This window comes from Triticum urartu, chromosome 6A (genome assembly GCF_056163025.1).
Source record: "Triticum urartu cultivar PI428250 chromosome 6A, HENAU_Tu73, whole genome shotgun sequence".
Taxonomy (NCBI): domain Eukaryota; kingdom Viridiplantae; phylum Streptophyta; class Magnoliopsida; order Poales; family Poaceae; genus Triticum; species Triticum urartu.
In genome coordinates, this window is record NC_141878.1 from 18,651,299 (window position 1) to 18,723,387 (window position 72,089).

General features: G+C 46.5%; 2 protein-coding genes, 1 long non-coding RNA gene and 1 pseudogene across 6 annotated transcripts; 1 reads left to right on the plus strand and 3 right to left on the minus strand.

Moving 5' to 3' along the window:
- Positions 1-26,982: 26,982 nt before the first annotated feature.
- LOC147963297 (uncharacterized) lies at positions 26,983-29,941 on the minus strand. Of its 3 annotated transcripts, none has more exons than XR_015608209.1 (3): positions 28,686-29,941; positions 27,986-28,087; positions 26,983-27,271 (listed from the first exon to the last, which is right to left on the minus strand). It is a non-coding gene; the product is annotated as an uncharacterized LOC147963297 (long non-coding RNA). The 3 variants fall into 3 exon arrangements; XR_015608208.1 differs by lacking the exon at positions 28,686-29,941 and adding an exon at positions 28,215-28,492; XR_015608207.1 differs by lacking the exon at positions 28,686-29,941 and having other exon boundaries at positions 27,986-28,492.
- Positions 29,942-47,309: 17,368 nt separating this feature from the next.
- Positions 47,310-49,941, minus strand: LOC125516165 (uncharacterized). The gene is made up of 2 exons (XM_048681649.2): positions 48,638-49,941; positions 47,310-47,578 (listed from the first exon to the last, which is right to left on the minus strand). The coding sequence occupies exons 1-2, from the start codon at positions 49,774-49,776 to the stop codon at positions 47,533-47,535; spliced, it is 1,185 nt and encodes a 394-aa protein (XP_048537606.2). The 5' UTR covers positions 49,777-49,941; the 3' UTR covers positions 47,310-47,532.
- A 5,097-nt stretch (positions 49,942-55,038) lies between these two features.
- Positions 55,039-56,670, plus strand: LOC147963298 (uncharacterized). Its single transcript, XM_087529538.1, has 2 exons — positions 55,039-55,199; positions 55,470-56,670. The coding sequence occupies exons 1-2, from the start codon at positions 55,039-55,041 to the stop codon at positions 56,668-56,670; spliced, it is 1,362 nt and encodes a 453-aa protein (XP_087385664.1).
- A 3,512-nt stretch (positions 56,671-60,182) lies between these two features.
- On the minus strand, positions 60,183-62,821 carry LOC147963299 (uncharacterized; annotated as a pseudogene). The gene is made up of 2 exons (XR_015608459.1): positions 61,444-62,821; positions 60,183-60,396 (listed from the first exon to the last, which is right to left on the minus strand). The product of XR_015608459.1 is annotated as an uncharacterized LOC147963299 (transcript).
- Between the last annotated feature and the right edge of the window lie 9,268 nt (positions 62,822-72,089).

Sequence of the window (72,089 nt, forward strand, 5' to 3'; positions counted from 1 at the left end):
CTGAAATTAGTTTTCATACAAGAGAGAAGGTAAGGCATAAGCAGAAATTTAGGAGTTCAAATTTTGAATTGATATCATAGACAGTACCTGACGCTGGGCTCCCAACAGTTCTAATAGGGGTTTGGCCACTGGAGTATGGGTAAAGTGTGGTACAGTTGGGTCTGTGTTTTCTGTGGCTGCTGATCTATCTAATTTAACAGGTATCACTACCTTTTTCAAATACCTAGTTTGTACTTCTTGAGGATCTGCACTCACCCTCTTCCTTTTGGACATCTATTACGAAAGAACAACATTTGACTGGAAAAACATAGTGTGACGACACATGGAATAGGTACAGAAAATGGATAGGTATGGCATATACTCATATATGATGCTTAAACTAAGCAGATGGTGTAACAAAGTAGAAGTAATGCAAGAGGTCAGATGCAAAATATGTGCGACCAATACAACTTTGCAAAGTTAGAGCAAGCACCTTGATGGGTGAATAAGATAGGCCATCCTCCACCATGCCAAGTTTGTTAGCCAATGGATCGTTCCGCAATATTCCTCTCGTGCACCCATTCTCATATTCATTTTGATAATGTTCAATATCTGACATGCATGAAAACATAAAAACAAGTGAGATTTTCTTTGTAATGCAGAAGTGATTCTAATCCAATACTGCCTCCATGTAAAACCCTTAGTGCTATCTCTGCAATTTTTTTAAAAGATGCCATGCATGCTGTAATTTGTTGTGTGCATTAATATAATATGGCCTACTACTCAAAATATGAGAGCTCCAGAAGTGATGACACTTCGCAGATGATAGCTTCAACATATAGTAAAGAAGAACAAGTCGACCTGACCTGACAGATTCAAAATATACTAAGGGAGAACAACTCGACCTGACCAGTCAACCGCAAGAGAAGAGTATCATCTTAAAGAAGAGCAGAAGAGCAAGCAAATTGAAGATATTACAAGTCTTTCAATACAATGTCGGTTGGCCACCCATGATGAACCAGAGCGCACAGAGAAATACTATTCTTTCCGGTCTCTCCATATGTGGCTCACATGCATTTCGAAACTAAAGTAGGAACATTTAGCTAACCAATTAAACATCTCTCAGTTTTACTAATATCAGAAATAATATCAGATATGAATTTGTACAACTAAACTTGTTTAGCTCGATGGGTGGAGCAGTGCTATTACGACATGAACCACTTAGGCTGATTGTGGTCATCATAAAATGGGGAAAACATAAGCATGATGAGTACAGTGTTGACCGTGGCAGTGGGATGGCAGATCTGAAGCTGCAAACCGCGCAAAGGGTAGTTAGCAACCGATGTTTGCTTTGAAATAACAACTAAGATTTGGTATGGACAAGAAAGTACGATCAACAAGTGACAAATAAATGCAATTATGCTGTCTCTCTATATGTCGCGACATGCATTTGGAAACTCAAGTGGGACCTTTAGCTAACCAATTAAATGTGTCGGTTAACTAATATCAGTATCATATCACAATCATATTTGAACAACTAAGCTTTCAAGTTCTGAGTGTTGTGTTTTTTAGCTTGAAGGGTGGAGTAATGCTAGTACGACAGAAAGCACCTACGCAGATCTTAGTATAGTAGATAAAAGGGGAAAACCCTAAGCATCAAGAGAAAAATCAGGAAAGTGGAACTAGCTGGACCAATGGGTGGCGCACATGCTTTTCGAAATGAATATAGGAACATTAGGTGACCAATTAAACGTTTTCTGTTTTAGTGATATGAGCATCATATCAGATTCGTATTTCAACACATAAGCTTTGGGTTGAGGTCTTGAGGAGCAGTGCTAGCACGACATGAAGCACCTACGATGATGGTAGTGAATATAAAGGGGGGAAACCATAAGCTTTACGAGTATAGTGCCCGTGCCATGGCGGATCTGAAGGTGCAAACCGGACAAAGCTACTTCGCAACCAATGTTTGCTTTCAACTAGCCACTACGATTTGGTACGGACAAGAAAAGTACAGTAAACAAATTACGATCTATTTTCCGGGTGAGATCAATAAATTAAGCACATATGGAAGAGTACCACCTCTCTTGCGATGCAGTGTAGGCCTATGCTGATACGTTGAGGGTGCTGCGGGTGCGATGCCTGTTGGTGACGGGGAAGAAGACTTTAGACGGCAGACGGCTGGGTCGGGGGATATATCCTGTTGCCGTGGACGAGGCGGTCGTAGGAGCGGCAACGGCAAGGTGGACGACGGCGCCGATGAAGCGAGAGGAGGCGATGAAAGGATCCTGGTCCAGCGCCGTGGATGAGAGACGCCCATCTCTTGCAGTGGACGACGGGGTAGGGGTAGCTGCTCCGACATGGTGGAGGATGGGGTGGCGGACGAAGGAGGCTGGCCGCAGTGCGGAGGTTGTCGTGCCGCCGACGGCGTATGAATGGGAAAATGGAGGGGAGGGGGGGGATCTCAAACTTTGGGACGCGCTTCTCTGAAATGGGGGAAAGTTACGAACTTATCCCCCGTTTAAAATTTTGGACATCGCGTCGGTTGGGGATAGGACGGTAATCTCGCATCTCCCAAATATTTGCCAATAACTATTTCGGGCGAGGAGAGGGTGTTTTGCCGCCCACGGTTGGCGCCCATGGTGTATGAACGGGGCTGACAGGTAGGGCGGTTGTGTCACGTCTGATGGAAGTTACACATCTTCCCCTATTTAAAATATTAGCCTACACTGATTTCGGACAAGGAGAGTTTGTTTTGCCGCCCACCGTGTATGAATGGGGAAATGGAGGAAGAAACACATGTGTTTCGGACGAGCTTTAATCAAATGTGTTTTGTCGCCCACGTTTGGCGCCCACCGTGTCTGAATGGGCTCAGAGGCCGTCGTGTCATGTCTGATTGAAGTTACTAGTCTACTCCTATCGATAGCAGTGTAAATCCGGTCGATAAGGATGTCAAGTGTCAGGGGTAGACAATAATTTCCATCTCGCAAACACTTGCTTCGGGCAGCCCACAAATTATAGTGGGTGTTTAGCCGCTTCGTTCAAAACTTGGGAGAATTAGCATTCACGTTTGCCATGGGACCTGGCAAACGAAATGCAAATCCAATTTGTATTCGATTACGAATATCCACAGATAATTATACGTTTTGTTATTTATTTCTTCAAAACCACAACAAAGATTTATTCCACGTTTATATATGATTATGATTTAGAAATGCCGTGATCTTCGAATTCAGTAGGTTGGATACACTTTGAGTCAAACAGTTATTTCATCCAATATAATATGCTCACACGAAAAACAGTTCACATTATGTCAATCATACAAGTACTGAGGATTACCTCGCCTAAAAAATTAGGATCATTACAACACATGGAAAACATAGGGGGTCTTGCAACATAATCCATTCAGAGACATGACACAACATGCAAGTACAATAATCTAATGACAATTTCAACTGGTATCTAAAGAAGAACCGGGATTACCTTGGGCTTTAGATAGCAAAAAGAGCAGGACCTCCTCCGTCTTCAAATGCAACATTCTTACTTACTCCAATTCTTGGGTTGCTTGCATAATGCGTGTCACTAATTCCGTAATTTCTAGCCGCAAGATAAAGATTACCTCATTCATGGCAGCCACATCATCTCTTTCTGCCTCTAGTAGAGCCTCAAGCACTATAATATCTGTGCTCAGACTGCTCTCTGGTGGTGTTGCCTCTGAAGTGCTACCATCTGGTAACATGGATGGCGCACTGCTTCCACAAATAGATTCTGGGGTTGTACATTGTGTCCTAGTGTGAACGGCATCCTGAAAGGTTTCCACCGGACATAAGTAAGAGATAGTTATCGTATGATCCAGGCAGTAAGCTTACATGGTAAACGACGGACGAATTATTGCCGAGCATGGCAAACTATATTTAAATGGTTCGAAGCAGCATCAGCCGAAAAGAAATTAAAATGGTAAGATGAAACTAGGGATGTAAGTGGCAAATAAATGACATCCGCCAGTCCCATCTAGTTAGTTTTTGCTACCTCCCTAGTTCATTTTCCTCAAAAAACAAAAACTCTTTTGAACTATCATACCACTAGTGGACTTTAATCGGGATTAAACGGGACCCAGCTGACATCCCTAGTTGAAAGGGAGTGTACAACCGCTATATTTAAGTTGCCAAGGCATCTAAGCAGTTGAAATAATCTGAGAAAGCACTTAACAGTGTGGCCTCATATAAACTACGAAGACAGTCTTGTGATGAAGTTGAGAGGAAAAGTTAAGGACTCAAATGAAATAGGCATGCATTTCTTTATGATAGTACAGCAGGCACTGCTGACATATTGGCCACCTCAGGTATAGCGTAACAACAAATAAGCATTCGAATCAAGCAATACAGCAAAGCAGACAACTGAACTATTTGTGATTCGGTAGGATTATACGTTGAGGGCACAAGCCAAGAAAGCAGCCCACTCGCATTACATTTCACATGTACTAGAGCACACTGGCTTATCATATGTTGCTGTGAAGCCTAGCTGCTGTTGCAATGTTCTTTGAAGATATCAGCAGCATCCCGTGGTTGCAAATTTAGTTGTTGTAGTTTATTCTGCACCATCTATTTAGGTAAAATTAATTTTAATTGCATGCACTGGTCCGAGTTGATCATAAATGGTTCATCTAAACTAATGAAAGAAGGGTGTGTGCATACACGACAATATATCTGCTTCCCTCTATTTTTATGCTTGTTCGAGGTGCCAGCCCCAAAAGAACAAATATTTTGCTTGATGGGGTTGGCAGCTCCATAATTAATAGAAGCATCAAATTAGTCATGCAACTTGGGAAGATCAAGAACACACAAACAAGTAATGAACAGAGGCTCGGAGTAGTGATGTAATAGCTAGCAACAGAAAATGTAGGGTAAAACGAACAAAAAGCAGCAGAACCACATGCTAGTTTGCTGATGTGTAATTAAGTATAGAGAACATTAAGCAGTCTGATGGAACCAACAGGTGGCATCAGAACAAAACTAAAGCATATTAACTATATGTGCACTGGTATGTAATTTAGCACATGTAACATGTTCACTTCCAGAAGTATGGCCCTACAGGTGCAAGCAGAATGACGCGTCTCATGAAAAACTGAATGATTCCCTGAAGAAATTCAAAGGTGCGGTGCGTATGCTAGGAAAGTGAACGTAGGCGCCGGCCGTTGGATAATAGAACCTGATTCTCGGCGGCGTATGGGTATCGTTGTCATACTTGATAGCTAAGGATCGTCGATGGTGCTCGTGTTGCGGTTGAGTTTGGGCCGGCTGTCGCCGTCGCTGAAGCGGCTCCGGTGCTACGGTTGCGGCGCCTGTCGACATACAAGAAAGCTCATCTGTGGTAAGTGAACAGTTGCACGATAAAGAGAAAAACCGAAGGAGTACAAATCAAAATAACTTGATGAGGCTGCAGCGCCGGTAAAGCAGGTCCGGTGGAGTTGAATATGGCGTCCGTGGAGCGGGTCCGGTGCAGTGGACGAAGGCTTCGGCGGGCGCGTTGTACAGTGCTTTCGGTGAGGCGGATATGTTGCGGCAGACGAGGGTTTGTATGAAGGGCCAGCGAAGGGGCAGACGAGGGAGTTAGTGAAGGGCCTACACTGTGGTGGACGAGGGCGCCGGTTAAGCAGATCCGGTGCGGTGGACCATGATGGCGGTCAAGGAAATCTGGAGCGGAGGACAAGCCAGTCGCTGAAGCGGCAACGGTGAAGTGGTGAGTTGGCAGTTGGGGGTTCCAAGGTGCGGAAGATAGATCCGGCGGGGTGTGAGTTCCACCGCTGCGGCGGAGGACTAGATTTGGCGGCTTGCCGTGGTTGGGGGGTCGGGGAGGGGAAGGGGAGGGGCTCTAGGGAAGAATGTTGGGGCAAAGAGGGAAAAACAATGAAGTTACCAAAGTAGCCCCTTTCCGTTCATGTGGCAGAGGTAAAACAGGAATATCGCAGGGCTAAACTTTCGGGCGCGTGATATTTCAATGTGAGCAGGAAGTTTGAAAGCTTTTGGCGCCCAAAATTATCAGTATTCTGCTCTCGTACGGCCGACTATGATATCATGGTCGACAATTTGTTTGTTTTGCATGCAAAAAAAATTTGCAAGTTTTGAAAATCAATGTCTCCAACTCGAAACTTAGATTGTCCATTCAATTCAAATATGGATCATTGAGCTACTACAAGCAAATACCATCACATGGTCTGATGCGGAGCATCCCACATTCATCCCCATGTACACTCCGACTACTCTCCAAACCCCAAGTGGACATATGACGAGACCTCGAACATACGCCATTGGACACAAGGTGAACTCGCTCCTCTCCGAACCATCACTTTCTACATGTGAGATATGGCTACTACCTCCAACGTGTGTTCTATGCATGATCAGGTACTTGGAGGAAAGCCACGAAGTCACCACATCCAACGGAACAGCTAGCGAGGACGCCAAGTACAAGGACCAAGAGAAGAAGCTGCGCGAAGCTACAGCCACCGGACGACCGGCCCAGCCCGGACGTCCGGCCCCTGAGGACCCGAGCCGAATCTACGGACGACCGGAGCCACCGGACGTCCGACGACTCCCAGCGCCCGGACGACCGCCAGACACCGGGCGTCCGACACTCTCCAGCGCCCGGACGACCGACGCCGACCGGACGTCCGACACCACCTGTCCAGAGCCAAAACGCCGGACATCCGACATGCATCGGACGACCGGACCCTCGCGAGCCACCGGACGTTCGGTACCTGTCGGACGTCCGACGCCTGTGCACCCGCCCGTGTGTTGGGCCGAAGCAACTTACCCTTTCATTCGCCTAGACTATATATACTCCTCCACCTCCTCCTAGTTAGGGTCAGCAAAGGATTAGCTCATGTTTGTGTGAGAGCTTTGCTCATCCACTTGGTTACCTTCTCCTCGGAGATCGCGCCTCCACCGGAGAAGATCCTTCCAAGCGGATTCAAGACCCCCTCTTGGGTGGCCCCATCAAGACCTCCTCACGGAGAAGAACCCGGTTACCGTTTGTATCGTCCGTTGTTGACTTTGGATCAATGTATCTTCCTTTGTGTTCATCGATCTAGCGCATGTGTGATCTATTTCCTGTTGGTTGAGTGATTTCTCTCGTGTTTCCCCATGTTTTCCCCTAGTGTTCTTCGTGTTCTTCGTAGGGATCCGCTCCTTTCGTGAAAGATCGGCCATATAGGGTTCCACCCTACATCATCTTGGTATCATGAGCCAGGTTGATCACGATTTCGGAGCCTCCCCCACCATTTTCTAGCCTTCTTTTGTTGTGTTCTTCCCCAAATTCGAAAATCCCCACAAAAAATAGCCCCAATTTTTTTTGTGATTTGTTGGTTTGATGATGTTTTGTTGATTTTGATCCATGGATTTGCTTGGTTTCGAGTGGATCTAGCATTTCCCCAATTTTCCCCACTCTCCATCCATGAAATCTCATCAATTTTGACCCCAAAATCCCCAAATTCCGCCCAAAATCGCGTCCCGGATTTGAAATCTCGCATTGATCCCGACCACCGGACGACCGTCACTTTACCGGACGTCCGGAGCCCCTGGAACGACCGGACGTTCGTCATCCACCGGACGACCGGAACCCCTAACCCGAATGGAAATTAGCGGATTTCCGAGCTCACCGGACGTCGGGCCACCGGACATCCGTCCATTAGCGGACGTCCGCTACCTGTAAAAACTGACTTCGGCTGATTTTTGTTTCGGCCATAACTAATTCATCCGAACTCCGATTTTGACGTTCTTTAGCTCGTTTTGAAGCTCTTGACATCCTCCTTCCCACAAAAATACCACCAACATCTTTTGACTCCATCAAATTTTCTGAAATTTGTCAAGTTTGCCTAGGCCCTCCACCATATCATCCGCTACACCACCATAGCCTTCCGCAACCTAACCAATTTTGTTCCCCATCGCATTAGTGGTTGCTTGAGGAGTGATTTGAGTCTCCTAAGGTGTCTAGGCTACTTAGGGACGGTTGCTTCTTCATCAACCACCACCACCACTTCCGCATAGCCTTGGCCACTATACACTTCCGCCACCCCAACTTAACCCAATTTTGTTTGTGTTGTGAGTTGTGTCTCCTAAGGTGTTTCGGCTACTTAGGGACCGTGCTTCCAACTCCGACACCGTGTATAGTACACCACCATAACCTCCACTTCCGCATTGCGTACTCCACAACCCACCATTGCATTTCCACAATCTCTTTGAGCTTCCGCAACCACCACCGCTTCCCGCTACCACCATTTTGACATTTGACTTTTGAGATTTTGACTTCGCGGTTTTTCCGTTTCCTAAGGTGTTTCGGCTATTTAGGGACGAGTCTCCATCATCTTGTTATCTCCATCAAGATCACCGCCACTCATCGTCGACAAGGACGGTAACCTCCATATCATCTTGGTATCGTGGTATCCCTCCATTGTATATTCCCTTGCAATTGCATTGATAACCCCTAGCCCATTTTGCATCACTTGCCTATCGAGACTAGCCATTTGAGTATTGCTGGCAACGTTACTTGTGCACATTAGCGATCATCGAGCTACACCTCCCATTGTATACATACCATACCATAGGTATCATCTTGTTATCATATCATCTCGTGCGCCTCAAGTTTGTTCCCGCATATACACAATAGCTATATTGGTTTGTGCATTGTGCAAAAGTGGCCATACAAAAAAAGAGAATAAAGCTTTTAAGCAAAGAAAAAGAGTGAACAAAGAGCTTGTAAGCAAGTGCCATAGCATCATACCACATTGTCATATCCGATCATCTTGGATCAAGCCCCGGGAACCATATATACATAGCATACTTGGGATAGAAGTCGTTGCATTTTTGTCTCCTATAGGTTGTGCACAAGTGTCGTATCCGCCTATTGAGCAATCGTGCTAGCGTCTCTCTAGAGTTGTGCAACAAGAGAATTTTCCGTGGATTCCACATTTTGAGCTCATCCTTGGTTGCATGACCCCATTTATCTCTCCGTGTGTGTGTTTCTGTGTGCTACATATTGCTATTGGTCTACTTGTTTCACTTGCGAATTTGTGAATCTTTTTCAACATTATTGACTCTTGCTAACATTTTACATCAAATTTTTGTGCCACTATCCTCACCGAGCTCCACCATAAACCTTACTTGTGTAGGTGTGAGAAACCGACAAGAATTGGTACCAATTGTGCTATTTCCTTGTCCACATTGGAGTGATCATTGATCCACTTTCAACTTCGGTCAAGGTACATTCGGTATTCGTTCTTCTCTTTCTCCACTCATATTGGCTCGAATCTTGTGATGGATAGGCAAGGCATTTCATCTCCGGTCTTCGACAACAACGACGGCGTGAACAACTACATCACCAATGCGTCAATCTTCGATCTACAACGACAAATGCAAGGCACACAATCAAGATTGCGAGAGCGCATCGAGAACCTGTCCATTGACATTCGCCACTCCGAAGCGAGGAAAAGGGACTACATCGACAACAAGCTTTCCGCACAAAAGGAGGAGCAAGATGCAAGGATGGAGGAGATTCGGGCATTGATCAAGTCTACTTCCCCTTCGTCATCTTCAAGGCGGCGGCAAGCACATCGATCCTCTTCGGAGCACCCAAGCGACACTAGCGCAAGTCGTCCACGTCCACAACTCCATGGCGACCACCATCACGTTCGTGATCCATCTCGTCATGAAGGGCATGTCACCTCCAAGCAACATGTGCATGACGACGACGAACGACATCTACTACGAGCTCAAGTGCGACAACGCCACCATCAACATGAAGATGCTCGAGATGCGCCTACCTACAAGTCCCAACAAGCCCTACTTCACGCCAAGTCCAAACTTCATGACCACAAGAGAAGACCGCGAGACAAGCACCACCAAGAGCACGCTACGGCTACAACAACACATCTTCGCCAAGTGCTATCAACGCATCTTCGCCTTTGGACGTACGTCATCGTCGCCTACTTCCCACGAGTACGCCCACATTGACTTCATCAAGTCCAAGGCGACCACCTACAAGTGAGGGCGACACTTCCATCTTCGGAAGCCCCTCAAGGAAGATGGCCGAGCATGGGAATTTCCCTTCGGTCATGGAGACGAGCTACGAGGTGCCACATCATTTGGGCCTCCAACAAGAAGACGACGACAAGGAGGTCGAGCAAGGGTCATCCCCTTCGACCACGGCGACGAGCACGAACCTCTTCAACAACATGAAGACGGCGCCCATATTGGACTCATACTCCGAGTCAAGCTACGAGACCGCTCATGAGACCTTCTCTTTGGTCTTCGAGGAGAGTGATGATGTGCCATCTTTGGCCTTCATCCACGGCTACGACCACGACATGATTGAGCATGGAGACATTTGCACCAACATCTCTCCGACAACGACATGTGACGAGATGCCCCAATTGCCATGTGAGGAGAGCCACCACCACATGAGTGACATGAGTGATTCCAGCACACGTGACATTGAGAGCATTTCCTATGAGAGGATGAGTGTGACCACCACTAGCCCCACACTTGAGAGCATGCCACACATCCTATGTGAGGTTGAGAGCCATTTGAGTGACTCCACCAACCATATGAGTGAGAGCATCCGAGAGGGAGTGAGTGAGCCACAACACTTAGTGAGCGAGGTAGTTGACACGACATGTTAGGCCACTTTGATTTCTAACGACTTAACCTCTACTCCTAGTGTGTTTTCTTCTTTGGTTCTAGGTCTCCTACTTGACGACATGCCTACCCTCGACGAGTCCATACCTCCAATGGAGACAATGATGGCCATGGTGGACGATGATGCACCCCCCACATGGTTCCATCAAGATGAAGATGACAACGAGACGATTTTCAACACCTCACCTACAACACATGAGCGACGCTCCAAAGGTAACATAGGTGATGGTACTTCTCTTGTCCCACTAGTGGACTATTTTGCGAATGATTGCTTGCATGATGTTGACACACCTATTCCCATGCTTCATGCTAGTGCGACTTCTTCATGTCATGACTTACCAATTTATGATAAATATGATGATGAGCATGTTGAGTTGCCTAGTTGTGATGCTATGCTTCATAGGATATCATGTGAAAATTCTTTTGGTCACATCATGTTTGACAATCCATTAACCTTGTCATATGCTATGAGTGAGATATCCCATATTGCCTCATTTCAATCTCAACATAGTGACTATGCATGCCCCATTCACATAAATCCCATTTGCACTTACGGCATAGATGACGAGATGATGGTCATTGGCTTTTGTTTTTCATGCGATGATATTGCCATGCTTCCTTTACATGATTTGCGCAATTCATCTCATATGCCATGCCATGAAAATTATTGTGTGTTGCATAATTACATCCCTTGTGCGCACCATATGCATTCCATGAATAACAATGCTCTAGATATTACCCATGATGCATTACACAATTTGAGTCTCCATTATGCTATACATAACAACAAATCTATCATGATGGATGACATGTTTCTATATCACACATATCATTTATTCGAGCATTGGCTATTTTGTGCTAACCAACACAAGCACGTGCGCATCATGATGGATGATGTGTACATCTACCACGCACACACAATTTTCCCTTTGTCTTTGTTTTGTGTAGGTACTCACGTATACTCGTCAACTTCTCAATCCCATGAGTTGACGAAACGAGCTCTTGAGAGCAATGATGACTTGGGATCCCGTGGACTTTCATTCCCACCATTCCTTTTGCGCAAGGACTACGCGCATCTCTTTTACTTGTCTCTCACACGGCTATGGGCTATTTACCACTTGTCACCTTATGCTCATTTTCCCGTGTTCACTTTGCATGTTATTTTTACTCCTATGCCTTTTCCGTGCAATTGTGACCCTTGCTTGCATCTACCCATGATTCACCATTATGCTACTCCTATGTGTATTTGCATGCTTGGTGGAGATCCTTGTTGCTATTGCCATGTTTATCATGTGCCCCATGCTATTGATGCTATTTTGCTCACATCTTGCCTTTATGCTTGTGAAATGTCTTGTGCATTATTCATGACCCCTATTTGCACACATGACATACTTGACATGATTCCTTCTAGTACGTTGCATCTTCGCACTACTAGCTTGCTTGCCTTGATTCACATGATTGCTTGCTTTGTCGCATCACCCATGTTCCATTCTTACTTGCTTTCTTGGGTTGATGACGTATATATTCATGCCTCTCACATGATATATTTTGTTCATTGTCGCTTGCCTCCAGTTGTTGCATCTATGCTTATTGATCGTGGAGACTTGGACACCTTACTTGTGATGCATGCTTGCTTGATTACGCCTATTGTATTTGGTTGTTCTCGCGTCATATGCCTCCATACTATGAAATGCTCCCTTGTCCTTTCTTATGATGAGCATGATGCATCCACTTGTTGGGTATTTTACCGAACGAATGATAGGTTTTCCGCTAACCTCATTTGTTTTTCCGAGTGTTTGTCATGTTCTTTCATGTTGAAGGATTCACAAGGCGATACCGCCATGACACAATTTGGTCATGTGGAGGCATACACGATGTGCAACACCAACATTTGCGAGAATCTCCTAAAGGTGAACTCCTTCCCTTTGAGCCATCCTCAAATATGCATATTGGATGGGTCACTCTTTCATTGTTGTTTCCTTCTTCTTGTCTACATGTTACATCTATTGGATGGAGGACCGACATTGGAGATGGAACCCATGGACCTTCAAGTTGAGGAGCGCTCGGATTTCTTGGATGCATCTTCGAACCTCCACTCATGCCACAACATCGAGCATTGGTATACCAACACCTCCATATTTGTTGATTGTGTTCACACATGTCATGCTCGATGGGCATATCATACACATGACAAATTTGCATCTTATGCATGGATTGACTCACATCATGATTGCCTTGTTGCATCTTGTATTCCCATGTCATCCATGATATATGAGCTTGTGCATTTCATTAGCAAATTTGTTGTGATATACCTTGATGGCATATTCATACATCATGATCTTATTGCCTACCATCAATTGCATGATCACATCATATTGAGCATCCATTGCCATATTCATGCTTTTGATAAACCGTCTCACTATGACATCATTTTGCACCGTGGTTGCATTCATCATATTCTTGCTTTTGCTTCCATGAATGTTGTGCATACATTTCCATATCTTTTGGATAAGCTTCTTGCACCTTGTCATGATCAATCTTGTTGCACGGACTCATTCTTACATGATGGACACTTTGTGTGCTCTAACCATTGTATTTCCGAGTGTCGTTTGTGTTTGCTCTTTTTGCATGTATACCACTCCGGCGACACCTTGGAGTACTTGGATTGCGCAACGTCTTCCACTCCGTCCAACTACATGTCCGTCCACGACTACCATTTCCATGGTGATGAGGATCACGATCCGAGGTCGGATCTTTCCGAAGGGAGGGGAGATGATGCGGAGCATCCCACGTTCATCCCCATGTACACTCCAACTACTCTCCAAACCCCAAGTGGACATATGACGAGACCTCAAACATACGCCATTGGACACAAGGTGAACTCGCTCCTCTCCGAACCATCACTTTCTACATGTGAGATATGGCTACTACCTCCAACGTGTGTTCTATGCATGATCAGGTACTTGGAGGAAAGCCACGAAGTCACCACATCCAACGGAACAGCTAGCGAGGACGCCAAGTACAAGGACCAAGAGAAGAAGCTGCGCAAAGCTACAGCCACCGAATGACCGGCCCAGCCCGGACGTCCGGCCCCTGAGGACCCGAGCCGAATCTACAGACGACCGGAGCCACCGGACGTCCGACGACTCCCAGCGCCCGGACGACCGCCAGACACCGGGCGTCCGACACTCTCCAGCGCCCGGACGACCGACGCCGACCGGACGTCCGACACCACCTGTCCAAAGCCAAAACACCGGGCGTCCGACATGCACCGGACGACCGGACCCTCGCGAGCCACCGGACATCCGGTACCTGTCGGACGTCCGACGCCTGTGCACCCGCCCATGTGTTGGGCCGAAGCCACTTACCCTTTCATTCGCCTAGACTATATATACTCCTCCACCTCCTCCTAGTTAGGGTCAGCAAAGGATTAGCTCATGTTTGTGTGAGAGATTTGCTCATCCACTTGGTTACCTTCTCCTCGGAGATCGTGCCTCTACCGGAGAAGATCCTTCCAAGAGGATTCAAGACCCCCTCTTGGGTGGCCCCATCAAGACCTCCTCACAGAGAAGAACCCGGTTACCGTTTGTATCGTCCGTTGTTGACTTTGGATCAATGTATCTTCCTTTGTGTTCATCGATCTAGCGCATGTGTGATCTATTTCCTATTGGTTGAGTGATTTCTCTCGTGTTTCCCCTCGTTTTCCCCTAGTGTTCTTCGTGTTCTTCGTAGGGATCCGCTCCTTTCGTCAAAGATCGGCCATATAGGGTTCCACCCTATATCATGGTCCAATTCAAATGAAATTCCAAATTTGTTTATCCTAAAGATGATGACAAAAGCAGAAATGTGTATGTGTATGAATAAAGTGGATGATTATAAAGTTTAAACATGCCCGTATGTGTATATCTCTAAGTTTGATATATGAATTTGAAATCACGAAATCCCGGCTTAAAAAATGTACCTCCATTTAAATAAATTACAAAAGCTAGTGATGGAGTCAAATTCCTAAATTCCAATCTTAGGTTTGTAATTCTGGTACATCAAGGTATATCACGCATGTCCAAAAGTATCGTCATCTCATAGTACAAACTGTGAAACAAATTGATCAACCATGAGTGCACAATATCTCAATTACGCTAAAGTCCCTCAAATATAGACACCTCACTCTTTATCTGAAGTCAACCCCCCACCACACACACACACACATAGAGAAGTCGTTCTCTGCCCCAAACATCAACACACGAGCACATTAACACCCCTCTCTCTTGTAAAGTCCGGACCCCAACATAAGTCTCTATCACTTTTTCTCTCGGGCATGCACACATCTCTTCCCTCACTCTCTAGGTCTCCCGCTATTTCTCTTACCCAAGCACACTCACTATGTAGAGTGTATATTTCCCATACACACAAAACGTCGCCCCCAAACTGTTGGGGAACGTAGCAATAATTCAAAATTTTCCTACGTGCCACCAAGATCAATCTATGGAGTCATCTAGCAACGAGGGAGGAGTGGATCTACATACCCTTGTAGATCGCGCGTGGAAGCGTTCAAGAGAACGGGGATGAGGGAGTCGTACTCGACGTGATCCAAATCACCGGAGATCCTAGCGCCGAACGGACGGCACCTCCGCGTTCAACACACGTACGGTCAGCGTAACGTCTCCTTCTTCTTGATCCAGCAAGGGGAAAGGAGAGGTTGAGGAAGATGGCTCCAACAGCAGCACGACGGCGTGGTGGTGGTGGAGCTGCAGTACTCCGGCAGGGCTTCGCCAAGCACTATGGAGGAGGAGGATGTGTTGGAGAGGGAGAGGGAGGCACCAAAGGCGTGGCTTGAGAGGCCCTCCTTCCCCCACTATATATAGGGAGCCTAGGGGGGGGGGCGCCGGCCCTAGGAGATCCAATCTCCTAGGGGGGCGGCGGCCAAGGGAGGAATCCCTCCTCCCCAAGGCACCTAGGAGGTGCCTTCCCCCTTTGGGACTCTTCCCTTCCTTATCTCTTGGCGCATGGGCCTCTTGGGGCTGGTGCCCTTGGCCCATATAGGCCAAGGCGCACCCCCTACAGCCCATGTGGCCCCCCAGGGCAGGTGGCCCCACCCGGTGGACCCCCGGGACCCTTCCGGTGGTCCCGGTACAATACCGGTGACCCCAAAACTTGTCCCGATGGCCGAAATAGCACTTCCTATATATAATTATTTACCTCCGGACCATTCCGGAAATCCTCGTGACGTCCGGGATCTCATCCGGGACTCCGAACAACATTCGGGTTACTGCATATACATATCCCTACAACCCTAGCGTCACCGAACCTTAAGTGTGTAGACCCTACGGGTTCGGGAGACATGTAGACATGACCAAGATCGCTCTCCGGTCAATAACCAACAGCGGGATATGGATACCGATGTTGGCTCCGACATGCTCCTCGTTGATCTCATCGGATGAACCACGATGTCGAGGATTCAAGCAACCCCGTATACAATTCCCTTTGTCAATCGGTATGTTACTTGCCCGAGATCCGATCGTCGGTATCCCAATACCTCGTTCAATCTCGTTACCGGCAAGTCACTTTACTCGTACCGTAATGCATGATCCCGTGACCAGACACTTGGTCACTTTGAGCTCATTATGATGATGCATTACCGAGTGGGCCCAGTGATACCTCTCCGTCATACGAAGTGACAAATCCCAGTCTTGATCCGTGTCAACCCAACAGACACTTTCGGAGATACCCGTAGTATACTTTTATAGTCACCCAGTTACGTTGTGACGTTTGGTACACCCAAAGCACTCCTACGGTATCCGGGAGTTACACGATCTCATGGTCTAAGGAAAATATACTTGACATTGGAAAACTCTAGCAAACGAACTATACGATCTTATGCTATGTTTAGGATTGGGTCTTGTCCATCACATCATTCTCCTAATGATGTGATCCCGTTATCAACGACATCCAATGTCCATGGCCAGGAAACCGTAACCATCTTGATCAACAAGCTAGTCAACTAGAGGCTTACTAGGGACAGGTGTTGTCTATGTATCCACACATGTATCTGAGTTTCCTATCAATACAATTATAGCATGGATAATAAGCGATTATCATGAACAAGGAAATATAATAATAATAACTAATTTATTATTGCCTCTAGGGCATATTTCCAACACAAACGTCTACCTCCCTTGTTATGTGGTTCTCGCGCACTCACCTCACACACCACCCCCACTACAAACAAGCACACTTTGTCTCCTTGTGCACCACTCTCCTCTTTCTATCTCTCCCACACGCGGACCCGTCCCAGCTCCTTCCCTGTATACATATATGTCGTGACTGTTTGCATAGCTCCCTAATGTATAATCGTTATCGATTTTGCACATTGTTCTCTACACCATCTATTCTAGATCTCTCATGAAGTCCCTATCACACACACGATGACTCGCTTCCCTTGCGTCTCCGTTCATAGGCCAATTTCGGACAACATAAACATTGTCTCCCTATCTATACGCCATTTATGGACACAAACGACCCCTCTCGCCCCTCTCTTCCTCTCTCTCTCTCTCTCTCTCTCTCTCTCCGTCGCTAGCTCTCTCTTTCTCTCGCTCTCACACCCTCTCCCACACACACACTCGATGTCTCTTCCAAATACTCTGCTCCCCCGCCCGCACCCGTGCTATCTCGCTACTACACAAGTCACACCATTCCCCCTTCCCTTATACTAGGTTTACATCATCAGTGGTCTCTCTACTCCACATACACTCTCTCCCTCTCACACACAAACGCATGCACAAACACACACAGACACGCACAAACACCCATTTATCTGGATCCTCATCTCTCCTCATGTCCGCATGTGTATCTCACTCACTCACTCACTCTCTAATTATGTATATGTGTCTCCACGTTACACAACACAAAGCCCCATGTACATGTCTCTCTCTATCCTCCACACACATAGACACAAAGAATCTGTTATCATTGCCTCAGTCTCTAACATATCACACACGCACACTGTCTCTCTCTCTCTCTCTCTCTCTCTCTCTCTCTCTCTCTCGCAGACATGCTCAACAAGGGTTTCCCCGTGAATAACTTACCGTCTATTCATCAGCAGTCGTGGCAGTACGGCAAATGTCGGTGTCAAAACCGGCGGATCTCGGGCAGGGGGTCCCGAACTATGCGTCTAGGCCGGATGGTAACAGGAGGCAGGGGACACGACGTTTTACCCAGGTTCGGGCCCTCTTGATGGAGGTAAAACCCTACGTCCTGCTTGATTAATATTGATGATATGGGTAGTACAAGAGTAGATCTACCACGAGATCGGAGAGGCTAAACCCTAGAAGCTAGCCTATGGTATGATTGTATGTTGTGGTTGTTGTCCTACGGACTAAAACCCTTCGGTTTATATAGACACCGGAGAGGGTTAGGGTTACACAAGGTCGGTTACAAAGGAGGAGGTATCCATATCCGTATTTCCTAGCTTGCCTTCCACGCCAAGTAGAGTCCCATCCGGACACGAGACGAAGTCTTCAATCTTGTATCTTCATAGTCTAACAGTCCGGCGAATAGATATAGTCCAGCTGTCTGGAGACTCCCTAATCCAGGACTCCCTCAGTAGCCCCTGAACCAGGCTTCAATGACGATGAGTCCGGCGCGCAGTATTGTCTTCGGCATTGCAAGGCGAGTTCCTTCTCCGAATACATCACAGAAGAATTTGAATACGAGGATAGTGTCTGACCCTGCAAAATAAGTTCCACATACCGCCGTAGAGAGAATAATATTTTCGCAAATCCAATTTGCTGACTTGTTTTGGCAGCATGACGTTATGTCATGGCCCGGTGATTATTCGAACCGTTTTTCTTCAACCAGCTCCACACATAACGCGAGGCGGTTTCTTGACACGTCTTGTCAAAGCAGAGATCGTGTTCCCCCAATTACAGGATTCTCATTAATGTGGTCATGGGTAACCCAACCATGTCTAGGACTCCTAGATTATAGGCAAGTCCTAAACGGCTACGGAGAGGACGCTTGATATTCACCCTCTTTATAAAGGGACAAGGTTTACGCTTTTTCCCTCTCGTGCTCAATCGAAACCTTCCCCAGCCTCGAGTTCTAACACCCAAAGCCCAGGTTAGGTGCTCCGGATCTTCAATCATGTCAGGATCCAGCCTTCAAGGCCGATGGATACCCTACTCCATTACGGAAGAGGACATTAAGAAGTTGAGGGAGGCCTGATACCTGACCGCCAAGGTTTCGCATCGGCTGCCTGCTCGAGGGCAGGTCGTCCCTACTCCCGAACCTAACGAGAACGTCGTGTTCGTCTCCCACTTCCTCCGAGGCCTAGGCCTCACTCTGGATCCCTTCGTCAGGGGTTTGATGTTCTATTACGGGCTAGATTTCCACGATCTAGCTCCGGACTCCTTTCTCCACATCTCGACATTTATTGTCGTGTGTGAGGCCTTCCTCCGCATTACCCCTCACTTTGTCCTATGGATCAAGACCTTTGAAGTGAAGCCAAAGATGATCGAGGGGCAACATGCAGCGTGCGGAGGTGCATCAATAGGCAAGATGGCAGGAGCTTCATGGCCGAAAGGTTCCTTTCCAGAGGTGTCCGAATTATGGCAACGGGAGTGACTTTACGTCACGGCTCCCAGAAGTGCCAAGTGGGCGGCTGCCCCCGCTTTCCGCTCGGGCCCCCCACCACAACTGATGTCATGGATTAGTAGAGGTCTGAGCTGGGGTCCAGCCAAGGACGTGCCTATACTGCAAAGCCGCATTCGAGATCTCTTCGAGGGAGATTTTAATTTGGTTGTGGTAATACAAGTTATGCTGGTTCATCAAGTCCATCCTTGCAAACGCCAGCCCCTTCGCTTGTGGGAGTTTAACCCAGAAGGACCGCGTGCCATTCAAAGTTTCCTCGGCCTAACGCACGAGGAGATGTACAAGTCATTCTTCGGACCTCAAGTAGAGTGTCCGGATACTACCGAGGACGTGGGCCTGAGCAGTAACCGCGCCACCAAGCAAGTAAGAAATCCTCTAGCCGAACACACTGTCTTTTATTCATCATGAAGTTATTTCTGAGAGTTCGCTCTCTGACTAGGACTGGCAAACAAAGGCGAAGATGATTCGGTGGTTGCCCCCCTCCCTGAGGGTTTGGAAAATCTGGTATTGGAAAAGATGCTCGAGATCGCACCTTGCCGGAGCCCTCGAAGGAAGATACGGGGGGGGGGGGGATAATACGAGCCGACGCGGGCCCCCATCGCTGCCAGTTCCAACCGAGAGAATGAGCGCCTCCATGAAGGAGGATAACCGGGGGAGGAAAAGGACTGCTTCCGAGGATCCGGAAGCCGACTCCTCCAAACGGGAGAAGAAATCTCCCACAGAGGGTCCTGCCTCGGGGGGTGCTTTTGCCGCACAAAGTCCGCGCGGGGATCAGCCCTCCAATGAGTCGTAAGTGATCCAAAAAATGCTTTAATAGTCAAGGTATACTATCTTTCTTCTGAGAAAATAACCGCCGCATATATCTTGCAGTTCGGGTCTTAGCCCTTCTCAGCTGAGCTCGTCTTCGGGGGATCTTCTTCCGGAGATGATGGAGAGCGAAACGCCTCCCCTGGACTCCTCCGCTCAAGAAGCGGGCGACCCCGAAGTGTCGTCATGGAGGGACTCTCCGGATCCGGTGAGGCCAGAAGATAATCCCATAGACCCCCGAAGTCCCCAGCGTCCGGCTCTCGAGGAGAGCGAACAAAAGAGTCCGGCACCGTCTGGTATGCGGTCGGACGTTCTGAGGGAGCTGTTGGGGCGAGCGGCCATCTCAGAAGAACATCGTACACTTATGGGTACGGTGATGGAAAGAATTTCGTCCGCTGAAAGCGGATTACATGAAGCCTTTATGAGTCTACTGACAGGCTTTGAGGTACGTGATAGTACCGCACATGTTAGGTGTGCCCTGTGTAGATAGTAGCCCCTGAGACTCTGGTTGTCGACGAGAACGGCGGCGAACAGAGGATCATAGTCCCAGGTAATAACCAGACTGCCTTTATGTGCAGGTGGTGGAAGCTCCGGTGGCTAGCCGGACTAGTGAGTTTGCCGAATTAAAACGGCAACTGGATGCGGCGGACGCCAACATCGATCTTGTTAACAAGAGGCTTGACGAGGCACAGGGTAAGTGTTATTTTCTGGTGAATGCCACGTAGTAAGAGCAGCATGATGCCATTATCTTTAATATGTTGTGACTGCAGATGGAGCTGCCACTGTGGAAACCTTGCGGGCAGAACTTGCTCGAGCAAAAGAACAAGCGAAGATTAGTAAAGCGCCTGCTTTGAAGGCGGCCGAAGAGTTGAAAGCCGAGAAGGCCGCACATTGCGAGAGCAAAGAGAAGATGGCCAAGATGGCCGTAGAATTAAAAGGCACCGCCGACCGTTGCTGGCTCCTTGAAAAAGAGAACTGAGCGAAGGCAACGGACCTTGAGAAGGCCACAACGGCGGACAAATACACCCGCTCTGCTATGAGAGCGAAGAAGGAGGAGCTGCGGGAAGCCGGGGATATTGCGGCTGGGAAGCCCTTCATGCTACGGAGGAAGTTCGGAGATCCACAGTATGCCCCTCTAGATCGGCTGTGGAGTTCGGCAGATGCATATATGGACTTGGCGGCGAGCACTGCCGATGCGGCCAAATACTTCGAAGGTCAAACAGATCGTGGGGTATACAAGCTGTTCTGGTCACAATTCAACGTTCCGGAGCGTCCGCTTCCTTTGACTGATCAGCTAGCCGAATGGGCCGAACTAAATAGGTTGTTCGGACTTGCCATGAGGTCTGTCATGGATCAGCTATGGCCGGAAAAGCCAAAGCCGAACAGCTATTTTAGCTTAGTGCAGTAGGTCCTTGGTGCGGTGCCATGCATTAATGCGATTAAGAGGTCGGCGTGCATAGAAGGCTCGCGGATGGCCCTTGCCCGTGTTATAGCATACTGGGCGGAGATGGACGCTACCACCGTTGCGGCACAGGGTTCGACCATAGGCCGAGTGGCTGCCGAGCACTATTTCGAGGAGGTTCTCGAGGGTGCCCGTTTGATAGAAGCCTAGTGCTCGAATAATATTATGTTTGAGTGACATGTATTCCCATTGTAAACACAATGTTTTTATGAAATTTTATAAGGCTGTGTTTATACTTTTGCCCGAAAGTAATATGATGCCTCCTGTGCGGCCGTTTATGTATACATGTGTATAACCTGAAAGATTGCAGTCGTCGGCTTCAGCCCCCACGCATATAATACGGAGGTGTTCGCAAAAAACGCGTGTTCACACTTAACCCAACGTCTTGGTCCTATTAAGGAGGTGATAGCACAGCGAACGAGGCAACCGGACTATAATGCTTTAACACTTTCACTTAGCCATAGGAGTTTGATAGTGGGGCTACTAGATAGCCCCTGGTGGCTCCGCACTCTCCCGATCTCGGGGTGCGTACATGCCTGGCCGGAAAACGACCCTTCGTTAAGGCGGAGGAATTCTAACATTCCGATAGGTCATCGAGTGGTTGACCAGTCTCACGCTATATCATGACAATCAGTTTTCGGCTTTCTCTACCGAGGTGCTCGTCCGGATGAACCAGGGCACAATCGCAGTAGTTCTCCTGGTGCTGCCTTAGCCGATAAACCGGAACGTAAGGCACCAAAACACAGGAGCCGGGCAAACCCAACATTTGACCAAAGACAATGATTCGGAGCTGATGCATATAAGGCCAAACTCGCGACGCCGAACACTCCCTAAGGTGTTCGGTCTTTATGGTATAAACCGGGCCTAAATAGTGCCCTTTGTAAGAATCCCCTTGTGTCCAGGTACGTGCATTATTCTGACGTGGCCACATGCCAAGACGTCAGCATCCTTCTCAATTGTGCTAAGAATTCGGTGGATGGGTATCAACAAGAGACAGTAAAAAATGTTTACGCAGGGTCTTAATCTAAAAAGAATCCTTGGAACGGGTCCCTGCTGCACGTCTACGCCTGTGTCTCCGTTGTGCCGTATCCTGGACGGGTGTAGCACGATGATCATCTGTAAAAGAGAGGAACTTAGGTGAAAAAGTTGTCATGCAAAAAGATAGTTTTTAAAGAAACCATGTATAATTCAAGATGAGTAAAAATTGCCACTTGTCTGCGCACGTTGAGCCCCTTGTAATTGTAATAGGGGTGTGACCGGTATGAATTACATATAGCTGCGCCGGACTCGTCTAATCGTGTCTGTGGTCTTGACGACCTGTTAAATGCTTTTGTTGGTGAGGCCGTTTTTAGTGTCCGGCTGCCAAGGCAGCCGCACTCTCTTCGGCGCGCAAAGATCGCTCAATACTTCCATTCACTGTAATGATGCCACGTGGACCGGGCATCTTGAGCGTGAGGGAAGCGTAATGCGGTATTGCATTAAAGCGAGTGAAAGGTTCGCATCCAAGTAGTGCTTGATAGCCACTTTGGAACGGAGCGATGTGGAAGGTTAAATGTTCGCCATGGAAGTTATCGGGGAAGCCGAATATAACCTTTAGTAGCAGGGAGCCCGTGCAATGAGCCCCTGGGCCTGGCGTTACTCCTTTAAAGGTAGTATTGCTATGGCAAATTTTCGTTGGGCCTATCCCCATTTCACGGATTGTATCCTGATATATCAGGTTTAGACTGCTGCCACCGTCCATCAGGACTCGTGTGAAGTGGTATCCGTCAATTATTGGGTCTAATACCAGGGCAGCCCATCCTGCACGCCGGATACTTGCTGAGTAATCACGATGGTCGAAAGTGATCAGTTAAGACGACCAGTGGCAGGACTCCGCGGTGATAGGCCCTTGGGCATATTTTTCTGGGAGTGCCGTTTTGTTTCTCCCCTTGATCACGTGTAACACATTTACTGTTTTGACTTCTGGTGGAAATTTCTTTTGTTCCCCAGTGTCTTGCTTGAGAGGCTTATCCTCGTCTTCGCTTGGTGTATCCTCCCCCTTGTGTACGGCGTTGAGCTTGCCGGACTGCTTGAAGACCCAACATTCTCTGTGGGTATGATTAGCGGGTTTACCAGGGGTGCTATGGATCTGACATATTTGGTCCAGAATTTTGTTTAGGCTGGACAGTTCATCTCTGGCGCCTTTAGAGGGCGGCTTTTGCTGACCTGGCTGAGAGCTTTTGAATCCGGCGTTTACTGCCGTGCTCTTCGTGCTGTCTTCTTTATTCCGGCGTTTGTTATAGTTGTTGCGCCTTGATTTCCCATTTCCATCTCTAACTTCGGATGTACTGGGGTCGCTGGTGCTGCATCTGGCTAGCCAACTATCCTCACCTGCGCAAAAGCGGGTCATGAGGCTTGTTAATGCTGCCATTGTTCTCGACTTTTCTTGGCCGAGGTGTCTGGCAAGCCATTCGTCATGGACGCTATGCTTAAAAGCTGCCAAGGCTTCGGCGTCCGGACAGTTGACAATTTGGTTCTTTTTAGCAAGAAACATGTTCCAAAGCTTTCGGGCTAACTCTCCGGGCTGTTGAGTTATATGACTCAAATCATCCGCGTCCGGAGGTCGGACATAAGTCCCTTGAAAATTTGCCCGAAAGGCGTCTTTGAGCTCTTCGCAGCTTCCAATGGAGCTTTCCGGGAGGCTCTTAAGCCAGTGCCGAGCTGGCCCTTTGAGTTTGAGGGGTAAATACTTAATGGCGTGGAGATCATCTCCCCGAGCCATATGGATATGGAGGATATAGTCCTCAATCTAGACCCCAGGGTCTGTTGTTCCGTCATATGCCTCTATGTTTACGGGTTTGAATCCCTCTGGAAATTCATGGTCCAGCACCTCATCGGTGAAACATAGGGGGTGTGCGGCACCCCTATATCTGGGTGTACCGCGTTGTTCGGATGTTTGTTGTGTTGCATCGTTTGCTGGAGCACGCTTGCGTGGTCCATAGATGGATCTGGTTTCACCGTCCTTTTGATGCGAGCCCTCGCGTAGACCGCGTATTGGTTTATGTGCGGCGTTGCTTGCTGCTTTATGTTGGCCGTGAGGTTGTCTATCCGGCCAGATGGCTGTTTTAATTTTTGGTTGTGGGGGGTCTAAGGCCTCCTCATCGAATTCAGGTAGCAACTTCCGCTTTGGGTAGCTCTTGGTGGGGCGATTGCCGCCGTACTTCGCTGCTGTGTTGATTACTTTACTCCATCTGATTTGGAGTGTGTCCTGCGCAGCCTTGAGCCTTTGCTTCTGTTTTTTCAGACTCCTCGCGGTGGCAACAAGCCTTTGACGGGCATTCTGCTGCTCCAAGTGCCTGTCCGGCGTTATGTCATCTGGACTTTTATCTTTGATAGAATTGGTTTGTTCGGTTTGATTTTCTGTATTGCCGTGGTCCGGCAGTGGTTTGCCCTGCTCCAATGCCGGGTCTGTATGATCGCTATTTCTGCCGAAGCGGGATTTGGGGCGGCGCTTACGCCGCCACTTTGACTGCTTCTCGAGGGGAAAAGCCTTCGTTGCGTCCTTCCGTTCCTCGTCGTCGTCTTCTTTTGGTGTGCCCACCATGTATACGTCATATGATGAGGTGGACGTCCAGCGCCCTGTGGGCGGTGGTTCCTCTTCGCCTCCCGCATCGTCGTCCATACCGTCGATGTCTTCGGAGTTGAAGTCGAGCATGTCGGTTAAATCATCGACAGTGGCTACGAAGTGGGTGGTGGGTGGGCGTCGAATTTCTCCGTCGTCCGCATCCCAATCCTGTTGGCCATAGTCCGGCCAGGGCTCTCCTGACAAAGAGAGAGACCTTAGTGAATTCAGAATGTCGCCGATGGGCGAGTGCTGAAAGATATCCGGGGCGGTGAATTCCATGATCGGCGCCCAATCGGATTCGATTGGCAGGGGCGCGGACGGTTCGGAGTCCAGAAAAGAGTCCGGCACCTTGGAGTCACGGGCTTCGTAGAGGATTAGGCCGGTGTTCGGCTCGATCGCCATTGAGACTGCAGCCCCTGAGGCGGTGTCTAGCCACCCGTCCTCAATTGGCGCAGTTGGCTCCGAGCTAAGGGTCGGAGCTGATGCGGGTGCGGCCTCTGGGGTACTGTTCGGCGGCAGAGCTAGGTCATACCCGTCGTGACAGTGCGGTGCGCCCGGCTGTGGCTCAAATCCGTCAAAGATCAATTCTCCGCGGATGTCGGCCGTGTAGTTCAAACTTCCAAATCTGACCTGACGGCCAGGGGCGTAGCTTTAAATCTGCTCCAGATGGCCAAGCGAATTAGCCTGCAGTGCAAAGCCGCCGAATACGAAGATCTGTCCGGGGAGAAAAGTCTCGCCCTGGACCGCATCGCTATCGATGATAGTAGGAGCCATCAAGCCTAAGGGCGACGACACAGAGGAACTCTCAATGAAAGCACCAATGTCGGTGTCAAAACCGGCGGATCTCGGGTAGGGGGTCCTGAACTATGCGTCTAGGCCGGATGGTAACAGGAGGCAGGGGACACGATGTTTTACCCAGGTTCGGGCCCTCTTGATGGAGGTAAAATCCTACGTCCTGCTTGATTAATATTGATGATATGGGTAGTACAAGAGTAGATCTACCACGAGATCGGAGAGGCTAAACCCTAGAAGCTAGCCTATGGTATGATTGTATGTTGTGGTTGTTGTCCTACGGACTAAAACCCTTCGGTTTATATAGACACCGGAGAGGGTTAGGGTTACACAAGGTCGGTTACAAAGGAGGAGGTATCCATATCTGTATTGCCTAGCTTGCCTTCCACGCCAAGTAGAGTCCCATCCGGACACGAGACGAAGTCTTCAATCTTGTATCTTCATAGTCTAACAGTCCGGCGAATAGAGATAGTCCGGCTATCTGGAGGCCCCCTAATCCAGGACTCCCTCAGCGAACACGAGACGTGAAAAAGAATAAATCTGCACATTCTTAGACCACCTAGTATGACTACTAGGACTAGAGCACTACAAGAAATATGTTAATACGTGACAGTCCTAAGCCGTCACAGATCAGCCAAAAACTGTCATGCGTGCCCATACATGATGGATTTGAAATCTGTCATGTATATCGCGTCATAATTTGACATCGTATCTTCCATGACGGTTCTTGGCCGTCATGGATTTGCCTCAGGCCCGGCCAAGCCCAAACTGGCCATGACGGAACAAACCGTCATGGACCAATGCCACGTAGGATTTTCAATACACCAACTGAAAATGACGTGGCTACCTACGTGGACACTATTTTCATCACAGAAACCGTCATGGATTTATGATTCAATTTAAATTTGACCCCGTCCATTTCTTTTTAGCCCAATTTTGATCCAGCACAATTCTAGCATAATGAGTTCCGAAAATCATAATGCCAATTTTGGACCAGGACAATATTTCCAAAGTGCCATACGTTACAGAAATCACTCAATATGTAGCCATCCATAGTTATCTATACAACCTAGCAGTTTATAATATCCTCCAGGAAATGATAATATACAACATATATTGTCAAAATATATCACACGGCAATGATAGGAACCAGTACAATCCAATTTATGTTAACAAAACATATAAACTACTAAGGGTGCCACTCATGTGCTTGTCGTCGATCCTCCTGGTGGCAACTACATGTCATGGCAGATTCTGATGGACAACACCAAGTAGCTCGCGACCCAATCATACCTACCATATTTACAACAACATTAGACATTTGTTGAAGTGAATAGATAGTAAAAGAAGAAACTTAAAATAAATAAATTACACGCTTTCCAAAATCCTTAAATTTTATTGTGTGTATAAATGACAATAACAAGGCATCTATTATACAACAACAATAATAGCAGCAGCAGATAACAAAGTACACTGCTGATAGAACATACATTGCAGAAGTCAAGTTACTATAGCAGTAGCAGTTGAGGCCATATAAATCCACCAAAAATGGCATCACTAACAAACAATATCCATGACACAAAGCCAGTGCTCGTCGAGCTGGCTGATGTAAGCTTCAAATGTTCATGTCTCAAACAAGTTTACACATGAACCTAAAAATTTATCAAGGCACCGACAATAATGGACAACACTTGCTTGCCAAGTGAACTCCAAATGGCATGCAAAATAACTAAGAGCCATGGCCGGATCTATAGAAGTGGCAACTGGTTCTGTTAAAGAGATACTGAGATAGTGGTTAGGATGTATAGGATTACTTTGATTCGAGTGCATGAGATGATAAATTTAACCACCAAGATCCATGGGGCACAAAGAAATTAGTTCAAAATCACACCCTGGTGAAAATGCGCAACTCTGAACTAGATCAACTAAATAGGTGTAGTTCAGTAGCAGTTGAGCTGGGGAATGAAAATAGCGGAGAAATCATAGGAGTGGCAGTGGAGAACTAACCCTTGGTTGATCGTGGTGCAGCTCCCAACGGCCATCATGGTTGCCCTCTCAAGCTCTATTGTGCGCCATGCAGTGGCACGACTGTTACAGAGCTACCTAGACCTGCATCCCAAAAACAAGAAATCATAAGAAGACAATTAGAGTGTTAAGTGATCGAAATAAAAAGAGGAATAACATGAAGAAAAAAGATTTAGGATCACTTGTCACGAGCACTATTCAGGAGGGCGACCTAGTGATGGAGCAACGGAGTTGAAGAAGCAACGCGTTGTGTCACTGTGATGGCAAGTGCTAGCTCGGCGTCTGCCTCAAGGTTGAGAGAAAGTGAGCGAACACTTGGCCTTGGTACTAGTAGCAGGTGCACAACTAAAAGTAGTACTGCTACTCTAAATTGACTCGCTAATAGATGTGCTTAGTAGACAAATTAACAGGTTTAAACCTCTACAATATTACTGTAGGACTGCCACAATGTAACAATGTAATTTTCTTCTTAGGTTCAGATTAAACATATTTCTGGAATACACCTGGCTGGCTGCAGGAGACATCACTAAACAGAACATGTCGACATGTTAAAAAGAAAAATACCTAGGGAGAAATCACTAAACAGAACATGTCGACATGTTAATACAGTAACCGAAATCATGTCTCCAAGACCTAGGGAAATATTCTAAAGTGAATCAGAAATTGATAAAAGGCCACATACTGCAGTGCGGTGGTTTGTCTCTGCTTTGTACCGTGCTGTTTGTCTCTACTTGGTACCCTACAGTGTACAAGATACAGAAAAATTCAGAGAAAATTTAGTGTTAAACATTCAGAGAGGAAGCACGCACACACAACACACCGGCTGCTGCACCAGAGCCCTAGCTGCCGGCACCTTGTCAGCACGCACAGACAACACACCCTTATAGTTAGAGAGGGCAGTAGCCACGCTAGGTAATCGACACTGACAGTGTTGGACCTTTGTTATGAATCTATATAGGAACAGAGGTGTCTCAACTGTCCAAATACGCATGCATCATTAAGTACTATCTATATAGTAAGCAAGGGGATTAACAGATTGACTAAACTGATGGGCACCAAACAATTTAACATTGCAAGTGAAATAAGCACTATACTATATAGCATTGAAAAAAAACTCATCAATAATATTGTAACTTGGCATATCACTTCCTGCCTCCCTCCCTAAGATACATGATACATCAACGATTGAAAAAAGGCCATCAATTGGACGAGTAGACAACACACTCTGAACCCAAAGACAGTATACAAAGTAGTGGGTGAATCAAGATGAAGCACAAATTTGCTGCTGGAACTGTTGACAAGACAGAGAGAATGAATCCATAAGGTTATTCACTACAAGTAGAATGGAAACCTACAACTTCTAAAATTTAATCCTGAGACAGACTGGTTATCAACAAGCTGCTCCTTGAATGCTAAGTACACAAAAACTGTTCACGAATTGCAGGACTCTCAAACAATTCCTGCACGCACGCATCAGGGGATCAGGCCAAATCACGAGAGGCAGGTCGGGGGACATCAGGGACGGGGTTATAGTGATCTTGGTCGGACGGGGGGCTAACCTTGGTGGAGAAGAGGTGTCACCGACGGCGGCCCAGGAGTTGGTCGCTCGCCACTGGACGTTGCACAGCGGCATCACCGCACAGCCGGCAAGGTGGGCTCAAGGAAGAGCGGTGTGGACGGAGAGGAGCTACCGAAGACGCGATGTGCGGATGGAGGGGAGCCGCCGGAGATGTGCAGTGTTGGACACGATGCCGCAGCCGAAACCCTAGCCATTGCTAGGGGTCACAAGCGAGTGCCGGGGAGGAATAGATGCATTGCGAGAGGGATGGATGGGTGGGGTATGCGGCGGATCTGGTAGTTGTCGGAGCTGCGAGGTAAGGGGAAGGGAGGGGAGGGCCGGCGGCGAGCTGTGGGAGGAAGGACGCGAAGAGGTGGAGGGTGGCGACGTGCGGTGGGAGATGAGGGAGGGGGCTGCGGATGGAGAGAGGAGGGGATGGGAGGAGGATTTAGGGTTAGCAATTTATATGGAAACCGTTAGCCGGGCTTGAGCGGGCTTGCAGGGCTGTGCCAGGCCGTCCATGACAGATTTCAAAAATTTCATGAGAAATCCGTCATGAATTAACAGGTTTCTTCTAGTGGCAAGCCAAAAAGCGCGCCGCCGTCACCCCCTCCTTGTCGGCGACGGGAAAATCTTTGTTTTACACAGTCGAGAAGTCATTGTGCTAAGGCCTCACATGCTGAGGCGTGGAATAGAATGTAGATGCTAGTTTACGGAAGCAAGTATCGATAATACGTTTGTATCTCCATACTTATATTTCTTCTCTTATAAAAAACCGAGTTGGTGATGATGGTACGTGTGCCATCTTGCAATATAGACTGTCCGATCTATATCTGACGGATGGAAATTAAACTAAAAGATACCCGCACCCCTCTCCACATTTGCATACAAGGCCTTCCCTCGTTCATCCTTATCTCCAACAAACCTCATTATTGATCAATTAAGAAAGGAAGCCTCTGGAACAAACTGGCCTGGTGGCCGCTGCCGGCGTCGTAAATCCCGATGCCTCCGCTCAGTCCGACCACCAACCACCACCACACCCCACTCCTCTTCACCTTATCTCATATTTCTCGAGATATCATTAGTTTTTACACATGGGATTACTCCCGCAAGGGTCAATCACAACAAGTGTTTTATAAAAAAATGCATCTTGATGTTTCGTGCAATGCACGGATCTTGCTAGTACTCCTACACAAGACTAAGTTGGTGATGCTGGTGTGTCTGCCATCCGCCATTTCTGACCATTAGATCTACATCTAACGATTGTGAGGTAAGTTGTTGCCTTTTCTCACCAACATCTCACTTGTCTACCAATTTGCAGAAAAACTCATAATTAGTATCTTAAAACCAACCACATCTCTCCCTGACCTCACCAAAACAGCCCAAGGAATATATTCTAATTGAAACATAATATATCTCTAATGACATATGTATATCAAAATTAGAGTGTTTTGTACCAAGTTTGTGAATAAGTATTATTCTAATTATGATTCGTTGCAACGGACATGAACATTGCTAGTATTTCCAACCATGCATTTTTTCCTAGTATTCCATAGTTTCGAGTTCTCCATCAAGATATTAGTCACTCATGGTTGATATTTACTTTCAATCATGTACACATATGCACTATGTAACTAGCCTTGCTTATTGGCTTCCAAAGCTTAACTTTCACTCCTACTTACAATATGTAGAGTATTTAACAAAAAACTACCACTTTCAACCATCCCTAGGAAGAATCTATTGTACAAAAAATAGCAAAAACATATCCAAAATTTCTTAATCCACGCCAAAAATTACTACCTAGTACTCCTACCAATTAGGTTCGTTTAAACCCATTTATGACAGGGTTGGCCCACACGTCCGTGCTGACGAGGCAGCTTAGACCAACACATTTTGTTTGACCGTTGACACGGGGGACCCACATCTGACCTTCTATCCTATTATTCCCCCTCAAATCATTATTTTTCCTGAACATTACTTCAAATAGTACTGATGCGTGTTCGTCGGTGGCGCCGGTGATGAGCGAGTTGGCCGCCGCTCCCCGGACGGGCCGGACGCCGCGCTGGCCTCTGCATGGGTTGGCAGGCTGGCCCGAGCGTGACTCACGAGCGAGCAAGCCGCCGCGCTGGCCTTCGCTCGAGCCAGATGGATGGCCTTAGCGCGGCGCGCGCGAGCAAGCCGCCGCGCTGCCGTGCCAATCTAGCTAGCAAACCTTGCAGACAAGCAGCTAGACGGAGCTATCTTGGCTAGCTAGCGGCCGCGAGCGCCGGACGGAGCTGGCATCCGGGCTGCCGCAACATGGGCTCCGCACCGCCGGCGGTTTTGACCTCGCCTTCTGCCGGCAGCGGTAGCTGCGTCCCATGGCCGAGGATGACTAGGTGGACGGGCCGGAGGTAGGAGGTCACTCGAGGATTTTTGTTGGTAAGAGCTTGTACAATGGTTGATAAGGTAGTCTTATCTTAAGTCTGCCACGTATGCAAGTGGTAGTAGTTTCTTGGCATTTTAGTGGTTTCTTGCATTATTAGAGCAAGTACAATAGAGCTGAGTCTGTGGGTTATAAGAAATAAACTAGTATATTTCTACTTAGTTGGAGGAAAGAGAAGAGGAGAGAGAAGGTAAGCGGGCTCTTCGTGAAGAGCCAGCTCTAGCACGTGCTCCTAGGCACTTTGTGAGAATGTGAAGTGGGCCACATAATAAAAAAGTAGTACACTCGTTTGATCTATTATTGTACATGTTGGCTATAAGATGGGCTGTAGATGACATGGCAATGGCTTATAGCCAGCAGCTGGCTATACTATTAACCATGCTCTTAGGGGTTTCTTGTAAGGAACAATGTACGTACTACTAGCGACAAAAGGTGATTCTAGGTTGCGTTGTACTCCAACGAGTACTACTAGTGGTCGCGGGAGTGTATACCTCGTTTTGTGGGTTCGATCCCGGCCGAACGCATGGCGGCCTTTTTTTTAAAAATAGTACTACTACACTTCGCTGCGGGCCAATATTTTACACGGGTAGTTTGAGTTTTAAAGTCAAACGAACGTGCGGCCCCACAATCTGGGTGCACTGGACAGCCTAGCCACGTGAACGGGTTTTCCTTCCCAACATCCCGTGGCTCGCGTGCTCACCCTAGCTGCACCTCGCTTGCAGCTTCCTCATCAGCTAGTAGCATATTTAAACTAGCGCCTCCCAATTAAGCCCGAGGAGTCGGAAAGGCCTGGCAGGGCATTGGGAACTGTGCAATATGGCTCTGTACGTAAAGTGCTCTACTACTACTCTGTAGCTTGTGGCGTTGCATGCATGGAATTCACTCCATTATCGGCTCTACTATAAAAGAAATTCCGCTTGACGTGTTTTTTTTGAAACGGAGGCAAAAGCTTTGCTTCATCTCATTCATAAAGAAGGAACTACTAACAAAGTTCGACGAGATCCATTACACCTCCACAAATGGAAGCGAAAAGCCTAGTCTCGCTGAGTATCAAATAACTCAAATGTTCTGCCCCATAGTAACCGTCGCTGATAAACAGGCTGCTAGTGTGTGCGTGAGAGGAGCGCCTGAGTAGGCCAACTACGTGAGAGGAGCAGCTGAATAGAGCACCGAGAGTACTCACTATGCCACTACGCAGGTGTACTTCCACTGCATTGATAGTACAGCAATGGTTCTAGAGAACATTAGTACCCTCCACTTCCAACTGTAGCTCCTTGGCCCTGAGATTCAAGAGTTCAAAACTGGTGCACTATACTAGACTAGACTAGAAGTACAGTACATCGCACTACTAGTTGAGAAAAGTAGTACTAGTACTGCTACAGTACGAGTACGTACTCCTCCGTCACATAATGTAAGACGTTTTTTGACACTAGTTGGCGTGTACAAAAAATGGCAAAAACATACCCAAAATTTTTTAATCCACGCCAAAAACTACTACCTAGTGCCAAAAATTTCTTACTAGTGCTATTATTTACAGTATAATGCAATCCCATAACGTTCCATAATGCTAGTACTAGTAGTAAATAATAGCCTCACCCCTTCGTTAAGGAACGATCTACAATTGGAAGGGACGAGGCCCTGCGGTTACTACGCGCTTATCTCCTCCTCGCCAGTTCCCCTCCCCCCGAAGAGAAGGCAGTTCGTCGCTGCTCCCATGGATTCGCCAGGCGGTTCTCCTCCTCGTCGGTGCTGGGAGACCTTAGACGACGATCCTCTGGGAGAAATCGCACGCCGCTCTGACGTCCTCACCGCCGCAAGACTCGGTGCTTCCTGCACCAACTTTTTCAAGACGCTGCTTAAACATGCTTGGGAAAAGGCCATGCTTGTTGGTCTTCCATGCGTCCCCGAGGAGAAGGTTCTTCTATGGGACGATCCTTCGAACAGTCCACCACTCCCTGGCCATGGTTGCACGTTGACTCCGCTAGAGTTGCCGACGTTGAGAGGTAGTCGGATTTTGTCCGATGAGCATGTCAGTAATGGAGTTTGATCATGTAGTACTTAGTTATTCCATTTCCATCCCGTAATTTCTCCGCTGCCCATCGTCTTATATATAGGTCTGGGTCGGTGCCAACGAAAATTGGCTTGCATACCTTCGGTCGGATACCACCATCATTTTGCACAACATCCACAGCAATGCGGCCGTTCCGATAGACTCCTTCTCCACCATTGGGATCGGCCTTCCGGACTGGCTGGGCAAGAATACGCATGATGATGCCTACATGAGATTGAAGAATATAGCAATTGCGGACCCGCCGACAAAGCGACGCAGCTACGACGATTATTATCTCATCGCGGTGTTCGACATAAGGATTGCCATCAATGCAAGAGGCAGTAACGGCAGTGGCTGGCGCATGTTGGCGACGGCAGATTTGCATCCCTACACGTTCGAAGATGCCGTGTGCCATCTAGGCCGCATCTTCGTGGTGACAAGCCAGGGGACTTGTTTCATCTGGTTGCCATCCTATGGTACGGGAGATTACAAACAGAATGCACAAACCATCATTTGCAACCCTAACGGTACTCCATTATTTTGCAGGGACCAGTCATCCCCCGATCAAAATAAGATCGCCGATCCTGGATGTGCATTTGCATCCGCGATTCGGTCTAACCTGGAACCTTGTAGCCGACTTTGGAATATTGGCATCAACTATCTTAGCAGTCGTTACCCATGGTACCACTGATGTGCAACATGGTCACACAATCTACCATGATCAGACCATCACCATCTACCCAGGTATTCCATTTTTAACCCTCTCGCCTTCTCTTTCATTATTGTACTAGTAGTATACTTTGTAGTACTAGTAGGAGTACTTTTTACCTTGGAGGACGCGTATAGCTAGTTAGGCCCTTGAAGACTTGAACCCACTAGCCGCCACCATTTTTGTTTTTCTATGTCTTATTATCTCATCCATGTAGCCAAGAGTGACTATATATAATAAGCCGGTTATTTTACTTCCTCTATACCGGAGTAGTACTATTTGCTGCACAGTATTACTGACCGCCATATTTGAGCACGACATTATTATGCATGGACCTTGACTATGTACGTCACCATGTGTCCAGATATGGGATGCCGCGTGTACCAGATGAACGGCGCCGAGTTCGACCCCCGTGATGCTACGTGGGTGCCGAGGAACACTCTTGGAGAGTACTCGCTTTTCATCGGGGACAACTACCCCATTGTGAAGCGGATGCCACCTTCCGTGCACGACACGGAAGGCCTGCCGTTCATGAAGCATGGTTGTGTCTTCAGTGCGCAACGCCGGATGAACGACATGCTGGGACACGCTATACCCGATTTATGCCGCTTCAGCTTGGATGAGTCTCCATCGTGTGGAACCGGACTAGAAAGCTGCGACAATGATTCTCGTTGCCCACCGCTATGGATCGTGCCATCCATCAAGAACACCTGGGACTAGAACCTGGAGGAGGACATGCAGCCCATCTATAACATGTAAGTGGAGTACGGTAATTGTGAACGGTAGCGCTGTGAATATATGTAGACTAGTCGTGCACAAATTTATCACATGAATTGGAGATGAACTTGTGTGTCATACTGGCATTTTTCCTTTAGAATTTATTACTAGTAAATGTGTTATGTGTACGTGCAACTTGTGTGGTTGTTGCACGGGCTCCAACATGCTCTTTGAGAAAAAAAGGTGGCATAGATTTGGATATACGTGACATGGCGGCATCATACAGTAGCATCGTTCGCTATAGTTGTAGTACACTCCTACTAGGACGACAACTCCTATAAAACCTTGCGCTTGGCTCTTTGCCTCTTCGGGAGGTTCAACAGTTCATACTCGTGTGAACCTTGCACTTGGCTCTTCACCTCTTCGGAAGGTCCAACAATTATGATACTACAGTACAATATGCTTCTGGCAATCTGACACCGATTGAACTGCTGCACGTCCACCGCGAGGGCGAGGGAGAGGGAGAGGGCGCTGTAGTCAAAACCCTCTCCTCGTCCTATGAACCACCGCGCGCGTGGGCGAGGGAGAGGCGTAGTAAGCAAGCTTCTCCTCGCTCGGCGAGTTGACAGGACACATCAAAGCAGTACTAGTACTAATAGTAGTAGTCCATACTGCATCCTTTCCGATTAATATGGCTTAATTTAAAACGAGAAAAATACACTGGCGGTCAACGTATGTAACAATACGCTCTTTATGGTCACTATATATAGTTTTGCGGCGATTATATGATCACTAGCTCATCATAGAGCACCGTATTGCACCCTACTGACCGGCCACATAGTCGACGTGGCACTTTGTTGACTGGTTAAATTGTCACATGGTTTCTGGGTCCCACCTGTCAGTTGGCAGAGCAAAGAAATCAGTTAAACAAAACTTTACGCAGGCGCGACACGAGTCCAACCCTTGCGCGCGAACCGCCCTCGCTGTGTATGTGAGTGCATGCACATGTCCTTCCTCGGTCTTTCAACAAAGAGTGTAGTACATGATGTACATCTACACTTCCAATGCATTTAGCCTTTAATGTAAATCGATATTGATTGACTAATGCACCAACTTGTGGTGTAGGTATAGGCTACATGTCTATCCTTAATTACAGCATGCAACAGTCTTCATTTAATCATCTTATCTCAATGGTTGCATGCACACATAAGTCTGCTACTTTTGGGCGTTAATTATGCCATGGCCAATGTGTAAATCTCTAAATGTACAGTCTTTCACGGACGTAGGGAGTAGGTTGAGCACTTGAGCGTGAGCGTGTGCGTTGCGTCGCGTGCTGTGTGCCGCATGGGTGCGTGAGTGTTGCGTGCGACCATGTGTACGTGTGAGTGTTGCATGTTGCATGCATGGGGCTTACTCCCTCCCATTGACATGTTCATATTTCAAGCTTCCTTTGTTCCCTCCATATGGTGATACTCCCTCTGTTCCCAAATAGTACGGAGTAAAAGCCTCCCTCTGTTCCCAAATACGGAGTATTTTTCTTTCTACAGATCTCAACAAGTGACTAGGTACGGAGCAAAATGAGTGAAGTGAGTGTAGAGGCATAGGGATACTGTAGAAAGGAAGTCCTCGCGATCCATTATTCGCCATCTCGGTCAGAGAGAACTATTCAACTAGTCTTCGCAGTGAAGTGGCAATACACGCTGCAGCAGATGGGACATGTAATTAATAAGCTGAACCAGCATGTTGGTGTTACTAAATCAGCCTTACCCAGTACTGCCATCATGTTTGCCAGTAGAGCATGCTTCCGCAAATACGCCTACGCACCTCTGTCCTCCATTAACTGACATATGGGCCCTGTTGTGGTAGACCCACATGTCATCGGTGTAACTATTTACTCTCCGAAGGACGGTATCCTGGTAGTAGTACTAGTAGAATTGAGATTGAATGCACTTTCTTCCCCGTCTTCCACTCTTCTTCCTCCTCTTTTCTTCTTCCTCCTCTCTTCCCCATCGTCGGCCGCATACCATTTACCCCAGCTCACTACTCGCCCGCCCGCGCCATCTTCCTTGGTAGCTCGCGCGTACCATATCCCCCCGCTCACTGCTCGGCCACACAAGGAGAAGCTTCTTCACTCGCCCGCCCGAATCCACTTCCCCGCTGGCTCGCAGGCACCGAAAATCCCAATGGTAGAACCGACTGACACGCAGAGACGCGATTGGAATTCCCTCCCCGATGTTCTCTTGGAGCAGATCTGTAGTCATATGGACCTACTCAGCACCGTCCGTCTGGCCGCATGCTCGGTGTCTTTGTACCGTATACTCTTCTGCAACCGGCCGGCTCTTTTCAAGACACCCTGCTTGCTGATGCCCGATCCTCGCAGGTGGCCCAGACACTGACTTGACGATCCTACGGAGGTTGCCGTGGTGCCCCTCGACATGCTACCACTACCCGTCCACCTGTCCTTCATGTGCGGCCACTACTGGGCGGGCATGAAGGCCAACTGGATCATCCTCATCCACCACACCGGTAGTCCGTGGCGTCTCGTGGATATCTACACCCAGCGAGAGATCACTGTTCCATCGTTGGATACCGCCGCCATCGAGCCTCGCGGCCCGCCGGACACTCCTGCCTACTACGCACGAGACGCGTCAAGCTTTTGGCTCGACCTCTGTTTGCATAAAGTTGTAATCTACGAAGTGCCCATACCATCAGAAGACTACATGGATTACAAGCTCATTGCCTTGTTCAACAAGGGATTAGTCTATCTGGAATCCGGTCGCCATACATGGTTATGGCTCATCATCAATCCTGTTGAGGCAACATTTCTGTCTGATGCTATAGTGCACGATGGCATCGTTTACGCGGTCGACGCACAGATTGGCTGCCTATACTGGTGGAATCTATCGTCGTGTAATTGTTCTATCTCATCTCTTCTTTACCTTATGAATACGACTGCCTGTTCATTTTTTACAAATTTAGAATGCATAACATGTCTATAACCACATCATTGCTATATGTTCCTCTCATTTCCTAGATTTTTATGACCACACATGTTATTGTTAGAGTTGATATGAGAACAATTGGCATCTAATGATTGCTAGAATACATATTATGAGCATAACATCATGATTGCTATATGTTACTCTCGTTTACAAGATTTTTATAACAACGCATGTTATTGCTTAGAGTTGATATGAGAACAGTAGTAGTAAGTGCTATGGTAGAATATGAGTAGGCTCTGTCATAGCCGTTTTCCTCTCATTGTTACATGATGTTTGAACCATGACATATTGCTAGAATATGAAAGCCATTGGCTTCTTTTTTTAACTTGAGGTATGATTATGACCACGGCATTGCAATTCTCTATCTATGATATGTGTCACTGTTATAATAATCTTAATTCCACACATACTCTGAACATGATTGTTTATTTTTGTCCTTTTGGTCTCCAATTTGAATTGTTGCAGCAGACGCAAATGCACTGACCTTCATGATTTCAGGACCTGGAATCATACCAGCCGATGGGTGGTGGTTTATCGCTCGTTCAGCTGACGGCGGTCATTTGATGCTCATTCGCACGTACCAAATTGACCAAACCATTACATCAAACCACATGCAGTACAATGCGTGGGGCGTTCATGACATTGATGGCTATGGCTGCTTCGTGTTCGAGAAAGATCCCAGCTCCGTTGGGTCAGACGTATTCAACTGGAGGCGGGTTTATAGCCTCGGCAACCATTCCTTGTTCCTCGGGCTCAATTATCCGATCATCCAACCAATCATCCATCATATCACCGGCGATGATTACTGTGCTATGCAACTTCCATTCATGAGGGGGGCTGTGTTTACACATCATACCATGGGTTTCATGAATCACCATATCCAGAGATTCGTTGACACAGCTTGTTGCCAGATAATCTTCAGTGTGTGAAAGGCATCAAGCTTCCATGCGATGGATGGCTTTTGCAAACCCGACATGCGGCGATGTGGTTCATGCCAACAGCAAATATGCACAACTTGATTCGTGCTGATATCTAGACTGAGCCATGTATTCTGTTGCTGTAGCATGACCCTCTTTTGTTGTATATTATGTCCTGTTGTTAATTTGAAGCACTCCTCTGGTTTGAAGGATAGATACCTTCCTGGGATCAAGTGCATCCTAACTCACCTGCGTAGGATGTACTGATAATGATGATGGAGATGTTGTGCAGAAGCCATATATATATATAAGTTAGGCTTCAAGTGCGTACTTGTTAGTTAAACCTATGTATAAATTGTGACACTAAATACGACTAGTAAGTAGTACAGTAGCAGTACTAGTATACGTCGGTCAAATTATTCATCATGTCCGCACATTGAATTGACGTGACAACACGCTGCGCGTGAGGTGACACAAGAATCCCGGCGGCGTGTTCAGGTATTTTGGACTTCAGATTTGGAGTACTACTTATCTGTCGAAATCTTTCATCATTCACTTAAAACAGTCGATTGATCATACATTGAGTACCATATAACTGGAATTACCGATGCAAGTCGAAGAAGGATTGGCCGGTGCTGCCGGCTGGCGTCAAGTTTGATCCCACGGATCAAGAGCTGATCGAGCACCTTGAGGCCAAAGTGAGTGCTGACAGCACGAGATTTTAGTCTCTCATCGATTTGTTCATACCAACCATCGACAGCGAGCACGGCATATGCTACACCCAACCTGAGGAACTTCCAGGTAAGACATCGATCGGCCGTCTACTTGCACAAACATATTCCTTTGTTTATAGCTCTATTTTTTAGACGCAAACCTGGTGAAGCAATTACAATTTGACAGTAAATAAAAAGTGAAACAAGTGACTACAACATGCCAAAGATGTTATGAAAATGCCAACTAGGTAAACTAAAACCTGTATTCCACAATACTGTAGGTATCACACTGAGTGGCCTAAGGAAGCATTTCTTCCAGCGCAATTCCAGGGCGTTCAAAAGGTACACGTGGACGCGTCGCAAGATACAGTCGGAGTGCGGCATGCACGTGATGTGGCACAAGACCGGCAATACCTTGCCGGTGATGGTCAACGGCCGGCAGACGGGCAACAAAAAAGGTTCTGGTGCTGCACACCAACAAGAACTTCGACCAGCAGAGGACCAACTAGGTGATGCACCAGTACCACCTCGGGGACCTGGAGCAAGAGAAGGAGCGGGAGCTGGTCCTCTGCAATATTTTGTACCAGACGACACTAGGGCCAGAAGTAAAAAGATTATAAGTTAGTTTGGTATTGGTAGTTGTACTAATTTGTCGTCCGCAAGTTGGTATTGTTGTTAACGATCTTTTCGTATGAACTTGCATTTGCTTCCAACCATCATGCCGAGGGTCAACTTGGATATAAAGCTGAATCATTTGTTTCGAAACAAATTTTCAGACACCTGATATTTATTTGATGGGTAGCATAAGCACCCGGCGTTCGAATTCCCAGTTCTCCAATTTTTTCAAAACAAGTGCATGCATTTATTATCACGATAAAAAACAATATCTGTGCTGCCTCCCAGTTATCAGTCTGTACTTGCAGAATTCTTTCGTTTATTGAACACGTATATTGTTTTTTCATGTCGAGCAAGTTTCAACTGGGTTGTAGACTGCCCAGGGTTGGTTTTGTTTTTAACAGGCCCAGCCCATGACGACAACGGGGCACAAAGATCCAGCAGGTATCTACTGGCCTCTGGCCCGCCAGCGTTAGTTATATTTTGTCTTACAACATCCGCAGACAATTTTTTTACTAAATCAAACACACAGCCCAGTTCTATTCTCCTCTTGAAACGCATGTCCTACATCCGTTTTCTAATCTCTACCAATAGTTTTACTAGTTTATATACACGTATCATTACATTGAAAACACATAAAATTCCCTTTTCATATTTACATCCTTATTTTTGTTGTTTTTCCCACCCAGCGCTGACTTTTTACCACTGGTTTTCCCTTAAACCAACTCAGTTGTCCCACGTCTTATTTGCTTACAAAAACAAAACGATTTTTTGGCAAATCAATAAGTTCTTAAAAAATGTTTATCATTTCAGGATTACAACAGTTCGGACTCCACCGAAATATGCAAAATAAGGTTGAACTTTTTGACCGTGGTCCTGGGCAGAAAATGGGCTGTAATAAATTACTTAAGAATTAGCAAATGGGCTTTATGTTGTCTGCCACAGATTTGGAGGCTGACTTGTGGGCCTACTAAGTTCATGCGTACACAAGGTTTCTCAAAAAAGAAACTTAGTCAACAATCGACTCTACCAGCGTCAGACCGTTAGATGTCAATCTAACGGCAATCGTGCTTCTTCAGTCTCTGATCTTCCTGCCCCAGCCGCCCAAACCAGCACCGTTGGAACCGCCTGCTCCCGCCTCCCGTGGTCGGCAGTGCTGCCGGGCAGGCCTCACGGCCCCATCATACTCGCATCCTTGGCCTGTCTATCCCTCTACTCACCCACATCTCCTGTTATTTTCCGGCGACGGCAGCTGAACCAGTCAACCCTCATACTCTCCACCGCGTGGGCAACCACTGCCGTGTCTTCCCTGGCTCCGTGTCGTTCCCTTCGTAGGCCTCTCCGTCGTCCACCGCCTTGGTGCTCTCGGTGCGGTGTGGTCAACGATGTCCATTCAACGACCGTAGTGCTTCTTCAACCTCTGGTCTTCTTGCCCCAGCCGCCCAAAGCAGCGCCGGTCGTGCCGCCTGCTCCTGCCTCCCATGGCCGGCTGTGCTGCCACGGAGGCCTCACCGTCCCCATACTACTCCCACCGCTGGCCAGGCCATCCCTCCACTCACCCACTCCCCCTGTTATTCTGCGGCGACGGCAGCCTCACACCGCAGCCAAACCAATGAAGCCTCGTACTCCTCTCCGTGTGGGCATCCACTGCCCCGTCTTCCCCGGCTCCGCGTCGTCACCTTCCTAGGCCTCGCCGTCGTCCACCGCCGTGGTGCTCTTGGCGCGGCGTGGTCAATGTGGTCAACGACCGACTTCTATCGGAAGAGTACTGTACGTGGAGAGGCTGACAACTGGGTCCACGGCAGCCGCAAGGAAGTGCCTCCTTATTACGCGCAAAATAATTATTCCTCCACCTGACAGCAAGGACCCACCGGACGGGCCACCAGTATTTCATGAAAAAAACATTTCCCCCCTGACAGCAGGGAGCCTGGGACCCACCGGACGGGCCACCGTATTTTGCGAAAAAACGTTTGCCCCTAACTGCTGGGACCCACCGGACGGACCACCGTATTTCGGGAAAAAAAACGTTCCCCCCGCTGTCAGCTCGGACCCACCGGAAGTGCCTCCTTATTATGCACAGAAAAATGAATACTCCCCCTACTAGCTGGGACCCACCATGGTGGGAGGCTTACTTGTGGGCCTACTAAGTTGACAGGGACGGAGGGCATTGTCAACTTAGTCAATATGAACGATTCTAGCTCCAGCGACCATACGATGTCCATCCAACGGCCGTCGTGCTTCTTCAATCTCTGCTCTTCCTGCTCCAGCCGCTCAAACAAGCGCCGGCGGGACTGCCTGCTCCCTCCTCCCCGCGGTTGGCTGTGCTGCCGCGCAGGCCTCACCGCCCCACCGTACTCCCATCGCTGGCCTAGCCATCGCTCCACTCACCCACACGTGCTGTTATTCTCCGACGATGGCAGACGAACCAGTAAACCCTCGTACAGTCGTACTCCCCTCCGCGTTGGAACCAACTGCCGAGTCTTCCCTGCCTCCGTGTCGTTCCCTTCCTAGGCCTCGTCGTCGTCCACCGCCCTGGTGCTCTCGGCGCGGCCTGGTCAACGACCGACATGCATCTGAAGTGGACTGTACGTGGAGAGGCCGACAGCTGGGTCCACGGCCGCACGCAAGGAAATGCTTCCTTATTACGTGCAAAATAATGGTTCCTCCACCTGACATCAGGGACCCACCGAAAGGGCCTCTGTATTTCGCGAAAAAAATGTTACCGCCGCTGACAGCTCAAACCCACCAGCTATATCTTCACACGCAAGGACGTGCCTCCTTATTACGCACAAAAAAAGAATACTCCCCCTGTTAGCTGGGACCCTGTATAGTGGCAGGCTGACTTGTGGGCCTACTAAGTTGACGGGGATGGAGGGCTTTGTCAGCTTAGTCAATATGCACGATTCTAGCTCCAGTGATCATACGATGTCCATCCAACGGTGGTAGTGCTTCTTCAACCTCTGGTCTTCTTGTTCCAGCCGCCCAAACCAGCGCCGGTCGTGCCTCGTGCTCCTGCCTCCCGAGGCCGACTGCGATGCGGCGGAGGCCTCACCGCCCCCTACTACTCCCACCGCTGGCCAGGCCATCCCTCTACTCACCACAACCCTTGTTATTCTGCGGCGACGACAGTCTCACACCGCAGTGAACCAGTGAACCCTCGTACTCCTCTACGCGTGGGCATCCACTGCCGCGTCTTCCCCGGCTCCACGTCGTCCCCTTCCTAGGCCTCGCCATCGTCCACCGCCTTGGTGATCTCGGCGCGGTGTGGTCAACATGGTCAAGGAACGGCTTCCATCGGACGTGGACTGTACGTGGAGAGGCTGACAGCTAGGTCCACGGCCGCAGCAAGAAAGTGCCTCCTTATTACGTGCAAAATAATTATTCCTCCACCTAACAGCGGGGACCCACCGGACGGGCCACCGTATTTTGTGAAAAAAACGTTTGCCCCTGACTGCTGGGACCCACCAGCTACATCTTCAAAGGCAAGGAAGTGCCTGACAATCGGGACCCACCTGGTCGAAGCGTACGTAGCGTTGTCATTCTGGTCACGAACGTGTACGTACATACTGGTCGATGTAGAGGTGCGCCCGTGTCGTAGTAGAGGCGCGCACGTAGCATGTACACGTACGTACATCGGCCAGGATGCAAGAAAGAAAATACGGCCACGTATGTGTACATACGGGCGGGGTCTCGAATGCCTACTCGCGCATACGTATGGCGAGGGCTTGTTGACATGGCTGGGTTGGAACGGAGAAATAGCGTCATCGTCGTGTTCATGGGGAGGCAACGGAATGCGTCGTGTTCATCGGGAGGCAACGAAATGCGTGGGAGCCAACCGGCTGGGTCGGAACGGAATGCATGGTCATGTTCATCGGAAGGGCTTGGACGGAACAGGCGATGAAAACGAGGCTTGGCGTACCGCAAAACGGAGGAAACGGCCTTGTGTTCGACCGGCCACGTTCGAAACGGGATCCTGTTCATCGGGAGGGGTCTGGCGTACCGCAAAATGGAGGAAACGGACCTCCTACGGTCGAAACGGGGGTCCTGTTCATCGGGAGGGGTCTGGCGTACCGCAAAACGGGACTCCACGGGATACTGTTCATCTCCACCATCGACCTCCTCCAGCCTCCACAGGCTACCGTCGACCTCCTCCAGCCTCCACGGGCTCCTGTTCATCCAGCCTCCACCGCGCGCTACTCCACCGACTACTATTGAACCACCCCTCCACCGTCTACTGTTCATCCAGCCCTCCACACCATGAGGTCCCGTTGAACCACCCCTCCACGGGCGCCCCTCCACCGTCTACTGTTCATCCAGCCCTCCACACCACGGGGTCCTGTTCAACCACCCCTCCACGGGCACCCCTCCACCGTCTACTGTTCATCCAGCCTTCCACCACACCACGGGGTCCTGTTCATCCAGAGGCAACGCCATCGCTCACTGTTCATCCACCCCCCCGCAACGCTCACTATTCATCCCAGAGGCAGCATCGATCGGCTTCAGTTAGCAGCAGTAGCGAAGGAATCGCTCGATCGGGTTCAGTTAACAGCCATCGATTGATCGCTCGGGTTCAGTAATACGTAGCCTGCAGTGCAATCACTCGGGTTCAGTTAGAGCCCAACGCCTCGCACGGGTTCAGTTAGAGCCAATGCCTCGCACACACGCGCGTACGTGTATGAGAGAAACGCGCATCGCTCGGCCCCTGACCTCCCACCGTAACCGGGAACTCCCCAAAATTTTCCTTGCCCTCGCTTCTACCATGGTTTTTTCCGTCATGGACGGCCCAAAGAATGTCATGCAGCTGCGTCTTCGGCCCGCTCAGGACGAAAAGCCCATTTCCTGTCATGATTTTTGTCATAGAAGTAGGAGCCCTCCACATCTATGATGATACCGGGTTTTGTCACAATTATCGTCATAGAAGTGTCATATGTATGACAGAAAAAAATTTCGTTCGGCCCAAAAGGTCACGGATGTGTCTTTTTTTGTAGTGATAGTTCCCTTTATCTATCGGTATGTTACTTGCCCGAGATTCTATCGTCGGTATCTCCTTACCTAGTTCATTCTCGTTACCGGCAAGTCTCTTTACTCGTTCCGTAATACAAAATCTCGTGACTAAGTCATGGGTCACATTGCTTGCAAGCTTATTGTGATGTTGTATTACCGAGTGGGCCCTGACATACCTCTCCGTCATATGGAGTGACATATCTCAGTCTTGATCCATGCCAATTCAACAGACACCCTCGAAGATACCTGTAGAGCAGCTTTATAGTCACCCAGTTACGTTGCGACGTTTGATAGACACAAGGTATTCCTCCGGTGTCAGTGACTTGCATGATCTCATGGTCATAGGAACGTATACTTGACATGTAGAAAACAAGCTATAAACTTGGCACGATCATATGCTACGTTCATAGTTTGGGTCTTGTCCATCCCATCATTCTCCTAATGATGTGAACCCGTTACCAAATGACAACTCATGTCCATGATTAGGAAACCATAGCCATCTTTGGTCAACGAGCTAATCCGGTAGAGGCTCACTAGGGACACGTGTTTGTCTATGTATCCACATATGTATTTGAGTTTCCGATCAATACAATTCTAGTATGGATAATAAACGATTATCATGAATAAGGAAATATGCTAATTTCCAATTTATTATTGCCTCTAGGGCATATTTCCAACATTATCTTGACGTGAATAATCCACATAGTACTGACAACTCGTCATATTCGAAAGATGCCACTTTGAAAAAGTACTTACGGGGAAACTACACTGCAAATAATGGTTAGTTCGATATCCAAGACGTGGCCGCAATGGCATTTATCGAAGTACCAGAATGCTGGCAATGCAATGGTTAAATTCTTTCCAAGTGAATTTTTTCTGTGGTGTGATGAAAATTTCAATCAACGGGTCAATCTTGTATGGTTTTTGTGTGGTAGGGCCAATTTTCTAAAGGAAAATGGATAAGGTTGAATAGTGGTAAATCCACAGTTGTCAAAGGGCGGGGAGCTCCCACACTGCATACTGAAGAAGAGAGTTGGTCCAATTAATTAAGGTACCCGACCGAAAATCATACAAAACAAACAAAAACCGCGCACGAAACTGCCGATTCAGCATCATTTTTAGACTTAATTGTATGGAATGCCATATTTCACGGGAGAAGAAGATATTGAGAAATTTGCAGGTGCTTCACAATGTATATTGCTAGAAGAAAGCTATGAGCTTTATATTAGCCACCAAGAGTATATAACAGTTGTGCTTGGATTCTGAGTAGCCCTGTGAAGGATATGAAGCATGTTCCGATGAAGGTTGAGAGTGATGTACAACAAATTGCAGCAGATTCATGTGCTGCATTATTGAGCAGGTTGACTCAATCATGTTTGCAGCCATCTGCATAGCACCTACCTGAAGTGGCAGCATGCATCTGATTTGGGGGAAACAACAATTTGAGGCAAACAACAGAGTTGATGTTGTCATCTTCTCTCTCTCTCTCTCTCTCAAGTCTTCCCCCATTTATTGCTTTGCAGATACAATAGAGTAGACATCAAGCATAAATCATGATACATGACTAGGGCTTTCAGAGGTAATAACAAGGTGAAGAAAATCATGCAAAAGATATATCATGATAATCAAGCATAATAATAATAGGTCTTAAACTCTAGAAAGGATCGAAACCAGGTAGGTAGCTCTAGATATTAAAAACATGTGCTCATAACTTTCCAGGTTGTCACATGTCATCCATCAAAACTAAGGAGAAACTTTGGGGTGCATTTATTCTCAACTCATCTATGATGGAGCTCCAGTTTATTGGTAGTGGAGATAGCTAGTGTGCCTCCATATCCTTGATCTTCAGCCTGAGCATGGCATTTCTGTTCCAAACAAAATAAGAAAACACAAAGGATCAGGGATGAAGACGATTAAGAACAAGTGGAACAAGACAAATTGCTAAGGCAAGTAATTGTGCAACAACATTCAAATGTTATGTGTCACTCAAAATGCAGAATGATATAATTGACCAAGCAATGATGACTAGATGTTTCCATACCCCAAACGTGGTGTATTTTTCCTTCTACAGCGTGAAAAGTAAAGAAACAATAGTCAATGAGGGTAAAAGTCACCAATGGGGAGTTTTTAGATAGGATTATACACTTGACATGTAGGGCGAAAATATCATTGTGGTATATTGAAATTGAAAAACATTCAACAACACAAGTGTGCCGGTGTAAGCTATGTTATCCAGAATTGATAGGTATGTGAATAATGGCATGCTTAAATAGACATACATGGAAATTTTATTCCATGACACTACCATATCCTTTCTCGCAAAAAGAACAACTACAGTATTCTAAGAAACTGCAAGTATCTACATCCAGAGTAACATGAGTGAGGTTCACCATTCGAGCTTAGCCTACTGGTGATAAAAATTCATATAATGTGATATCAATATATGAGAAATGAAGAAGATGCAATACATGAACTTCCATTCTTCAACTGCTAATCCCTCCCTCTAATTTCCCGTATATATAACCCAAGACAACAACAACAGTCATGACCACGTAGACAAAAAAGCAACTGTAGCGTTTATAAATCATGCTACAGGTAGAGAAAACATCTCAATTGTTGCTTACTAGTCATCCTAAAATGGCCCGAGGAATCAATTATGTACCTACCACCATTCCATGAATGTACTACACCATGATTGTTGATGAAACATTAACTAAAATAATAGAGGACTAATAGTTTGGCAATGCCATTCATTCTGCAACTACACCGGATATGTTGGTGTATTGATCTAAGCTACAGATTTTAGCTTTATTGCACACAACAAGACAAAGCAACAAAATAGAAAATAGATTGATAGAGTGTACAATTCAAAAACATTATAACCTCAACAAGACAATAGATTATATGAAGGCCAAAAAACAAACCTTGTAGGATCATCCTTGAGTGCAGGAAATACGGGAGGCCAGATCATCATAAGAGGATGGATTTCACAGAAAAATTTATCACCGTCTTCCTTCTCATACACCTTATGCATTATTCTGCGCTTGATGTCCAAGAGGAATGTGCATCGACCCATGTCCAAGAACACAAACTCAACATTGTCTCCTGCCTGGTTTATTAGGAGAGAAGCATTGCCATCTGACACACTCAAATCAGCAAACATCTCACGCAATAAAATGGTGTCCGTCAGCAACCATGTGTACCCATCGTGGAGCCAGATGCGAAGTTGAAACTTCTTGACATGGATAAGATACACACCAACAACATCATTGGCCTGTGACAATATGGTGTTTCTCTCACCATACTCCATCCCTTCTGGAAGCTCAATTATGGAGAAACTTGAGGCCGCCATATCCAAGACAATAATGTTGCTCCAGCCAGCTGGCACATAGATTTTATTGTTGGACAACACAGATTTAAGTACTGACCATGGACGAGGGGGCTCCTGTATGATCAAGCTATGATTCATGCGCCATATGCCATGTTTCAAGATATATATGTATACCCTATATTTTCCATCCGTTGTTTGGTGCATCAACACATACAAGTAAGACAAGGCATCGCCCTCTTCTTTGGACATGATTCTAGAGTAAGCAGTACCGTCAAATAAGTACGGAGATTGGGGGCGTGGAAACGGTGGGAGGATGTCCATGCCTCTCTCAGGACACACCACTTTGTGCACTGCAAACGTGGTTCCAATTTCATCATGCTGCCTAATGAGTATGTTGCCATTCCGGCAACCAAGGATGTAGGTTGGTACCGAGGGTACTCTCTGATAGGTGCCCATGCTAGAGGTTGCGCGACGGATGACAGCAGTGAGTTCACGGGGCTGAGGTAATATTGGGATGAAGTGCGGGGTGCTCTGACCTTTGTTGATGTAGAAGCCAAGAAGGCGGGGCGGGTGGATCTCACGAAATTGACGGAGGAAGGCACGGTTGGAGGCATGGGCGAGCCAGCGTGTGCATACGAGGGCGGAGTTGAGAAGGGTGGTGGTGAAGACGGTGCGGAGGAGGATCTCACTGAGGAGGTCGTCGTCCTCAAGCACCTTGGATATCGCCGCCATTGATGTTGGGGAACGCTGGTCAAACTGGGGTTAGGGGAGAAGAATTGCAAGTCGATGCCGGGGACGGGTGAGGTGAAGTCGCCGAACGAAATTGCGACACTCATCCTTTAATTGCTTACGTTTCAGGCAAGTGAAGAAACGGCTTCTGGCACCTACCCCAAAAATAAATGACCAGCCAGCCTGGCCAATTAAACCAAAAAGGTAACTGTCGTAGTGTGCAGCAACTGTGGTCCACCTGCTTTTATGTTCCGTTTTATTGCGGTGGCGTGTGTTGCTTGCCTTTGTGATCCCCACACCGGTCCACTACGAATAGGGAGGGGCATGGCCGTCACTTTGCACAAAGCAGCTATTGAGCGATCCTACCGAAAGGTTTTGTATGGGTTTTACTGATTTATGTATAAACATTTTAGAAGGTTATGGTATGTTTTCGCTATTTTTAATGGTTTTTTGTTTTCTAAAAAAATGTCCATAAACATTCTGAATCTCAAAATTTTACTCTGAATTTTTAAAAGTTCATACTTATAAAAAAAAATACTCCCTGCGTCACAAAATAAGTGACTCAACTTTGCACTAAAGTTAGTACAAAATTTAGTCACTTATTTTGGGACAGAGGGAACATTTTTTGATTTGTCTGTAAGAAATGTTTGGAATTTCAAAATATATTCGTGTTTTAAAAAAATCCCAAAAATGTTCACCTTTCAGAAAATGCTCGCGTCTTCCAAAAAAATCATAAACATTTCGAAAAGGTTTGAAATTTTCAAATAAAGATAAAAATCTAAAAATATGTTCACACTTTTGTATTTTTTTTGTGATTTTCATTAGGCTAAATGAAAACAAAATAAGCACTCCTGCCGATCGATATTAATTGTCGCCGACTTAGTAAATCCACAGCAGTTAATATGGATTAGAGGGAGTTCTAAAAAAGTGTGGTGCTATAGTGTCCACTTCTTCACTTTTTTACTTGTCTCTCTCCTACACATAGGCAAAAGTGCCATGCAAGCGGGCTTATAGCCCACTAGTATATTTGCTCTTATATTGTTAACTGCTAATCTAAGACCGGTTTAAAGCATGTTCTAGTCTATCTGGATTGAGCGAGGGTGGTGACGTGTCATGCACTCATATCATCATCCTTCACTCATAACTGGATAGCTTCTTCTGCTTGTTTTGACTTTACACTTATCTTGACATGAATAATCTACATAGTACTGTCAACTCTGACTATTCGAAAGTTGCCACTTAGAAAAAGTACATACGGCAAAATTACACCGCAAAATAATGGTTAATTCGATATACAAGCCACGTCTGCAATGGCATTTATCAAAGTATCAATGCTGGCAATGCAATGGTTAAAAGTTTCTTTCCAAGTGATTTTTTGCGTGGTCTGATCAAAATTTCAATCAACGAGTCGATCTTGTATGGTTTGTGTGGTAAGGTCAATTTTCTCAAGGAAAATGGATAAGGTTGAACCGTGGTAAATACACAGTTGTTTTCTCACCAATAATTCGACCGATCAGATCATAGGCACCGCCATCAGTTGCAAGAATAAATGATGCAAAATCGAAAACGCAATTTCTTGTCTCACAACGAGCAACTGAGTTAATTGTAAGAAACCACCACATTAAAGGCTAGATCAACAGAAAACACGAATTTACTTTTTTTCAAAAACAGCATGTCTAAAGTAATTGTTTGGCAAATAACACTGATCTGCGGTGGATTAGACTTATTTGAGCGTGTTTATGGCAGTCTGGTCCCGCATCTCCCTTACGTGGCATAACAGTTCACGGAGACGGGGGTTGGTCTAAATTTACCAAATAGTCCCTAAAATTTTACATAGACACCCTTTACACAAAAACTAAAGCGATCAGCCCGTGCATAGAACTGTAGCACTGTGCCATGTGCTGCCGGAATCCCGCCTGTCGCCGCCGCTAGGTGGTCGCAGCCGGTCGTTGCGCTGCCGCCGCGCCTGACGGCATGGAGCCCATGGCGACGAACCGCACGCCGCCGGGAGCAGCTGCCCGTGCATGGCCCTGCAGGACACCCTCCGCCACCACCGACACCGAGGCGGTCAACGCCGGCAGTCTTTCAAGTAGGCGAGCGCCGTATATGGGTATGTCTAGCCGGTGGCTAGAATAGATTCAACAACTAGCTCCTGTGCTTGTACGTCCGCATCCAACCGGGAAGAATCAATCAACCCACACTTAGATCCGCAGTAAACAAAGTACTTCTTGCAACACCGAGCACTGTGCATGCGTGCTAGTTGTTGCTGCTTGCGGGAGATGCGGCGGCCACCTCGTTCGCGAGGCGGAGGAGGCGCCATCGGGTTCTTGGTGGCCAGTGGCCGCACCAGAAAATGAAGGCTGGATATTCATCTAATTTTTTTCTCTAAATATAGTATATGAACCAAACAACAGACCACTAGCAATATATGAACAAAACAACACTAGCATACTAATAGATGCAGAATGTCTAGGGCGGAGCCGTGGAGGTGAGCCGGGAGGGGCTGGGCGCCTACTTGGGCCGGGGAGCCGCCAACCGGGAGGTCGGAGGCGGACCGGCACCTGGCGAAGCCGCATCGCCACAGAGGTCGGCGCAGAGCGGTAGAGGGTCGGAGAGCGTCTGGGCAAGGGCGGACTAGCAGGGGAGGGAGAGGGAGAGGGCGGCCGAGGGGAGGGGACCAAGGGGTGAGGTGAGGGAGGAAGGAGAGGGCCGACCTGGCCGCCGGAGCCGGACCTGATTCCAGGGGAGGCTGAATCAGGGGAGCTAGGTTTGGGAAAAGGGGATCGATTGAAACTGGGGCTTGGCAGCTCGGGGCAGTACTGAATCGAGGGAGGGAGACGAGCCACTCCCGCGCCCTCTTAGCCAGACGCTGACTCGGTCGTGTCTGCTCTCGTGCGTAGCTTTTTTGCCGTGGCTCTATTCCTTCTACTGTATATGTACTAAATGTTTTACGCGAAATACTTGGGTATTCCAGGGAAGTCCCAAGAAGACCCCAGCGCCGCCACTGTTGGTGGGGAGACCGGGCTGAGAGCGGCGTGGCGGCGGAGACAACCACGCACTACACTGCGAGCATGCTAGGAGGTTTTGAGGCGCCGGCCGCGGATCCGGCATGGGGCATGGCGTTAGAAGGGCGAGGGCTATCTGGTCCGCGGCGGGGGAAGGCTTGGGGATGGCCAGCGGTCCGGGGAGAAAGTTTGGCACATTTTTGCAAAAGACCCGCCATCTCTTGTGAACTGTTACGCCACCTATGCAAAAAATGGGGCCCGCCTGTCATAAGCGCGCTCAAATGAGACTAATCCACCTGTCATACTGGTTCCTACATATTCCAGGAAGATCATTTATCGTTTGAACCATGATGTCAACGATTCGGTTAATCCCGTATGCAATTCCCTTTGTCTGGGAATATGTTACTTGCCTGAGATTCGATCGTCGGTATCTCCATACTTAGTTCTATCTTATTATCGACAAGTCTCTTTACTTGTTCCGTAATACAAGATCTCGTGACTAACTCATTAGCCACATTGCTTGCAAACTCTTTACGATGTTGTATTACCGAGAGGGCCCAAAGATACCTCCCCTCACACGAAAGGTTCAAATCCTAGTCTCGATCCATGCCAACCCAACAGACACCTTCGGAGATACCTGTAGAGCATCTTTATAATCACCTAGTTATGAAGTGACGTTTGATAGCACACAAGGTATTTCTCCGGTATCCAGGAGTTGCATGATCTCATGGTCTTAGGAATAGATACTTGACATGAAGAAAGCTATAGCAATAAATTCAAGTGATACGATCAAATGTTAAGCTTACAGTTGAGTCTTATCCATCACATCATTCTTTTAATGATGTGATCCCGTTATCAAATGACAACTCATGTCTATGGTTAGAAAACCTTAATCATCTTTGATCACCGAGCTAGTCTACTAGAGGCTCACTACGGACATAGTATTTGTGTATGTATTCACACTTTTATTTAAGTTTCCGGTCAATACAATTCTAAATCTTTATCATTAATAAAGAAATATGATAATAACCAATTTATTATTACCTCTAAGGCATATTTTCAACAGGTATCTTTCCAGGATCGACCCTGGAGAATCGGCCAGACAAATGCGCAAGCGGGCATCAATGCAATGGACTAATTTCCGCGGCCAATTGCGCAGAAAAACCACCAACAAACAATAATCCATGCATCAGCTCGCTAGAGGACATGTAAAATCAGTGTGTAGGAAATGAAACACAGGGAGAACGGAAATTATCTTGCCGTTTGGAAAGAGAAGAGCTCACATCAACCAATCGACGTGAGGCTAGAAGAGGAAGCGTCTTTCGCCGTCGGGGACGGGCGAGGTCAGGCCGCCGACGCCCCCTCCTTAATTTCTTTCGGTGGGGCTGAACTGCGTTTTTTTAGAGAAAGCTGAAGTATTCGAGTGGAAGTCGGTGACTGGTTTTGGGAAGCTTCCAGTCCTTTTTTCCTTGGCCTTTTTTGTTTGGTTTTTCCTATTTTCCCCTTTTATGTTTTTCATATTTTTATTTTTTTCTCAAAATGCATGAATTCCTTTGAAACTCAAGAACTTTCATATTTTCATTTTCATTTTTTTGCGTGCATCGCCAGCGCAACCGCACCCCGGTCGGAAGCCGCCGCTCCGTGGGCCGCAAGGAGGAGGGTTCGAGCTCCAACACCAACACTCTGCGCGCCACGCCGCCCAAGCCGCTTCGACCGGTGCAGACGGCCCGCTGAAGCGGACCCGGTCGCTCAATTCTTCTCCTTCTCCGACTCGGGGCGCGCCCTCTCGCCGCCCCCGCGCACGGACTGCATGCAGTTGGAGATGGAGAACGCGATGATCGAAGCCCTGCGCAGCCCGCTTGCTTTCGAAGACGGTGGTCGCTCCCCTCCATCCCGCCTGAGTGTCAAGCCAGGGGAGCTCGAGAGCCCAGAGATGCTGCCGTGCCTGCTGCCCTGCGTCAGCTCCCCTGCAGCAGCCACGGTGGGCTTCCAGCTCGATGCGGTGACCCAACAGGTGGGCGGGATGGTGATCGACAGCCGCAATGAGCAAGCGGCTCAGCTGTTCGAGGCGGTGCCCGCACCCATTCTTCCGCGCCAGCCTCCACGCCCTCGCCACCCTGCTCCGCCAAAGTCCAGGGCTCTCTCGGCCCCCTCTCGCCGGAGCGCACGTCAGGCTGCGGCAGGCATCACCACCCCAGTGGCCTAGAGGGCGGTGCTGCGCCTCATCCAGGAGCTTGGCGAGCTCGGCCCAAAGGACAAGATGACACCAAAAGCGGCCGCCCAGATCATGAAGCGCTTCCAGGAGCCACTGTCGGAGGGCGACATCGCTGCCATTGCAAAGCTCACCGGCCTCGATCAAGGCGCTCTCAAGATCGCGGCGGGCATGGCAGGTCTGGCAGATGCTGAGGAGATTCTGCAAGTGTAGTAATGTTAGCATTATCAGATGTAGCTAGGATCCACCAGCGGCTGGTCTTCAACCGACTTGAGCTAGGTTTAGTGTCAATGTTTAGTTCCTCGATGATGTGGTTAGCTGCGTGGCGACGGGGTTTTGGGCCTACTGGTGGCCGTCGCCGCCCCAGGCTGTATGTGATGGTGTTTCGTCCCTGCATTAGTAGTTTTTTCAGCTGGCGGAGCAACAACTGGTTTTTAGATGAATGACAATACCATAAACTTCATGTCATGGAATGTTAGGGGACTAAACTGCCTTGCGAAGCGTACTGCGATCAACGACGTGGCCACCGCGCATAGATTAGCAATGTTGTGTTTGCAGGAGACCAAGATAGAGGTGTGGTCGACGGCGATGGCCAGGGAGATCGGTGCCTCCTCGCTGCAAGGCTGCGTCGTCCTCCCAGCTGTAGGTACTAGAGGGGGTGCGGCCATTTTCTGGGACAAAACGGTAGTCGACGTAGTTTCTCATAGCATAGGAAGGTTATCCATTACGGCTAGGGTTCTTGAGCTCCACTCTGGGCTGCACTTCTGGATCACCACGGTGTATGGGCCAACAGATGACGCCCAGAAAGATAGCTTCCTGGCTGAAATCGCTGCGACAGCTCCATCTACAGCAGAGCCATGGATGATCAATGGCGATTTTAACATGACCTACCAGGCTGCTGACAAGAACAATGCCAATATAAACAGAAGAATGATTGAAAAGTTCAGGAGGGCCATTGATCAATCTGGACTGAGGGAGATAAAATGCAAAAACCGACGTTTCACTTGGAGCAACGAAAGAGAAGTGCCAACGCTTTGCAGCATCGACAAAGTGTTCTGCAACGAGCACTGGGAAGTACTGCACCCTGATCACATCCTAGTGGATGCCTCTACATCTTTTTCGGATCATTGCCTGCTATACCTGACAGCCACAAGCAAGCCATGTAGACAGGCACGTTTCAGGTTTGAGAGTTTCTGGCCGCGCTTCCCCCGCTTCACAGAAACTGTTCTGCGAGCGTGGCAACGGCCAGTGCACCATGACTGCCCTTTTGTTAGGGTGAAGAAGAAGTTTGAGAGGACGGCAGCGGACCTGAAGATATGGAGCAAAACCACTTTTGGGAGGGCAACCATGCAGTTTCACATAGCAAATGAAGTCATCTGTTTGCTTGATCTAGCCCAGGAGAGCAGAAGACTGTCGGCAGCCGAGATCAACCTCAGAAAGCAGCTGAAGCTCAAGGTCCTAGGGTTGGCAGCCATCGAGAGAGCATGGAGGAGGCAAGCTTCAAGGATCACATGGCTGCGGGTTGGTGATGCGAGCACTATGTTTTTCCACGCTAAAATGAGAGCAAGAAGCAGAAAAAACTACATTCATTCTCTTGCAAGCGGCAGCACAGTGGCTTACGAACATGAGGAAAAAGAAAAAATGATTCATGATCACTTCCAAAGCAGTCTGGGCAAATAGGAATCACGCCAAGCAATCCTAAACTGGGACAGGATAAACGTCCCGAGGATCGACCCGCAGGGTTTGGACGCTCCCTTCTCGCACGCAGAAGTTTGGGCAGTGATAGTCGACTCCCCAGCGGATAAAGCCCCGGGTCCGGACGGTTTCAATGGCCATTTTTTCAGATCTTGTTGGCACATAATAAAGAGGACATCATGGCTGTTTTTCAAAAATTCTATCACCTCTCAGGGCAAAACTTTGCAAGCCTCAACACTGCCCTCATTGTGCTCCTGCCCAAGAAAAACGGAGCTTCTGAAGTGGGACATTTCCGGCCGATCAGCCTCATACACTCAATCGCAAAACTAATCTCGAAGGTGCTCTCGACTAGGATGTCCGGGGCACTCAGTGCGATCATCTCCCCGGCACAGACGACATTTCAACAAGGAAAGTGCATCCACGACAACTTCCAATACGTTCAAAGTTCAGTAAGGATGCTGCACCGCATGAACAAGAAGGCTCTGTTTTTCAAACTGGACATAGCAAAGGCCTTCGATTCAGTCTCCTGGGAGTACATGTTTGAGCTGATGGAGCGGATGGGCTTCCCACCAAGATGGCGTGATTGGATCGCACTGCTGCTATCTACGGCATCGTCGTCATGCATGCTCAACGGAGTCCCTGGACCGCAGATCTCCCACAGGTGCGGTTTCAGACAACGCGATCCCCTCTTCCCGCTGCTCTTCATCATGGCAATCGACCCGTTGCACCACCTGCTCACAGCCGCTGCAGCGGAGGGAGCAATGGCTCCGCTGCCAGGTCGGGGGATCAGCATGAGAGCCAGCCTATACGCGGATGATGCGGTGATCTTTGCAAATCCAGAGAAGGAAGAAGTGGAAACGCTGCTTTTTCTACTGAAAAAATTTGGCGACTGCACGGGGCTCAAACTGAACCAGGCTAAGTCTTCGGTGATTCCAATAAACTGCAATGACATTCAGCTGTCTGAGGTGCTTGCTAGTTTCGGAGGACAGCAAACCTCTTTTCCAACCACCTATCTTGGACTGCCCATTTCCACGAGGAAATTAAGGCTGGTGCACCTCCAATTCATAACCGACCGAATTCGATCTAGGCTGGCGGGATGGAAGGGCCGGCTCATGAGCATGGCTGGCAGGCGAGTCCTCGTGCGTGCGGTGCTAACTGCGCTGCCAGTGTTTGCCATGACCGTCCTCAAGGTCCCAAAGAAAATCCTAAGAGAAGTGGACAAGGCTCGCAGGCAGTTCCTCTGGGCGCAGGACGAGAAAATCACCGGGGCCAAATGCAAGGTGGCTTGGGATAAGGTATGCCGGCCGGTGGACAAGGGAGGGCTGGGCATCCTGGATCTCCACCGTTTCGGCGCGGCCCTACGGATGCGATGGCTCTGGCTTTCATGGCAGCAACAGCATAGCCCCTGGATGAGCTTTCCCGTCCCATGCGATCACGACGATCGTGTGCTCTTTGCATCGGCCACCTCAGTGCAGCTAGGAAACGGAAGAACAACCACTTTTTGGACAAGCTCTTGGTTGGGATCGATGCCTCTATGCCAAGAGTTCCCAACTCTTTTCCAGCACTCGCGTGGCAAGGGCAGGACAGTTCAAGAGGCCCTGGCAAATGACAAATGGATTCAAGACCTGCAGCACGGCAATAGGGGCGAAATGGTGGTTCAGTACCTGCAGCTCTGGTGAAAGCTTCGCAGGGCCAACGTCGCACTAACAACGGAGGAAGACTCGATCACCTAGGTGGCAGGTGGTGGAAACGTCTATACTGCCAGTGCTGCTTACAAACTGCAGACAGGTGATGCCCCTAATCCCAGAATAAAGGCGGCAATCTGGAAGGCTTGGGCCCCTGGAACCGTTAAGATGTTTGCATGGCTTCTCCTCCAAGACAGACTCTGGTGCAACGATCGCCTGCAGCGGCGCGGGTGGCCAAATGGTTACTTCTGCGCTCTCTGTCTCAGAAATCTCGAATGTTCTACGCACCTATTCTGGGATTGCCCGCTCGCACAGTCGGTTTGGGAGGCGGCATCCTCCTGGAATGGATGTGCAGCCCTGCAGCTTGCCAGAACAACGAGCCACTCATCGCTGAGGCACTGGAAAAAAACAGTCCAACTAGCACCATCAAACTCCAGGAAAGGGCTCAAGACGATGATGATGCTGATAGCCTGGGAGATATGGAAGGAGACAAATGCATGTGTTTTCAACAGCAAACTCCCCCATGCTGAAGACGTGCTGCACTCCATCAGGAACACGATCGAGCTATGGAGAATGGCGGGAGCAACATGCCTAGACCCCCCCCCTTTGGGGAATATGTAGTGAGAGATTAGGCCGACGGCTAAGCCGGTCACCCTGTAGTTTTCATTTTCATTTCTCAAACTGCATCCATGATCGCTTGATCACCCCTTGTTCTCCCGCTACTTTCTTCTAAATCAATGAAGCCGGAAACCCCGAATCTTTCAAAAAAAAGAACTTTTTTCAAATTCGTGAATGTTTTCCAAATTTGTTTTTTTAAATCATGGACGTTCTCCAAATCCGTGATTTTTTTCACATTTGTGAAGTTTTCGCCTAAAATTCCTGAACATTTTTTAATTTTTTCCGTAAATCCATGAACTTTTTTCAAGTTCGTGGACCTTTTCCAAATTCATGAATTTTTTTGTCCATGACCTTTTTCAAATTCGTGAACTTTTAAAAATCCACAAACTTAAAAAAAATCCATGATTCTTTTCCTAAATTCGTGAATTTTTCTCAAATCTATAAACCTTTTATTAAACTATTTTTTATGAAAGCTTGTAAGAGGGCGGCGAGCTCCGACATTGCATACTGAAGAACAGAGTTGGTCCAATTAATTAAGGTACCCGACCCAAAAATCATACAAAACTAACAAAAACCACGCACGCAACCGTTGATTCAGCATCATCTTCAGACTTCGTATGGAATCCCATGTTTCATGGGAGAAGCAGATATTGAGAAATTTACAGGTGCTTCACAATGTATATTGCCAGAAGAAAGCTATGAGCTTCAGATTAGGCACCGGGAGTATATAGCAGTTGTGGCTTGGATCCAGAGTAGACATGTGAAGGATAGGGAGCAGGTTCCGATGAAGGTTGAGAGTGATGTACAACAAATTGCAGCAGATTCATGGGCTCCATTATTAAGCAGGTTAACTCAATTAGGTTTGCAGCCGTCTGCATAGCACCTACCTAAAGTGGCATCATGCATATGATTGGGGGGAAACAACAATTTCGGGCAAACAACAGAGTTGATGTTGTCATCTCTCTCTCTCTCTCTCTCTATCTATCTATCTATCTATCTATCTATCTCTATCTATCTATCTATCTATCTATCTATCTCTATCTCTCTCTCTCTCCTTCCCCCATTTCTTCTTTCCAGATACAACAGAGTAGACAACAAGCATAAATCATGATACAAGACTAGGGCTATCAAAGGTAATAACAAGGTGAAGAAAATCATGCAAAAGATATATCATCATAATAAAGCATAATAATAGGTATTAAACTCCAGAAAGGATCGAAACCAGGTAGGTAGCTCTAGATATTAAAAATAGGTGCTCATAACTTTCCAGGTTGTCACATTTCACCCATCACAACAACTTTGGGGTGCATTTATTCTCAACTCATCTACGATGGAGTTCCAGTTTATTGGTAGTGGAGATAGCTAGTGTCCATCTATATGCTTGATCTTCAGCCTGAGCATGGCATTTCTGTTCCAAACAAAATAGGAAAACACAAAGGATCAGGGATGAAGATGATTAAGCACAAGTGGAACAAGACAAATTGGCAAGTAAATTTGCAACAACATTCAAATGTTATTTGTCACTCAAAATGCATAATGATATAATTGACCAAGCAATGATGACAAGATGCTTCCATGCCCAAAACATGTTGTATTTTCCTTCTACAGCGTGAAAAGTAAAGAAAACAATAGTCAATGAGGGTATAAGTCACCAAGGGGGAGTTTTTAGACTGGATTATACACTTGACATGTACGGCAAAAATATCATGGTGTTATATCTAAATTGAAAAACATTCAATAACACAAGTGTGCCGATGTAAATTATGCTATCCAGAACTGATAGGTGTGGGAATAATGACATGCTTAAATAGACATACATGGAAATTTTATTCCATCACATTACCGTATCCTTTCTCGCAAAAAGAAAAACTACAGTATTCTAAAAAAACTGCAAGTATGTACATCCAAAGTAACATGAGTGAGGTTCACCATTCAAGGTCAGCTTACTGGTGATAAGAATTCATATAATGTGATATCAATATATGAGAAATGAAGAAGATGCAATACATGAACTTCCATTCTTCAACTGATAATCCCTCTCTCTAATTTCCCGGATATATAACCCAAGACAACAACAACAGTCATGACCACATAGACAAAAAACCAACTGTAGCGAAATCATGCTACAGGTACAAAACATCTCAATTGTTGCTTACTAGTCTTCTTAAAATGGCTCGAGGAATCAATTATGTACCTACCACCATTCCATGAATGTACAACACCATGACTGTTGATGAACCATTAATTAAAATAGTAGAGGACTAATAGTTTGGCAATGCCATTCATTCTTAACTACACCGGATATGTTGGTGTATTGATCTAAGCTACAGATTTTAGCTTTAAAGCACACAACAAGACAAAGCAACTGAATAGAAAATAGATTGATAGAGTGTACAATTCAAAAACATTATAACCTCAACAAGACAATAGATTATATGAAGGCCAAAAAACAAACCTTGTAGGATCATCCTTGAGTGCAGGAAATACGGGAGGCAAAATCATCATAACAGGATGGATTTCACAGAAAAATTTATCACCGTCTTCCTTCTCATACACCTTATGCATTGTTCTGCGCTTGATGTCCAAGAGGAATGTGCATCGACCCATGTCCAAGAACACAAACTCGGCATTGTCTCCTGCCTGGTTTATCAGGAGAGAAGCATTGCCATCTGCCATACTCAAATCAGCACACATCTCACGGAAATAAATGGTGTCCATCAGCAACCATGTGTATCCATTGTGGAGCCAGATGCGAAGTTGAAACTTCTTGACATGGATAAGATATACACCAGCAACATCATCGGCTTGTGACAATATGGTGTTTCTCTCACCATACTCCATCCCTTCTGGGAGCTCAATTATGGAGAAACTTGAGGCCGCCAAATCCAAGACAATAATGTTGCTCCAGCCAGCTGGCACATAGATTTTATTGTTGGACAACACAAATTTAAGTACTGACCATCGACGAGGGGGCTGCTATATGATCAAGCTATGATTCATGCGCCATATGCCATGTTTCAAGATATATATGTATACCCTATGTTTTCCATCCGTTGTTTGGTGCATCAACACATACAAGCAAGACAAGGCATCGCCCTCTTCTGTGGACATGATTCCAGAGTAAGCAGTACCGTCAAATAAGTACGGAGATTGGGGCGTGGAAACGGTGGGAGGATGTCCATGCCTCTCTCAAGACACACCATGTTGTGCACCGCAAACGTGGTCCCAATTTTATCATGCTGCCTAATGAGGACGTTGCCATTCCGGCACCCAAGGATGTAGGTTGGTACCGACGGTACTCTCTGATAGGTGCCCAAGCTAGAGGTTGCACGACGGATGACAACAGTGAGTTCACGGGGCTGAGGCAATACTGGGATGAAGTGCGGGGTGTTCTGACCTTTGTTGATGTAGAAGCCAAGAAGGCGGGGCGGGTGGATCTCACGAAATCGATGGAGGAAGGCGCGGTTGGAGGCATGGGCGAGCCAACGTGTGCATACGAGGCCGGAGTTGAGGAGGGTGGTGGTGAAGACGGTGCGGAGGAGGATCTCACTGAGGAGGTCGTCGTCCTCGAGCACCTTGGATATCGCCGCCATTGATGTTGGGGAATGCTGGTCAAACTGGGGTTAGGGGAGAAGAATTGCAGGTCGATGCCGGGGACGGGTGAGGCGAAATCGCTGACGAAATTGTGACACTCATCCTTTAATTGCTTACGTTTCAGGCAAGTGAAGAAACGGCTTTTGGCACCTACCCCCAAAATAAATGACCACCCAGCCTGGCCAATTAAGCCAAAAATGGTAACCGTTGCAGTGTGCAGCAACTGTGGGCCACCTGCTTTTATCTTTTGTTTTATTTCGGTGGCGTGCGTTGCTTGCCTTTGTGATCCCCACATCGGTCCACTACGGTCACCATTCAGGTGCTGACCCATTCCAAGCTGCTCATGACATGACCGTGCTCCCCTTCAAACTAAAAGAGCACACTTTGTTATGATATTTTTATGTGTTAGCGGTGGCCATGTACAATTTGCAAAGTAAAACAAATGACCATGGAAGTATTAAATTACTTATGTGTTCTATTTTATAATGCAAAAGTTTATTGTTTCTTACTGGAAAGTTTATATTTTCTGAGTAGGAAGTGCGGTCACCTAAGTGAAAAGATATTTGTATTTGAATAAAAAATGTGTGGGTTTGGTATAAAGTTTATAGTCCCCGATTACAAAGTCTATATTAATTGCTGAATAGAATATACTATGTAAGCCCGTTTGTTTCCGAGTAGAAAGTTTATCATTCAAGTAGAAAATTTGTAATAAAAAATATGGAATTTCTACATTGCCTGGTAAAAAGGTATCATTTCAGTCAAAACTTTAATGTTTTTCTATATAAAGATTTTCTAATACGTTTTGAAAGTTTGTGTTTATAAGTAGATTGCATGGCAGGAAGGTATTATCTACTTCAAATGCTCATGGTCTTTTAGTTAAATAAAAGTTTTTCCAACATAAACATAAAGTTTGTGCTTCCGAAGTAGAAAGTCCAACCAATAGAGCTCAACATTATGTGTAAACTTTCATCCAACAAACACCAATAGACCTCAATACTGAATAGCAGTTCGGAAGCTTGCATTTAGAAAATTTTGTCTTGTACAAACTCTAGATTAGAGCAATGGAGCACTACCCAGTCTAAATAAATAGAATCAACAATGCTTTCATGTTCAGTGATAACACAAGATCAAAATTGCATTCAGAAATTTTGTCTCCACATGACACGCTTCCAGAACAAAACAGCAAAATTCAGGTGGAAGGAGGTACGGTAGAATCAAGCTTCAAAGGAGCAACGGCCCATTCCCCCACCGGTGTCGCTGGTGCGCGTGTCATCGCCCACAGAGTCCTGCTGCCCCACCGCATAGTCGGCGTCGTCGGGGAGGCTGTCTTGGCTGACATCCTTGCCTACCCCATGAGCAGCGTGCGTAGTCACCGACACAGTCCAGCGCGGTGGACGCCAACCTCAGCGCCGTAGATGGTCCCTTGTTCTTCTTGCTCAAATACTTTGTAATTTCTTTATGATGGATCTCTGGTGAACTTAAATTTTCCTTTAGGCTGCAACATTCATTCAGCTAAGGAACTGAATATGAACAGCTAACCAAAAGCTAGCCCAATTGTCTGCACTAGAATTTGGACAACATCAAATACAGACCAATATCTTAGAAGGGTGAGCAGCGCCAAGGTCGGGCGGCTGCCATCGCACTGGGTTGGGATGGGCAGCCCCAAGGCCGTCGGTTCGTCGTCGCGTCAGAGCAGCCCCGAGGGCGCCAGGTGATCGTTGCCTGAGGCAGCGCTGAGGCCACCGGCTCGCCATTGCGCGCCGAGGCAGCAGGATCACCGTTGCGTGATGCAGCACCCACCGTTGCGTGGGGGCTCGCCTGGTCGCCGTCGCATAGGTCAGATGAGGCGGCAACGAGATTTGGGTTAGAACTTGGAAGGATAGGAACGGGGTAGAATAACTTGACAGGGAGTTACCTAATTACTGAGAGAGGTAATTGATATCTGCCGCTCGCTATTAATCCAAGGTCCCACGATGGAAGTTTCCAGATTAGCATTGAATTCCAGTTTTCATTGATACTTCGCCCAGTTTTAATGTCTCTAAATTTAAATGAGAGCGAGTGATCTTACATGCCTATGGAGGGGCTGATATAGCCTAGGGGTTCTTTGACATAATTTTTGATTGAAGAAAAAAGATTTTTGATAGATGACCAAGGCTACCGTTGAAGTAGGGAGTTGGGAGGGTAGAACTAGGTAATTGTTCGTTAGTTGGCCCATGTGCTCCTAATTGGGCTAGGAGGGGGTTTATCCCATTTGGAGAGAGATCCGCTCCACCATACATGGGCCTTCTTTAATTCTTGGACTTGGGCTTCTTTGATCCAGTGTTTCATCTTTGTCTTATTCTCTCATATGCGGTGTCCTTCCTTTGATTTGTTTATCACTAGTAAGTCTGCACGTGCAACGCACGTTACAATCTTCGCAAGAAAATTTCTCATTACCATCTTAATATATATGATTTCTGATCTTCCTTATATACTTCCAATTTTGAACAAATGATGGGCAGGAATTATGTTTTAAAAACAATTTGTAACACAGGACAATACAATGTGATAATCACGCTTCAGTCGTAAGGGGTGAAGAATGATTACCAGTATATCTACATCTCAGGACCAATTTATTTTCATAATATCATTTGATGTCCATCTCAGGACCGATGGCGAAGATTCCTTGCGTTTGCGCAGGCGCACATCACTACCGCACGGAGATAATGGGCCTGGTCCAGCGCCATGGGCATCACCATCATGAAGGCCCAAGGTATTAGCGCACAACGCCCAGTCTTGGTTTTTACGCCGTCCACACCAAAACTCCCATCCCAATCGCGGCAAAGCCATCGCCGCCGATGCCGCGGCGTCACAGTGACAAAGGAGGAGCATCCAAATAGGCTTGTCATCAGGATCTGGTAAGGATCTATTTGCTCTTTTTCTATTCAATCTTGTGGGTTGTATGAATTTTGGGGTTTCTCGATCTCGGCGGAATATTTATAGTTACAATGAGAGAGATTTTCGTTTGACATTTGAAAATTAGGAGCCATGCTGTTATTGTTCGGTTATGAAAATTGGGAATATGGGACGATGTCTACTGAAGCAGGATTAACCACTGAATTGTGTCAAGTTATTTATTAACTCGTCTATTTAACTTGATAATCAATGTTATTGTTTTGTAGTGCAGCTGCAATAGCATTATGTCTAAGGCATGTTGATGGTTCCTTCCGTATTGAAGATCCCACATTAGATCTCCGGGATCAAAGTGGATATAAAATAATGTTTTTTTGATCTGGAGATGATATCAAGTAATATTGGATACTCTGTTCAATGGGTTCCTCATATAGTTTCTGACGTTTAACTCACTAAATATGTGTTTTTATCTCTAGGGCTTAGAAGATGTTTCTAATTCTTGATAAAAAAGAAAGCATTCTTATCAAGAAGGACATGTACAAGGAGGCACTGCATGTGTTGATGATGGTCGATGTATGCTGCCTTATGTGATTGTTTTTGTTCTACTATAAGAAGCACATACATCTTTCAAATAGCTACATATTGTTGAAAAATAATGTGAGATATGTAAATGTCCCAAGAGAGGTCAATGGTTTGCAACTTAGTACATCAAGAATAAATTGTTGAATAAAATTGATATCAATACCATCATCTCTGAGATTGCATCTGGGAATGTTATTAGTCCCCAATTTTGAGGTACTTACATATAAATTATGCGATTTTAGATGCACTTGAAGCGTTACTCGATAACATTTTTTGATATTTATGTTAAAGGGCCCCAGGTTCTAGTTTCGTCCCGGCCCCCGAAATCTAAGGACCAGCCCTATATGCAAGGGAGGGTGGATTAAACAGAACACCTCCATTTGTTATGCTTCCTTTGCCTTCCAAGTTACATTTACATACATAGTACCGACATGGCTTCTGTCAACCGAAAACAACCTAATGTTCAGCCGTGTTGCAGAGCAGACCTACAGAAACATCCTGATGGACGCAACAAAAATTAAAACTGGCCTCCATGGTTGATATTTATTATATTCTCTCTGCAACCAGAAAATCATCTGATCATGTCAGACACATTAGAGTATTGTAAAAAAAGTGCATGAAAGGACTCACTAGTAGAAAACAGGGCTTTGGGTCACAGCTCAACATACACATTAGTCCCGGTTGCATTACGAACCGGGACTAAAAGAAAGAAAGTGCATAAACACATTGACAGAAAAATACTAATCCACCGAACAAGGGACAAGGGAGGAATGAGGTTGATAGAGGATCGCTCACCATTTGTTTCCTGGTAGATCCATGCACACATAAGAAAAGAAAAAAGAATGAATTTCACAGAAAAAGAAATAAAAAAAGAATCTAGAATAGTTTTTTTGGGTAAATCTAGAATAGTTGGAACAAAGTAAAAGTATACCCAAAAACTTAAACGCGCAGCTGCGCTATCTGGCGGAGCCGAGCGCACACGCGAGTTGTGCGATGACTACGCACCTGCTACGTGATAAAACTGCTAAGAAAACGGCCTCCTTCCTCCTTGCGATATACCTGACGTTGTCAGGTGGTGGATGGTCACTAAGGATTACCTGCATGCATGTGGTGATGTCATCTCACATTATTCCGTCTCTTTTTTTTAAAAAAGCTATAACTTTTGAACTGAGTGTCAAAATGAAAATCCGTTTTCAGCATTAGGTTTCTGGCGACGAGATCTTCAAAACTAGATCTCATATGTATATGTTTCGATGAATTTTTTAAGCAACTTTGGTTCTAGTTGAGGCAATTTTAGTACTAAATAGAAGCAACTTCCTTGCATCATGTGTAATAGTGAATTTACCTATCAAGTATATCATAGACGACATAAAAACCATGTGGGACAAATTTTCATTATATTTAGGCAACTGTGCATCATTCGTAGGCAACTTTATAATATTGTAGGCAACTTAGTTTTCAAGGTAGGCTAACAGTATCTTAAGGGGGCTACCATGACTAGCTAGTAGCTTAATATCATCCTTAGTTGCATACAAAGCTTCATACATAGGCGGCTTTGGACCTAAGTTGCTAACGCTACTTAGTTTTAAAAGCAACTTTGATGCTTGATGAGGCAACTTTAATGCTAAACGGAAGCAACTCCACTCCTAAAAGCAATTAATTAGCAACAATAAGCAACTAACTAATAATACAGAACAACTACCGAACTGAGGTAGATAATATCACATCACCTTTATGAGCAACTTTCCTTCCACAAGAGGCAACTCTAGTGCTAAAAGCGGGCAACATCACTACCTTGTGTGTCCTAGTTAATTTTGTCTAACATTCTCCTAACTTCCTCATCGGTACTTCTAAGTTGCCTATTATTCATGCTCATATGTCGTTGTTTCTAAATTGCCTATAATACTATGATATCGTCTACCGATGATGCCCTTGTGTCTGCTATGTATTGCTAGTTATGGTAGGCAACATGATGATGAATCTCGGCCACTTCAGAATTAGGCAACTATTTTAACAAAATTAGGCAACCGAGCAGCAATTGTAGGCAACTAATTACCCGTAGCAGGCAACTAGGCATCAATTATAGGCAATTTATAGCATTTATAGGCAATTGAATATCAACTGTTTGCAACTAACCATCAACAATAGGCAATTAAACGACCATGATACACAAGTTGGAATAATGTTAGCAAAACTGACAAATATATATAGTGCAGTGAAGTTGCTTTGTATATACACTAACGATGCCTTATGTTTTGTGTGATTTTTCTTGTTTTTATGCAAACCAACCTAATAGTGAGTCCAACTAGGCCAAAAAGAAGTCTAACTAGGCCAAAAAGAAGTTGCTCCTCAATAGCACTATAGTTACCTCCATTGCACCCAAAGTTTCCCTCAAATTTTTTTTTGACGAAACCAACTCATATGAGATCTCATTTTGAAGAACTCGTCGTCAGAAACCTAACTGTGAAAACGGAACTTGATTTTGATGCTTCATTCAAAAGTTATGAGTTCTGCAACTTTTTAAACCCTAAATAAATGCACATGGGAGATGATCTAGGCTGATTCAATCGGTGGCCACGTGCGCACTACTAGGAAAAGGCTTATTAGTGGCGCACCTGTTTTGGCCATTAATGGCACACTACAGGTGCGCCACTATCATCACGCCACTAGTAACATATACTAATGGCGCATCCCTGGTGCACCATTAGTATACCATACTATAGCATACTATAGTGGCGCACCAGGCAGTGCGTCATTAGTAAGTCACACGGTGCGCCATTAATATGCCTCCCAGGGGGCCATATTTACCTTGTGGTCTGGGTTACTAATGGCGCACTAACAGATAATGCGCCACTGGTTTTTTTTATAGCAGTGCGCCACTAATGTGATGTTTGGTGCGCCACTAGTATGAATATTAGAATTTTTTTTATTTTCTGATATTTGCACAGATTACAAAATATATTACCGCACAGAATATAGATGGCACAACATATAAACAGCAGATTCATCAAATACAATAGAAGATTAGTCTCCGAATACAATTCATCATATTAGTCTCCGAATTCAAAAGACCGAACAAAGTTAGAACATTACAAGTCTCGAGACCGCGAGTAGAGAGATCATCATCATACAACTTCTACTCGTTATTAATAACAAGTCATACTAATCATCATCATACAACTTCTACTCGTTATTAATAACAAGTCCTACTAATCATCATCATAGAACTTCTACTCATTATTAATAACAAGTCATACGATCATCATCCTCATAGTCATCGAACCAACCCTACTTAATTGTTCTTAGCACATGATCATTAGTATTAGGTAGGACCTAAATACCCTCTTTAAGGTAAAATAGCATAAAACAAAAAGACCCTGACTCTCCATTATGGAGAATGGAGATCATCCTGTCTCCAATTCTTGCGCTTCGCTTCCTTTTTCTTCCAAGAACCTCCTTACGACTGTCCATGCATTTTTTCCATCCTATGATTTGCATGTCACCACTTCTTTTAGAAATCTGGTATGGACAGTTGAGATTCGTAGGATGACCTGGCTGTATGTTCAAAACATTAAGGCCACCTTTTTGATACATCAAATGAGGCACACAATTCTCTGGGATTATCTATTGAAAAACATAGTAATAACTTCATAGTTAGCAATGATGTACTAGTTTTAGAAGTATGCAAAAGATGCACGGATGTCGTAATAGTAAAAAATCTTACCAGGGTATCTCTCCATGGTAGTTACCGTAGTTGAACACATGCACTAGTGGCACGTATTGACCATAATGTTGAGGAGTTTGATTGTAGATATTGTAATTCTCAACGCCAGTATAAAATCCGACCAGATGATTTTTCTCCTTGTAAGTTAATTCGGAGCCATCGGTGTAGTGGGTTTTGTCTACCATCTCCCGCACATTCTTTGAAGAATGAAAATAAGCTGTCAATGGAAATAAGTTGTCAACTATTTTGAAATGAACAATATAAATTAGTTAATAATTAATTATGTTTGAGAAACTCACATAGCGGTAGAATTGGAGGCGTATCAACAAGGACCCAAATGTCCATATTGTCTTGGTCGATGTCAGGATCACCAAGATGCATGGTGACAAGCATACCCTCATCAAAACCATACATCTTGCAAAATGCTTCCCAATTTTTGCAACCAAAATGGGTTACGCTCCCAGAATTATACAGATTTACTTCAAAATCCACATCATGATGAGTCGTTAGGTGAATTTTCTTTGTTTCATAATAACTTTCATGGTCTTCAAAATCCATCCTCTCCAAGACATAGCGTCTTGCATGGCATGGGATAAGCTATACTCAAATTGTAGAAGATGAAAATTACACGTTGAAATATTTGAAGTCATGCTTAATTATGAAAAAAAACACTTGTCGTCGTTGTGTACCGTTTCAATTTCGAAGGTCTCCTCGAGCTTAATGTTGAAGCTCCGATCATCGTCCAGGTGAGGCCTGTCGCATAGACCTCGATCGTCGTGGCACCAGCCGCACTCCCCCGGGAGACTTTCGTCGTCCGATGACGACATTTCCTACGTTCATAATTCAAAACTACATCATCTCTTGCGTCTGATGACTTGTGCATTTTCAGCCAGGCCCAGTGGAGTTGGACTAAAAACATTACTTTCTTTAAGCCTGCTACACCCACATTAGGGTTTATCGATGACGAGCAACTGACATTAGTAGGTCATCCTAGTAGATTAGGGTTTATCGATGATGAGCAACTGACATTAGTAATAACTATGAGTTGATATCACACTTCTATATGTATAACACAAGAGGTAGTTGATCCTACTTAATTAAGTACTAAGATACCCCGGCCCATGCATTAGTCGCAAGTACCCCATATGTCCTATTTTTAGCAAAGTCATGCTAAAATTCACGGAAAATTTCAGCATGACCTTTGCTGAAATAGGACATATGGAGTACCCAAATTTGCCGGAACGAAAGTTAATCGACATTCCGGCAAACTCAAGGGCCTCTCGGGGTACCTGCAAAATCATCATGACACGATGGTCAGAGACAAAACCCAGCAAACGAGCCAAGTTACTGACGTGTTTATAGAAATTGTTTTCTGTAAAATCATCTTTACAAGTCTTTCTCAATGTCTACAACTATCAGACCATCACAAGTATCAACAGAACATGTCTACAACTATTAGACCATCACAAGTACCATCATTCAGGCCATCACAAGCATAACAGAGCAATGGTGTTTTCTTCAGTTACCTTTGATCTGGCTGCTCGGAATCCACTGACCAATCCACTAACCTGTTGTAAATTGTACATCATTGTAAAAACACAGTTCATTTCATTTATTTGTAAATAAATGCAAAGCATCCAATGCAGTAGCCCAAAAAATAGCATAATTAATTACTATTTTCCTTCCTACAATCATCCTATGGTCATCTACAACTAGTGGCACTAGACAAAATTGCACCGACAACTAGTGGCACTAGACAATGCCAAAATCCGCTGTGTTCTCAGTCACTGCAGATTTAGTGTTTTGAGGGATTCTGCATTTTGCAATGTGTTTTCAGTTAGAATCAATCAATCATCAAGGAGAGGAGAGGAGGTGCCTGGATTTATACTGCTTGGCCCTAATTAATTTTTAACTATATACGCCGTACAAGCAGGCAGGGAGACCAAAAGCATCTACTTGCATGGACTGATCAGATATTGTTAAGTAGCAAAAGACATTATTTTCTCATCTTTGGTATGGATATCTAACTGTCTATACAAATCAAAGGCAAAAGCATAGTAGTTAACAATAGAGGCTCTGCTGTCAGCGAATCCATGCTATAAAACAGGTGTATGAAAACTAACAACCTAGCTAGAGCCTAGTTTAGCAACACCATCGTTAACTGAAGTATCGCAGTGCTGCAGGAAGGGATGGCGGCCAAACTTGTATCATGAGCAAGGACTGATGAAAAAACCCTAAAATCTTGTTGTACGAAACCCCAGAAATCGTCATGGCGCGATGGCCAGAAGTAGATCTACCACGGCTCGATG

Bases quoted from the DNA above. Each gene is read 5' to 3' on its own strand.
- LOC125516165 (XM_048681649.2), bottom strand. From the start codon at position 49,776: ATGGCGGCGATATCCAAGGTGCTTGAGGACGACGACCTCCTCAGTGAG. The intron at 47,579-48,637 runs GTTTGTTTTTTG...TGTTTGGAACAG, and splicing joins CTCAAGGATGATCCTACAAG to AAATGCCATGCTCAGGCTGA.
- LOC147963298 (XM_087529538.1), top strand. From the start codon at position 55,039: ATGACACCAAAAGCGGCCGCCCAGATCATGAAGCGCTTCCAGGAGCCA. The intron at 55,200-55,469 runs GTAGTAATGTTA...ATGGAATGTTAG, and splicing joins GCTGAGGAGATTCTGCAAGT to GGGACTAAACTGCCTTGCGA.